We start from the raw sequence: 64,136 nt of genomic DNA on the forward strand, positions 1-64,136 counted from the left end.
AATCACTGGGGAACAGTAGCCGTGTGTGGGTAAAATCACCAGGGAACAGTAGCAGTGTGTGGCTAAAATCACTGGAGAACAATAGCCGTGTGTGGGTAAAATCACGGGAACAGTAGTAGTGTGTGGGTAAAATCACTGGGTAACAGTAGCGGGGTGTGGGTTAAATCACTGAGGAACAGTAGCCGAGTGTGGGTAAAATCACCAGGGAACAGTAGCCGTGTGTGGGTAAAATCACCAGGGAACAGTAGCCGTGTGTGGGTAAAATCACCAGGGAACAGTAGCAGTGTGTGTGTAAAATCACCGGGGAACAGTAGCCGTGTGTGGGTAAAATCACCAGGGAACAGTAGCCGTGTGTGGGTAAAATCACCAGGGAACAGTAGCCGTGTGTGGGTAAAATTACCAGGGAACAGTAGCCGTGTGTGGGTAAAATCACTGGGGAACAGTAGTAGTGTGTGGGTAAAATCACCAGGGAACAGTAGCAGTGTGTGGCTAAAATCACTGGAGAACAATAGCCGTGTGTGGGTAAAATCACCAGGGAACAGTAGCCGTGTGTGGGTAAAATTACCAGGGAACAGTAGCCGTGTGTGGGTAAAATCACCAGGGAACAGTAGCCGTGTGTGGGTAAAATTACCAGGGAACAGTAGCCGTGTGTGGGTAAAATCACTGGGGAACAGTAGTAGTGTGTGGGTAAAATCACCGGGGAACAGTAGCCGTGTGTGGGTAAAATCACCAGGGAACAGTAGCCGTGTGTGGGTAAAATCACCGGGGAACAGTAGCATTGTGTGGGTAAAATCACCAGGGAACAGTAGCCGTGTGTGGGTAAAATCACCAGGGAACAGTAGCATTGTGTGGGTAAAATCACCAGGGAACAGTAGCAGTGTGTGGGTAAAATCACCAGGGAACAGTAGCCGTGTGTGGGTAAAATCACCGGGGAACAGTAGCAGTGTGTGGGTAAAATCACCAGGGAACAGTAGCAGTGTGTGGGTAAAATCACCAGGGAACAGTAGCAGTGTGTGGGTAAAATCACCAGGGAACAGTAGCAGTGTGTGGGTAAAATCACCGGGGAACAGTAGCAGTGTGTGGGTAAAATCACCAGGGAACAGTAGCAGTGTGTGGGTAAAATCACCAGGGAACAGTAGCCGTGTGTGGGTAAAATCACCGGGGAACAGTAGCAGTGTGTGGGTAAAATCACCGGGGAACAGTAGCAGTGTGTGGGTAAAATCACCAGGGAACAGTAGCAGTGTGTGGGTAAAATCACCAGGGAACAGTAGCAGTGTGTGGGTAAAATCACCAGGGAACAGTAGCAGTGTGTGGGTAAAATCACCGGGGAACAGTAGCAGTGTGTGGGTAAAATCACCGGGGAACAGTAGCCGTGTGTGGGTAAAATCACCAGGGAACAGTAGTAGTGTGTGGGTAAAATCACCAGGGAACAGTAGCAGTGTGTGGGTAAAATCACCAGGGAACAGTAGCAGTGTGTGGGTAAAATCACCGGGGAACAGTAGCCGTGTGTGGATAAAATCACTGGGGAACAGTAGCCGTGTGTGGGTAAAATCACCGGGGAACAGTAGCAGTGTGTGGGTAAAATCACTGGGGAACAGTAGCCATGTGTGGATAAAATCACCGGGGAACAGTAGCCGTGTGTGGGTAAAATCACCGGGGAACAGTAGCCGTGTGTGGGTAAAATCACCAGGGAACAGTAGCCGTGTGTGGATAAAATCACCGGGGAACAGTAGCCGTGTGTGGGTAAAATCACCGGGGAACAGTAGCCGTGTGTGGATAAAATCACCGGGGAACAGTAGCCGTGTGTGGGTAAAATCACCGGGGAACAGTAGCCGTGTGTGGGTAAAATCACCGGGGAACAGTAGCAGTGTGTGGGTAAAATCACCGGGGAACAGTAGCAGTGTGTGGGTAAAATCACCGGGGAACAGTAGCAGTGTGTGGGTAAAATCACCGGGGAACGGTAGCCGTGTGTGGGTAAAATCTCCGGGGAACAGTAGCCGTGTGTGGGTAAAATCACCGGGGAACAGTAGCAGTGTGTGGGTAAAATCACCAGGGAAGCCAAGCCAGGGGAAAAAAAGCCATATTACACCCTATGTGTTGTGATAATTGCGTTGTTTGCTCTAACCTGTTAGTTCATATGCCTTGTGACCGTGATATATATATTTAGGCCTAAAGGCCAAGACAGTAAGAAGACACAGTGGCAGAATAAATTCAACCACACCTTTGTTTCACCACAAAACTGGAGAACAGCATGTGTCCGGTGAAGTCCACAAAACATATTGTATGTAACAGACAGTTACATGACTTATAGCATGGTCAAGCAAGTTCATGTTTCCCACATTTTCGGACCATTAAACAACTAGCGATTAAGAACCACAGAGAGTTACCACAAAGAAAACAGGCCTGCTCTATTCCAGCACCATTTCAAATTTAACATTTCAACATCCTCACCTCTGCTTAGTTTAATATAGTGACAACTAAAAGATACCAAAAACGATTTAGTCCAATGAAAGTAAGCTAAATATGATGTGGCTGCCCATGGTAGTCTAGTGAATTATGTGTGTGTGTGTGTGTGTGTGTGTGTGTGTGTGTGTGTGTGTGTGTGTGTGTGTGTGTGTGCGTTTAAGTATGAAAACATGTTGACTCACCCTACTTGTAGAGAAATGCCAAAACTATCCTCTCCTTTCATGTTTCCTAAATGGTCTGTGACTCTGTCATACAGTACACATATATTTTGTTGGCCTAGCCTACCTGGCTAAATTGCTTGCTCGCAATTCTAACTTCCTTTCATGGGCAATGATGCACCAGGCCAGCTAGTTAACATTAACCTACTAGCTACATGTTGAACTTCCATCCTCTCAGGCCAGGGGCACAATGTATGCATTTATGGTGGGATCAGAATCGCAATTATAATCATTTGCCAGTACAGAGAATTAAGTTAAACCACAAGTACAAACCCTTATCTCCGTTCCTGGCTAATTTAGGAGAGGGTTGATTTTAGCTAGCTAGCCACCAGAGGACAAAGACACAAGAGATGCAACAAATTCAACAAATGTTCAGTCAAGGACGTTTGGCTTCTGATACAATGTGATTGGTGTGAAGACAAATCTAAATAGGCTTTTTGTTGGTATGCCAGGACCATTTCCAGCTGAGCTCACTCAGTTTTGCTCAACACTGATTGGCTATTATAGGGAAAAAAATATCAAGGGAGGCCAAATGCTCGCTGGCTTCCCTTGCATTCAATGCTACGGGCGGCAACAATGTCATACTCTTTTTGACCACAGGATCAGATAGATGGGCTACACATAGGCTACTGAGACACAGGGGGCGCTGTTTCCTTTGCTCGGATGCTTTCTCCAGTGTGATACATTCAGCCTCTTGCGAATTGAAGGACGTTTATGAAACACAGAGAGACGAAAGATACATTATTTTGTTTCTTGGTAAACGTTTTGGGAAGCCTGGCTTCCCTTGGCATCCACTAATACACGTCTATCCGCTTCATTAGGGAGCAGGCATAGGGTCTTACCTTCATCATGATACTGATAGAAAATAATGCAATCCTATTTAAAAAACGTGACAACCTCCGTGGGCTTTTGGAGTAGCGATCTGGCAAAATAATAGGCCTAAACTTGATTTAGGCTACATTGTGGCATGCGAAATGGTTCTGATTGGTCATAGATGATCAAGCAAATAGATGAGCTATACCACCTCCACTTATTTGCCCAGCCAGAAACCATTTAACCAAATAGCCTATACGGATGAAGATTAGGTGAAACAAAATTACATTGACTGATTATTAGAGAAGTCAGTGAAGTCAGGTCCTGAGGCTACTAAGTGGCTGCGAGTAAAGTAATCCAATTGCTAAACTACATAACATGGCAAAATATTCTAATAAATGAGCCAACTAGACAAGATGATCATTAACTAACATTTTCCCGGCCTAATTGTAGCCTAGCCAATATCCAAACGGAGATTCACTGAAAACAAAAATCGGACATTTATTGATTTATCAAGACTAGTCCCCAAGCTTGTCTCAAAGCAGCACGATGGCGATGTCCCGATCAAAATGGGTCTGGAATGATCATCTAGTTGACCACACGCAGGTCCTATTGCATCAAAAGGGTTGTATGACTTTGGGAGTTTCAGTCAGCAACAATTTGATACAATTGCATTAGCCTACTTTATTCCAATATTTTCGTCACAAAGTAATTAATTCTTTGTGGATCCATCCAGTTGTGGTTTAGAAAACAGTGCATGCTCAGTGTTGGGCTATGCTAAGAGACGGACGAAGTGACTTCCCTTGCAACTTTTAGAACTGCCAGGAGGACCATCAAGAGTTAAACAGGGAAGTGTGTGCAATGTCGCCTCAGCATTATGGCTACGTGTCATATCAGTTGTAGGCAGAACTTTACCGACATGTTTAGGCACTAGGCTACTAGGTCGTTTGGCGGAAATAAAAGCGTTGGCTTTACTACAGGCAATGCCTTTCACATATAATGAAAAGGCGGTGTAATGGTAAAGTTGGCTGGAAAATGTCAGTATGAAAAGTATAGTCTATAATGGATCCATCGAAGAGCCAGGAATACTTCAGTATGCAGAGACAGATCCTTCTCTAATTCATGAGTGTTTAGACTGGAGAGAGAAGAGAGCCCTCAATAACCCCTCACTGGCCACTCCTGAACCCCTCTTTCTCTCTTCCCTTCTGCTCTTCCCACACTGACTGTGTGTGTGTGTCTTGGTTCCGCAGTGTGTTTGTGTCAGGAGAGTAGAGAAGAGATGTGTACACTCACACATCTGTGCTAATGTTTAGTGGAAACCGTAAGATCCTGATTCCATGTCGGATTGAGATAATTGCTCTTGGTTTGACCCTGGGAAGCCAGCTAGCATTATGCATCAGCTGCAGCCTATCTCCAACAAGCCCTATAGTGTATAATAGCATAACATGGAAACCAGCTAGCATTATGCATCAGCTAGCATTATGCATCAGCTGCAGCCTATCTTCAACTAGCCCTATAGTGTATAATAGCATAACATGGAAACCAGCTAGCATTATGCATCAGCTGCAGCCTATCTTCAACTAGCCCTATAGTGTATAATAGCATAACATGGAAACCAGCTAGCATTATGCATCAGCTGCAGCCTATCTTCAACAAGCCCTATAGTGTATAATAGCATAACATGGAAACCAGCTAGCATTATGCATCAGCTGCAGCCTATCTTCAACTAGCCCTATAGTGTATAATAGCATAACATGGAAACCAGCTAGCATTATGCATCAGCTGCAGCCTATCTTCAACTAGCCCTATAGTGTATAATAGCATAACATGGAAACCAGCTAGCATTATGCATCAGCTGCAGCCTATCTTCAACTAGCCCTATAGTGTATAATAGCATAACATGGAAACCAGCTAGCATTATGCATCAGCTGCAGCCTATCTTCAACAAGCCCTATAGTGTATAATAGCATAACATGGAAACCAGCTAACATTATGCATCAGCTGCAGCCTATCTTCAACAAGCCCTATAGTGTATAATAGCATAACATGGAAACCAGCTAGCATTATGCATCAGCTGCAGCCTATCTTCAACTAGCCCAATAGTGTATAATAGCATAACATGGAAACCAGCTAGCATTATGCATCAGCTGCAGCCTATCTTCAACTAGCCCTATAGTGTATAATAGCATAACATGGAAACCAGCTAGCATTATGCATCAGCTGCAGCCTATCTTCAACTAGCCCTATAGTGTATAATAGCATAGAATGTATCTTGCACTAGGATTAGCAGCACAGGTCATTCATTGTGACAGCATAACATGTTGACATTCCAAATCAGAAACACTGTACAGCTGTACACTAAGGGTATGTGCCCCAAAGACACCCTATTCACTATGTAGTGCACTACATTTGACCAAGGCCCATAGGATAATATATCTGGGATAGGGTGTCATTTCAGATGCAGACTAACAGTTCCACTCATAGTGCTTCCTCTGAAAACAAGTCATCCACGATTTTACGCTCTCGTCATTCTACATCTGAGCTGTCGTCAAGAGAAGTAACATGCCACATTAGCTGTGAAGCTTTCAGGAAAGTCACCCCAGGACTGGTGCTTAGTAATAAATCAACACTGAGCCTATGAACTCTGCAGGGTAACGTGTTTGGTATGTGCTCAGTATGGAGGAGCCCCAGCTTGAGAGCAGTAGGGTCTCAGTTCATTAGTTATAGGAGAGGAAAGGGGGAAGTGACAAGAAGATGAGCTGTGCTGGCTGCTGCATCACACATCACCATATATAACCTTTAATAGTTACAGGTAAGACACACCTTCCTGGGTGTGTGTGTGTGTGTGTGTGTGTGTGTGTGTGTGTGTGTGTGTGTGTGTGTGTGTGTGTGTGTGTGTGTGTGTGTGTGTGTGTGTGTGTGAGAGGGAGGGAGGGGGAGGGAGAAAACAAGGGCTATAGAGTGAAAGAAAGAGGCAGAGAGAGAAAACAAGAGAGAGAGAGAGAGAGTGAGAGAGAGAGAGAGAGAAAGAGACGTAGGGAGAGAGAAAACAAGGGCTATTGAGTGAAAGAACGAAAGAAAGAAAGTGCGAGGTAGACAGAACGCAAGGAAGAGAAAGAGAGAGTGAAAGAGAAGTAGGGAGAGTGTGTGGGAGAGAGAGGTAGGGAGAGAGTGTGTGGGAGAGAGAGGTAGGGAGAGAGTGTGTGGGAGAGGTAGGGAGAGAGAGGTAGGGAGAGAGAGGTAGGGAGAGAGTGTGTGGGAGAGAGAGGTAGGGAGAGAGTGGTAGGGAGAGAGTGTGTGGGAGAGAGAGGTAGGGAGAGAGTGTGTGGGAGAGGTAGGGAGAGAGAGGTAGGGAGAGAGAGGTAGGGAGAGAGTGTGTGGGAGAGGTAGGGAGAGAGAGGTAGGAGAGAGTGTGTGGGAGAGAGGTAGGGAGAGAGTGTGTGGGAGAGAGAGGTAGGGAGAGAGAGGTAGGGAGAGAGTGTGTGTGAGAGAGAGGTAGGGAGAGAGTGTGTGGGAGAGGTAGGGAGAGAGAGGTAGGGAGAGAGAGGTAGGGAGAGAGTGTGTGGGAGAGGTAGGGAGAGAGAGGTAGGAGAGAGTGTGTGGGAGAGAGGTAGGGAGAGAGTGTAGGAGAGAGAGGTAGGGAGAGAGTGTATGGGAGAGAGAGGATGGGAGAGAGGTAGGAGAGAGAGGTAGGAGAGAGAGGTAGGTAGAGAGAGGTAGGAGAGAGAGGTAGGGAGAGAGAGGTAGGAGAGAGAGGTAGGAGAGAGAGGTAGGTAGAGAGAGGTAGGTGAGAGAGGTAGGGAGAGAGTGGTAGGTAGAGAGTGTGTGGGAGAGAGAGGTAGGGAGAGAGTGGTAGGGAGAGAGTGTGTGGGAGAGAGAGGTAGGGAGAGAGTGGTAGGGAGAGAGTGTGTGGGAGAGAGAGGTAGGGAGAGAGTGGTAGGGAGAGAGTGTGTGGGAGAGAGAGGTACGGAGAGAGTGTGTGGGAGAGAGAGGTAGGGAGAGAGAGGTAGGGAGAGAGTGGTAGGGAGAGAGTGTGTGGGAGAGAGAGGTAGGGAGAGAGTGTGTGGGAGAGAGAGGTAGGGAGAGAGTGGTAGGGAGAGAGTGTGTGGGAGAGAGAGGTAGGGAGAGAGAGGTAGGAGAGAGAGGTAGGAGAGAGAGGTAGGGAGAGAGTGTGTGGGAGAGAGAGGTAGGGAGAGAGGTAGGGAGAGAGTGGTAGGGAGAGAGTGTGTGGGAGAGAGAGGTAGGGAGAGAGTATGTGGGATCAGCAGCTGGAGGCTCTTTCTTTGTCGAGGGGGCCTCTGTTTATTTACTGTACTACACTTCCACTCCTCTTTTTCCTCTCATTCTCCCACCCTCTCTCCTTCTCCCGCTCTGTCTCATTCCCCCTCTTTCTCATCCTCTAACTCTCCCACTCCCCCTCTCTGTCATCCTCCCACTCACCTCTTCCTCTCATATGTTTCAAATGGTTTCTCCCACTCTCCACTTTTACCCTACTCTCCAACTCCGGGACTTCCCTTTCCCACTCCCCCTCTCTCCATTTCTCTTTTCCGACTCATTATGCCCCTTTCCCAAATGTTTACTCTCCCCTCTTCTACAGTATGTGTTCTTCTGTCCCTCTCCCATTCCCAAACCTTTTCCCATATGCTCCTATATGCTATGTATGATTACCAGAAGAACTAAGAAGAAGAACATCCATTGTCCATCGGTTATGGTTCCCTGTGGCCATTTTTATATGCAGTATAAACCATCACATAGCAGCATGCCAGTCAAGTGTAGAGAGTCGGCCTAGATTACATCTAAACTCCATGTTTGCTTCTGTCCCCATCTTGACTCGGTTGTATGTTTTGGTAAACATTCAACTTCTCTGTAATTGACCTAGTTTGTTGGTGCACTATGATGAACTGTTTCTGTGTGTGTGCCAATGTTTCCACAGGAAATGGCCCTGGTCTTAACAGGGTGAGCAGGTTTAGGCTCTGATATGTATTCTGCTCTAGAACAGCCTGAGACACACACACACACACACACACACACACACACACACACACACACACACACACACACACACACACACACACACACACACACACACACACACACACACACACACGGATGGACGGGGCTGAGGCGCAGGCTTAGTTTACCAACAAACCACATGTTCTCAGGGACACCACAGCAGCTCATCAGCAGTATCTTTCAGTCTGTCAACTTTGACCTCTTACTGTCCCAAAGCTCAACTCCTGACTGAGAAGTTGTTTTCGATCCCTCCCTCCCTCCCTCATTGGAAATGACTCTTCGTGTAAAGTGCAGGAGAGTGAAATAATATGCTCTATGTATAATTGAGCTAATAGCAGGTTGGAACGAGATCCTACAGTCACTGGTTCCTGCAGGAATGGAGTTAAAGAACCTGGTATAGAGGGACTGGCTCCAGATGCTTTGGTTTGTGAGCGTGTGAATTGTGTGTAAGTGTGTGTAATTACATGTGTGTGTATGTGTGCAAATGCATGTGTGTGTGCGCATGCGTGTGCATGCATGTGTGTGTGTGTGTGTGCCTGCCCCAGCATGACTGCCTGCTGAAAGGCAAACCATGTAGGATACAGGCACAGGAGAATAAAGTGGTGTTTTGCAACACAGGAGGAGAATGAGAAGAGTCCCTAGCAACACAGCTAGCGCTGTAAAAGGACACTCTACTTTTATTGTCTTGTGCTTATTTGGCTGTTTCCAATCACTATGGCTCTTCCTAGAGAATCCTCAGGAGTACTGGAACTTCCAGAGCTGTCTAGATGATAGTAGAGAATCCTCAGGAGTACTGGAACTTCCAGAGCTGTCTAGATGATAGTAGAGAATCCTCAGGAGTACTGGAACTTCCAGAGCTGTCTAGATGATATTAGAGAATCCTCAGGAGTACTGGAACTTCCAGAGCTGTCTAGATGATAGTAGAGAATCCTCAGGAGTACTGGAACTTCCAGAGCTGTCTAGATGATAGTAGAGAATCCTCAGGAGTACTGGAACTTCCAGAGCTGTCTAGATGATAGTAGAGAATCCTCAGGAGTACTGGAACTTCCAGAGCTGTCTAGATGATAGTAGAGAATCCTCAGGAGTACTGGAACTTCCAGAGCTGTCTGGATGATAGTAGAGAATCCTCAGGAGTACTGGAACTTCCAGAGCTGTCTGGATGATAGTAGAGAATCCTCAGGAGTACTGGAACTTCCAGAGCTGTCTGGATGATAGTAGAGAATCCTCAGGAGTACTGGAACTTCCAGAGCTGTCTGGAGGATAGTAGAGAATCCTCAGGAGTACTGGAACTTCCAGAGCTGTCTGGAGGATAGTAGAGAATCCTCAGGAGTACTGGAACTTCCAGAGCTGTCTGGAGGATAGTAGAGAATCCTCAGGAGTACTGGAACTTCCAGAGCTGTCTAGATGATAGTAGAGAATCCTCAGGAGTACTGGAACTTCCAGAGCTGTCTGGAGGATAGTAGAGAATCCTCAGGAGTACTGGAACTTCCAGAGCTGTCTGGATGATAGTAGAGAATCCTCAGGAGTACTGGAACTTCCAGAGCTGTCTGGATGATAGTAGAGAATCCTCAGGAGTACTGGAACTTCCAGAGCTGTCTGGACGATAGTAGAGCTTCTCTCTCATTTAGACATTATCTCTATTTTAGTTTCTAAGGCAAAAATCTGTTCAGTGGTAGGTGTAGTTAGGTCATTTTAATGACTACAAATAATGGATTATTTCTAAGAAAGCTGAATTCAGAGATAGGCGATGGTAATGGTTTGGTCATATTTATTGAAAACAAAAACAATGTTTTGTTCTCGGAGAAGAAGTCGAGTTCGAGGCTGACGATTAGGTCATTTTAATGAAAAGAAAAACAAGGTCAATGTTTGTGTCTGTTGGACGTAAGCAGCTGGTTTAGGTTTTGTTCTGTGTGCAGAGTGAAGGAAAGTATGTCGTCAGTAGGTTGTTGGCTGTGGACTGACCGCTGTGTTAAGTCCAGAGTCCTTGTCATAAGAGTGTGTATGTGTGCCAGCGTGCTCGCGCGTGCATGAGTATAAAGCACACGAGGTTGGTGGCACCTTCATTAGGGAGGACGGGCTCGTGGTAATGACTGGAGCATAATAAGTGGAATGGTATGAAATACATCAAACGCGTGGTTTCCATGTGGTTGATGCCATTCCATTGACTCCGTTCCAGCCATCATTATGACCCGTCCTCCCCTCAGCAGCCTCCACTGGTATAAAGCCTGGTGGATTCTGACTGTGTACCGTAAAGCACACTCTCCAGGCCCAAAATAATGCCTAATGAACCACACCCTCTAACCACTAACCACACTCTGTACTCTGGCTCTCTGTCTGGGGTAGAAACCTAGAACTGCTGGAGTCCATACATGTTGGCTTCCTGTGTTTTCACTCTAATAAATATATTTCCTTCATGTTTCTGGACAACACTATGCCCAGCATGTGTCCTGGCAGGGTTTATTCCCTCCTGTGAACGCCCTGCCCTGAAGAAAAAGGCAGAAAGACGGGCTCCCATCTCAGAGACGCCTGCCTGCACTCCCAACCCCAAACCCACAGAGAATGGGAACGGAGAAAAGAGGGAAAGAGAGGGGGATGGAGGCAGGGTACGAGGGAGACGAGAGAGGGACTGAGTGAGGGTTTATGAAAACCACCATGGAAATGTGAGTTTCTGTGGTTACTGGTAACGGCACCAGTTGTCTAGGAGGAAGATTGCGAGATGTTGAACGACACAGTTTGTTTACCCAGAGGAGTGAACTAGTCCATAGCCCCCCCCTCCACACACACACACACACACACACACACACACACACACACACACACACACACACACACACACACACACACACACACACACACACACCCAGGAAGGTGTGTCTTACCTGTAACTATTAAAGGTTATATATGGTGATGTGTGATGCAGCAGCCAGCACAGCTCATCTTCTTGTCACTTCCCCCTTTCCTCTCCTATAACTAATGAACTGAGACCCTACTGCTCTCATGGCTACAGTCAATTATACTGGTCTCCATAGACTGACAACATCCTAAACATTCTACAGACCATAACAATGGATGCCTCAGATTGATTGCGGCCTGTATTGTATTCTCAAAGCATATTAGCCACTTAGCCTGTTAACCTTGCATTAACCTTAACCCATGTCTCTTCTCTACAAGTACTCTGTGGGGGGAAGAATGTGGGGAATTTTCCCTCAATGTACTACATACCTCAGAAGTCCTTCATTAGTGGCAGGATGTGACATCACTTAAAACATGTGTGTATGTGTGGGTTGGGTGTCCATCTACTGTCCTTAATCTACACTCTGCCTGGACTAACATCTACACTCTACCTGAACTAACATCTACACTCTGCCTGGACTGACATCTATACTCTGCCTGGACCAACATCTACACTCTGCCTGGACTAACATCTACACGCTGCCTGGACTAACATCTATACTCTGCCTGGACTAACATCTACACTCTGCCTGGACTAACATCTACACTCTGCCTGAACTAACATCTACACTCTGCCTGGAGTAACATCTACACTCTACCTGAACTAACATCTACACTCTGCCTGGACTGACATCTACACTCTGCCTGGACCAACATCTACACTCTGCCTGGACTAACATCTACACGCTGCCTGGACTAACATCTACACTCTGCCTGGACTAACATCTACACTCTGCCTGGACTAACATCTACACTCTGCCTGAACTAACATCTACACTCTGCCTGAACTAACATCTACACTCTGCCTGGACTAACATCTACACTCTGCCTGGACTAACATCTACACTCTGCCTGGACTAACATCTACACTCTGCCTGGACTAACATCTACACTCTGCCTGGACTAACATCTACACTCTGCCTGAACTAACATCTACACTCTACCTGAACTAACATCTACACTCTGCCTGGACTAACATCTACACTCTGCCTGGACTAACAGCTACACTCTACCTGAACTGACATCTACACTCTACCTGAACTAACATCTACACTCTGCCTGAACTAACATCTACACTCTGCCTGGACTAACATCTACACTCTACTTGAACTAACATCTACACTCTACCTGAACTAACATCTACACTCTACCTGAACTAACATCTACACTCTGCCTGAACTAACATCTACACTCTACTTGAACTAACATCTACACTCTACCTGAACTAACATCTACACTCTACCTGAACTAACATCTACACTCTGCCTGGACTAACATCTACACTCTGCCTGGACTAACATCTACACTCTGCCTGAACTAACAGCTACACTCTGCCTGGACTAACATCTACACTCTGCCTGAACTAACATCTACACTCTGCCTGGACTAACATCTACACTCTGCCTGGACTAACATCTACACTCTGCCTGGACTAATATCTACACTCTGCCTGAACTAACATCTACACTCTACCTGAACTAACATCTACACTCTGCCTGGACTAACATCTACACTCTGCCTGGACTAATATCTACACTCTGCCTGAACTAACATCTACACTCTGCCTGGACTAACATCTACACTCTGCCTGGACTAACATCTACACTCTGCCTGGACTAACATCTACACTCTGCCTGAACTAACATCTACACTCTGCCTGGACTAACATCTACACTCTGCCTGGACTAACAGCTACACTCTGCCTGGACTAACATCTACACTCTGCCTGGACTAACATCTACACTCTGCCTGGACTAACATCTACACTCTGCCTGGACTAACATCTACACTCTGCCTGGACTAACATCTACACTCTGCCTGGACTAACATCTACACTCTGCCTGACATAATGTGTGTAAGTGACTAGAGGAGTGATGGATCTCACTTAAAGATGATTGTTTTACTTTATCACACGGATACAGTAAAGGTTTAAAACAACTTAATGGAGTAGGCCATTCAAGGATTCGGTCTGATGGTGTGGAAACAACATTTGGTCCCACTGGTGCCATGTCAGAAGATACCTAGACCACCTATTGAGATGGACATCTAGTTAAGTAAATCAGATGATAAATGATCTGAAAGTGAGACTGGAGTAGGACTGTAAGTATGGTTCCACAGACACCCCTGTGTTACTCCCTTTCCTATGTTTAGTGTTAGTCCTGGTCAGGGACACTGTCCTAATTTAACGTTCACACTCCCTAAACTTTCTCTACAAAAAGTATTGGAGGGAAAATTCCAGCTCAAAACAAAATGTTCTATACAAGTAATTTGTTTGGATCAGGATGCTATCTCTACTGTAGGCTACATGTTCAGCGATCCAGTGGTAAACACTCACTTACATAAAGAATTTTCCCCCTCACTGACTGCATTTGTTGTCTGGTTGTGTTTTTACTGTAAGGTTACTGCTAGCTGCCTGGGACTGAGGGGGCCGTCTCCAGTGGCGTTTTACTGTGTTTACTCTAGGTCTGAGGGGACTGAGGAACAGCTGTATGTTTGTCTAACCAGATAAAAGGTGGAGACGGCAGGGTGAGATTGAGAGATGGCGGAGACAAGGAGAAAGCAGAGCGAGAGCAGTAGTGTTGTACCTGTAAACATGATTATATGTACTATTATTAATACTAATTAAATGAACTGGTTTTCATGATCTTCATTGCATTGTAATGTATTTACTGATATGCTGGACCACTATACTGCTTTGGCAATATCTACAAATGGTGTTTCATGCCGAGAGAGAGAGAGAGAGAGCACATAAACAGATGCTAAACACATGATACTACACTATAGTACATGAGCAATTCATAACTAAATTAAATCAAAAGTGAATAAAATCAAATCCCATTTTAATCTTCACTAAATGTGCACATATGTTATAATGCGCTCGACATATTTGGGTATTATATGTTGTACAATCATCAACCGCGTAGTCTATAATGTGGTAAAAAGCAATTAAGAATCCACAGGATAATTGTTCTTTCACGTCATCAGATATTTAACTAAAAATGAGACCGCTTAGGGTAGCAGAGAGATGCAGAATAAGCACAGCCACAGAAGCCAACACCACAAGAGAACACAACCAACAGTAACTCTGTACAGATGAGGAGGAGGAGACGCGGCTTTAATAGCCACCACATTGTCTGACACAGAAACTTCTAGATGCAGTTGGCTCAGTGTCTCTAGGCTGACTAAGCTTACTGGAGAAGCCTTCCTGGGAGAACACAATCCAGTGGTCCCATTTGGATGCTTGTGATCTAAGCAGTATGTGGTTAGACTAGAGTACTGCTACTACGGTTCAGGGATAGCTGAGTGTCTGGGCCGACTAGGCATACTGAGGAAAAACACTGGAGAATTCACATGAGGTACATGCAAACCGTGATCACTGTCTTGCTGACATTATTTTGTTCTACTTAGGTCTCCCTAACTGACTCCCACAGAGACGGCTGATAAGGGCTGCTGTGGAGGAGGACGGGCTCGTATGCTGGTGGGCCAAACACACACACACACAAACACACACACCACGCCATCAAGCGAGTTCCCCACCACCAGTCCAGAACACCCAGATTGAATGAGAACCCTATTGCTCACAATGGAGCAGGTTCTGAACAGATCTTTGTTGAAGATAACCCCCTGAGGGACGATGTTCTCAGTGGAGATGGTATCTGAACCTCCATGTTGGATCTCCAGGCCTGGGGCTGCATTCCAAATGGCACCCTATTGCCTACATAGTGCACTACTTTTGACCAGGGCGCATAGGGTTCTGGTCTAAAGTAGTGCACTATGTAAGGAATAGGTTGCCATTTGGGATGTAACCCCGGACTCTTTGATGGGCACAGGTCCATTATTCATACATCATGTGGGAGAGAGGGGAGAAAGACTCAGTCACCATAGTTGGAAGCCTAGCAGTTCCTTAGCAGTGATCTCTGCTCTGGCCCTTACATGGGGGTTTCCACCATCGCACATTGTTTCTTTTCAACTGTTGAATGTAGCCTATAAGATACATATGGTGCTAGTGGGAGTAATAGAAGGTGAACGTCAGTATATCTTCAATGCCTCCTAGTTTGTGGTACTGTGTGACTCATTACAGAGGCCTGTAGATTTGGATCAGATTTTAGAACGTAGAAAACTGTCAGTTGACTATTCAGCTGACAGTTTAAAATGTACCATTCCATCCTTGTTATTGTAGGGGTCCAGCGGCTGTAGATGGACCTGCTATTTAAACTGGACACGTTTCCTAACACACACATTCACTCTGCTCCCTCGGCGTCCCTCATCGCGAGTGTTCATTTAACACTCATATCCTCATATTGTACTGCAGGAAAACTAGAGACCCAAACTGAGCCCTAACCTTTCATTTACTATGAGCAATGGGAACAATTGATGTCAACAGAATGTTTCGTAAAATGCAACCCAGAAATGCTGCAGTGGTTTTCACTTTTCAGAGACATCTGGTGGTTGTCTTTCATATTGTTTTGGACAGTGATTCCACTGGGCAAAGACGTCATAGCAACCCTCCAATTCGGATAGATTTTTTCTGATTTGATTGAGAGCTAAGAAACTAAATCAATCAAAATCCCTGTGTTGATGTATATTGAACTGGACAGAAATGGCTAACAGTTAAAGACCAGACCACCAAGGTTTCTCTCTCACATGGACATTTTCCACTCTGAGAGGTTTAGGAGCAGTGGAAGGCTGGAACTGACGTCATCAAAATACTTTGTAAAAACTCAACTGAAATGCTTCAAAGATTTTCAGGGCCTATCTGGTAGATTACTATACTGGCACTGTATTGGACAGGACATAAATGATTGACAGGTGGTCTGAGACCACCAAGTCTCTCTAACACTGATATTTGGCTCCCGGAGAGGTTCAGAACTTCGGGAGCAGTGGAGAGGTCAGGGGGAGCGTCCCAGGAACGGCACAGGGGAGGTTAGAGTTTGGCAGAGTGCCAAACTCCCGGGAACGTGATCTGGATCCAATTCCTGGTCCAATAAACTGGACCCGGAATAGGAGCCAATATTCCCCTAAGCTCTTCCCATTCCCAAACCCCTCCGGAATACTTCATAACATTCCAAGATTCTTTACAACATTCTTCAACAGTGTGTAGGTGTGCTATTAGTGTGATACTACAACAAACACGTCAAGTGGAAAGAATGTAGCCTAATGCCTGTTTACTTACTTAGCTCTGATCCTATAGGGTATGATGTTAGTCTGCCTCGAGCATAGTAAATGAGACATTAGCACTGAAATCTTTCTTATAAGGGGGAATTCTGAACTGTAGTGGAGACATCATAATTGTATATCTGTTCCATTGGAATGTGTGGAGCTTATTTCCCTTCAGCTACACCAGATAAGAGATCAAAACGCTCAGCTCCAAGGCTGTGGGTTACCCATTTCATTAAAAACCACAACGCCAAATGGTTTTTGGTCGATTCATTTTCGCACATTCATTGTCTTGGCAGAGAATCTAGATTCGAAGCCCAAATGCCGGGAAAAGCGTTTAAAGACACAGTCATCTGTCTGGTGTCTATCTGTGTGTGTCTCAATGTTTGGTTGTTTATGCCTGTTTTTGCAGTGTGTATATGCTGTGGCGTTCCCTCAGGCATACCGTAGTAGACAGGTGGGTAGGGACCGGAGGAGGTAAGCATGCCAGCAAGGCAATGTATAGGACCCTGTGTGTGTGTATGTGTGTGTGTGTTTGTGTGTCACTGTCTGTCTACGTATGTGAGTAAGCCCTCTTGCACCGTCTGTCTGGTTTATATTGATTGTTACACAGAGCGGTAGTTCAGTCTGAAGTGTCTTTGCCCCACATCACACACCTGTTCTGTTCTGTTCTCATCACGTCACCCTCTGGGCTGTCTGGATCTCCCTTTAATGAGGAGGGAGATGATTGAGCGATCTGTCATTAGGAAGGATTTCAGTATATATTATGAGAGACAGTAACCACAGTTACAATAGTATTTCTGTGACACAAGACAGGGTGTGTGAAAAAGTCTTATTAGAGACATCTCCTAAAAACTGAAGATGACTCAATGAACACTCCTTACTTTGTGCTTAGTTGCACTTTGTGTGTTTGTGTGCCAGCATGCATGTATGTGCTTGAGTTCGTGTGTGTGAACACACATCTGTGTGTGTGTGTGTGTGTCAGCCTGCAAGTGTGTACCACATAAGTGTGTGTGTGTATGTGTGTGTGAGGTCAGGGGAAAAGCACAGGGGGGTCTGGGGAGGAGGTCTGGAGTGGTGGAGGGGAGGTTTACTTTTAACCCAACAGGAAACCCTGTGGCAGTAACTCACAGAGGCGGGTGACAGGGCTCCGCATGACGCCAGGGACTGATACACCCTCCTGGGCTTGGGGCCTGGCCACCCTCCCCTACTACCACCCCCTCTTCCAGGAAGAACCAGAGCAGAGCGAAGACCGTTCAACTGCCACCCACCCAGCCTGGCCTTATCAACATCCCTTTGGCCTGAGGGGGTTGGAGGGTAGGGGGGGTTGGCTGGTGGGCTGGCTATAAGGGGGCTCGGGGTGGAGAGGGTCACAAAGGCTGTGTGGTTTAGATCTAGGTTTAACAATCCTTCTTTAATCTGTCTCCTCTACAATGTTTGAAGTGGATTTAACAAGTGGCCTCAATAAGGGATCGTCATTTTCACCAGGATTCACCTGGTCAGTCTGTCATGGAAAGAGCAGGTGTTCCTAATGTTTTGTACACTCAGTGTAGTTGAACTGAGACTGTGACTGACCACACAATAAAGTATCTTCTCTAATTCTTTAGCGCTATAAAGTATCTTCTCTAATTTTATTCAACACATTACAAATCATGTTTATTTATCTATCTATCTAGTCATTATTTGATCAGTTGGATTTTGAAATATCTCATTTGCATGAGACAATTTGGCCCTGATGGGTCCACACACGCGCATACTCACTCACACACACACACACACACACACACACACACACACACACACACACACACACACACACACACACACACACACACACACACACACACACACACACACACAAAAATCTACCGAGACCTAATCCTGAGATCTCAGTACGGGTGGAAAGATTCCCAAAACCACAGAATCAATGCTTTGTGTCCTATTCCTAAATCAAGATTGCTCTTCACAGTGTGTGAAGACAAATGTCTCTCTCCAGGTTTTAAGCTGAAATAAAGCCTGCTGTATATGGGGTCAGAGGTGTAGATCAAATCTGATGGATAGAGGAGTAACATGCCTGCTAGAGAACAGTGGGCTCTTTCAGTAGATCCATGCCGTAATCTGTCTTGGAATCAAGTCATGGTTTAGGAAATCATTTCATCTAACTGCCTTTGGAATCATTCACTTGGCATTCTTTCAACCAGCTTCACCTGGAACACTTTTCCAACAGTCTTGAAGGAGTTTCCACATATGCTGAGCACTTGTTGGCGGCTTTTCCTTCGCTCTGCGGGCCAACTCATCCCAAACCATCTCAATTGGGTTGTTCCGTATTGACTGACCTTCATGTCTTCAAATAATGAAACTGTTGTTTCTCTGCTTATTTGTGCTGTTCTTGCCATTCTTGCCATTCTTGCCTTGCAGTCATGAGTGAACAGGCAGTACAGGACGGGACTGAGCACGCACCCTTGAGGGGGTCCCCGTGTTGAGGTTCAGCGTGACCAATGTGTTGTTACCTACCCTTACCACCTGGGGGTGGCCCGTCAGGAAGTCCAGGATCCAGTTGCAGAGGGAGGTGTTTAGTCCCAGGGTCTTTAGCTTAGTGATGAGCTTTGAGGGCACTATGGTGTTGAACGCTGAGCTGTAGTGAAAGGGCAGTGTGGAGTGCAATAGAGATTGCATCATCTGTGGATCTGATGGGACGTAATGCGAATTGGAGTAGGTCTAGGGTTTCTGGGATAATGGTGTTGATGTGAGCCATGACCAGCCTTTCAAGCGTTTCATGGCTACAGACGTGAATGCTACGGGTCTGTAGTCATTTAGGCAGGTTACCTTAGTGTTCTTGGGCACAGGGACTATGGTGGTCTGCTTGGAACATGTTGGTATTACAGACTCAGACAGGGAGAGGTTGAAAATGTCAGTGAAGACCCTTTCCAGTTGATCAGCACATGCTCGGAGTACACGTCCTGGTAATCCATCTGGCCCTGCGGCCTTGTGAATGTTGACCTGTTTAAAGGTCTTACTCACATTGGCTGTGGAGAGCGTGATCACACAGTCGCCCGGAACAGCTGATGCTCGCATGCAAGTTTCAGTGTTACTTCCCTCGAAGCGAGCATAGAAGTTATTTAGCTCGTCTGGTAGGCTTGTGTCACTGGGCAGCTCTCGGCTCTGCTTCCCTTTGTAGTCTGTAATAGTTTGCAAGCCCTGTCACATCCGACGAGCGTCAGAGCCGGTGTAGTACGATTTGATCTTAGTCCTGTGTTAATGCTTTGCCTGTTTGATGGTTCGTCGGAGGGCATAGCGGGATTTCTTATAAGCTTCCGGGTTACTTTGAAGAATCTCAAATATAAAATATATTTTTTATTGTTTACAGTTTTTTGGTTACTACATGATTCCATGTGTATTATTTGAGTTTATTTATTTTATTTTTACAGGGCCAGTGCACATTAATCAACGTTTCAGTAAAAGTGCCGGTTTTAGCCAGCCAGCTAATTTTCAACCGCAGTCCCTGTTTCAACCGCAGTCCCTGTTATTTCATAGTTTTGATGTCTTCACTATTATTCTGCAATGTAGAAAATAAATAGTAAAAAATTAAGAAAAACCCTGGAATGAGTAGGTGTGTCCAAACTTTTGACTGGTACTGTATATCTGCCTAGGAATCAACGGTAAGCCTTTAGATTTGGATCTAAGGGCACAAAGGCACTTTTGCGGTAAACCATGGACTCTGTCTCTATCTATAATCCAAATGCAGCCTGGACCATGCCTGCTGTAGACAGACACATCACAGGCAGATAGGAAGGCATGCCAAAGATCCCTCACTCTTATCATCTCTGTCTGTGTGGTGATACGACCCTGATGCTCAGACAATAACTCTGCTGCTCAGGTACGGATGTTACACTCCACACGTTCCACTCCCAGGGAGTCAGACACAGCAGTAGTAGCATTATGGATAGACCTAGGTTCCAATAGTTTTGGTTTCTTTAAAAGAATACTTGAAATAGCTGTGTTTGAGCTTGCCTGTTGCAATGGAACCGATCAAGCAGGCACCAACTAAATCAAAAAGCAGTGCTTCTAGTATTGTTTTGCCTGAAGTTTGTCTGTCCATTTTCTCAGAAACGTGGTAGCATCAGAGCCCAGTCGGCAAAGACGTATCTCTCCAATTGATTAAAGACTAGTATGTTTTCCAATTCACTTGGGGGTTGGATGAGAAGCGAGTGAGTGAGAAAGAGACAGAAAAGGAGAGATGGAGAAGTGAATGATAGGGAGTCTTCTGCCAGTATAAGCACTAGTGATATATTGACTTGGACTCAGTCAACAGCTGACCTCAGTTCCAGGCCCGTTGAGACGCTCCTCTTACCCCTTGTTCAGGTCAAAGATGTTAGAAACAGAGATAAGTACAAGAGGCTTCACATTAGAAAGTCAAGATGACCGAAGAGCTGTAAAGAAAACAACCACATTGCTACCATAAATGGAGTTTCTTGGTATTTGTTAGATCTTTGTAGCAAAGTTGTCCTCCAATTTAACATAATGGACAATATATGTCAAAGTCACTTATTGGCCAGGACTTCCTGGTTAAATAAATATTTAATAGATAAAAGTGAAATGGTGGACAATGCATAAAGTGAAGAAGTAGCAGTGAAATGCTTCTTTCATTGTTGTGCCTTAAAACTCCACATCTATGACTGTCAGGAAAGCAGAAGACCCAATTGAAAGGTAGGAAGTGAATATGCTTTTCTTTAGCCTGTCAGTGTCCAGCCTTTACCAATAGTTTCCCTACTGCTGGTTCCTACCATTGAAATAGTATTATTCTTTTGTTCCTCTGTCTAGCATGACTGCCCGTTGTTGGAGTCGGCAGTAAGGAACATAGCTGTGGTTTGGAGAGGAAGAAACCATAGATCTCTTCCAAATGGCACCCTATTCCCTACATAGCGCACTTATTTTTACCAGAGCCCCGTTAAAAGTTGTGCACTATATATGGAATAGGGCACCATTGGGGATGAAACCCATAATCCATAGTGAGTTGGGCACGCAGATAAAACAATGTCAGAAAAAAAGAGCAAAGAGAGACCGAGTGGACCGCACACGTACTAACGTAACACCAAGGAGCGAGTGAGTTTGTTGTTATGTGAAGATGGGAGACTATTGCCAAGTTGGCGAGTGTGCTCATGCAACCGGGTCCAGTCCAGGCAGTGTGTGTTGGTTTAGCTGTGTGTGTCAGTGTTGGATATCCAACCCTCTCTCTCTTCTGAATGCAATATGGGGTCTGGTGGTTAGGAAAATGGTGGTCAGCTGAAAAATTGTACTGTTGTTGGGAGGAATTGTTCTAGTTCGCACTTGCTGGGGCGAACACTTCATTGGGTCAACCAGTTTGCAGAAATGAGAGATGATTTACAGCCTGTTTTTCTCCTTTCGTGATTCCCCCTCATTAATGTGTGCCGACTTATAAATCAGTTACCTATGCAGCTTTTTAGAGGTTGCTTAAAAACTTCAGTCTTAAAACATTCAATGGTATTACAGGAACACATAGTACCATTATGAACCCATATATTTGTAGACTACAGTCTCATGTGAAGTGAAACAGGACCCAGTTCATCATGGTGTTAACACTTTGTAATCCCTATGGAACTTTCTATCCAATGTCTCACAGGCCTCCAGTCTGAACCTTGACTAGGCAGACTAGGTTAACTGGGGTCACCAAACGTCCCTGAAAACAGATCAAGACATAACCCCCCCACTCCCCATAACTCCCCAAACTCACCACCTCAACTAGGGGTCACCAAACGTCCCTGAAACAGATCGAGACCGGACACCCACTCCCTATCCACCCCCAAAACCCCAACTCATCACCCCTCCAACTCCACTCCAACTCCACTAAGATATCCCGTCCCCAAGCCGCTCCTCCCCAGAGAGACCATCAATCATCCTGCTGTCATGACAACAGGGGAGGGCCCTGGGCTGGCTGATACTCCCAGGGTGTATCTGTGTTCTGTGTGTCAGACTGGGTAAAGTGATTGACAGGTCAGTGATTGTGACAGCTTTTCAGGTCATTCCACACACAAGGCATGGAAAGTATAGCACAAACCATACAGTAAAGATATCTCTGAATCATCACATCAATGTCACAATGCCACAGAGATCAGGAAGATGTTAATTGCCATAACAATCAAACCTGCAGAAAGCACAGGCACGATTCACACACACCATCAAAATGTCACAATCAGTGTGCAAATGTCTCAGGGACATCACACATCATCAACTCTAGGCTCAAGCTATCAAACAAATCAAGAAACAATTAGTCAAACTTATCAAACAATCCAAAGCTTAATTCAGATGTATTTTACATTTTAGCCATTTGGCAGATGCTCTTATCCAGAGTGACATACAGGAGCAATTATGGTTAAGTGCCTTGCTCAAGGGAACATCAACAGATGTTTCACCTAGTCGGCTCGGGGATTCAAACCAGCGTCCTTTCGGTTACTGGGCCAATGCTCTTAACCGATAGGCTACTCACCAAAATCCTCTGTTCTATATTTTTCAGTTTAATATCACAGATATTCTTGCGTTCCCATGCAGACAGAGGCTTTCAGGGCATAGGGACACATAGTAACCTGTTCTTTATTACTTATGTAGCTTGGACAGGTTGAGGTTTGTGTGTCATCTGAACGATCTGAAAGAGAAAGGAGTCCCGATACTGCTTGTCTTGCACAAGTCTACATTCACTCAGGCATACACAGAGCAGTTGCAAACATGAGATAAAGATGATATGATGAGACGACATGAAATATTGTGTTCAGAAGACGTGTTCTGACTTGCCCTTTTGCCAAAACGCTCTCTTTCAGAGGCCATCAAATATCCCAGGATGACAGGATGATGCAGAGTGGAGTGAATGACCATAATATCATTAGTAGATATTTGAATATCAAACGACTTCGATAACACATGCACACACACACACACACAGGCAGGCACGTGCACGCACACACACCAACCACGATCGAGTGTATAGAGTTTCACGTTTCAAGTTGTATTAGTCATGTGTAGAGAAACCCATAGGAAGAGTCTGCTAACATACAGCCTGTCCTGGGTGGAAAGACCCGGGAACATCAGAATATCAGAACACAGCCCCAGGCACAACTGGAGACTTCTCAGAGGGGAGTTGCAGTGGAGCGTGACGACTCCACTAACCTAACATGCCCAGGCCACCGCTGAGGGGGAAAGGTAAACCCAGGCCTGTCTCTGGGGAGAGAGAGGGGGAGAATGTACACTGGTGTGTGAACGTGTGTGCGAGTGTGTCTGTGTGTGAGCGTGTGTTTGAGCTTGAAGTAAGACAAGCATAGCTTTCCCATCGGAGGACATTCAACCCAATGCTGAGAAACCAAGGGAGAGCTGAGATAATATTGACACACTTATACGCTCAAACACACACACTCAAGTCACCACAAGAATGGCAAGAGGGGACAGGCTCGCAGCTAGAGGCCATTTCATCTGCAGGTCATGTGTGTAACAGTTTAACAGTCCTCCACCCACCACACCCTTACAGAGCCGCAGCTGACGACCCGAGGGCTCAAGGATGCACCGGGATGGGACACTTCCTGGTCCCTAATGGAATCCACAGGCACACAGGTGAAGACTCCCTGGATGCTAAAATTAACTGAGAAACCGTTCATGTTCATCCCCCTAATTTTTTATGGTTTACTATTCTTGTGAGGACTTTTGGCACACACACACACTTACACACACACACACACACACACACACACACACACACACACACACACACACACACACACACACACACACACACACACACTTCAGCGAGGATCAGACCTGGGTATATATAGTGTTTCAAATACTTTAGCTGCACATGATTGAGCTAGCCTGGCTGGAGGAATGGAAGCAATGGAAAAGTCCCAAAAGGGAAAACTCTGCCCATCTATGATCTGGAAACTCCAGACAGGCTCAAGCCAGTGGTAAAAGTATTTGAAAGATTTCAAATATTATTTGAACCCAGGTCCGATCCTAATCAAATCAAATTAAATTGTATTTGTCACATCCGCCAAATACAACAGGTGAAATGCTTACTTACAATCCCTTAACCAACAATGCAGTTCAAGAAATAGAGTTTACTAAAGTAAAATAATCTAATCAAATCAAAAAGGAACACAAGAAAATGGCATAACAAATACACAGGGGGTACCAGTACCGAGTACCAGTAACGAGTCAATGTGCAGGGGTACAGGTTAGTCAAGTGTAACAGTAAAGCTTCCGTCCCTCTCCTCACCCCTACCTGGGCTCGAACCAGGGACCCTCTGCACACATCGACAACAGCCTCCTACAAAGCATCGTTACCCATCGCTCCACAAAAGCCGCGGCCCTGGCAGAGCAAGGGGAACAACTACTTCAAGTGACGTCACCAAACGCTATTAGCACGCACCACCGCTAACTAACTAGCCATTTCACATCAGTTACACTCACCCCCCTATTGACCTCCTCCTTTTCCGCAGCAACCAGTGATCCGGGTCAACAGCATCAATGTAACAGTATAGTTTCCGTCCCACTCCTCGCCCCAAACCAGGGACCCTCTGCACACAGACAACAGTCACCCTCGAAGCATCGTTACCCATCGTGCCACAAAAGCCGCGGCCCTGGCAGAGCAAAGGTAACAACTACTTCAAGGTCTCAGAGCGAGTGACGTCACCAATTAAAACACTATTAGCGCGCACCACCGCTAACTAGCTAGCCATTTCACATCGGTTACACAAGGTAATTTGTAAAGTGACTATGAACTATGAATAGATAATAAACAGCGAGTAGCAGCAGTGTAAAAACAGAGGGGGGTTCAATGTAAATAGTCCGGATGGCCATTTTATTAATTGTTCGGCAGTCTTATGGCTTGGGGGTAGAAGCTGTTAAGGAGCCTTTTGGTCCAAGACTTGGCGCTCCAGTACCGCTTGCCGTGCGGTTTATAGAGAGAACAGTCTATTGCTTGGGTGACTGGAGTCTTTGACCATTTTTTGGGCCTCTACTTTTTGGCCTGGTCTATGTGGTTGAAGGATGAATGAACAGGAAGAGGAACCAAGTTAGCCATCAGAGCTGAAGTCGCCCACCCTTGCATAGGCCCCGACGGCCTTGACTGACTAAATCCCTTCCCTGAAGAAGAAAGAATTACCTCTATGATATTTTATAGTGACCCGACAGACTCACAGTAGAGGTACTCTGTAAAGCCATATTGGGGCTGGTACTGTATATTACTCTAGGTTTAAGACTGACTTGGGGTCTGTACTGTATATTACCCTAGGTTTAAGACTGACTTGGGGTCTTTACTGTATATTACCCTAGGTTTAAGACTGACTTGGGGTCTTTACTGTATATTACTCTAGGTTTAAGACTGACTTGGGGTTTGTACTGTATATTACCCTAGGTTTAAGACTGACTTGGGGTCTGTACTGTATATTACCCTAGGTTTAAGACTGACTTGGGGTCTGTACTGTATATTACCCTAGGTTTAAGACTGACTTGGGGTGTGTACTGTATATTACCCTAGGTTTAAGACTGACTTGGGGTGTGTACTGTATATTACCCTAGGTTTAAGACTGACTTGGGGTTTGTACTGTATATTACCCTAGGTTTAAGACTGACTTGGGGTTTGTACTGTATATTACCCTAGGTTTAAGACTGACTTGGGGTCTTTACTGTATATTACTCTAGGTTTAAGACTGACTTGGGGTTTGTACTGTATATTACTCTAGGTTTAAGACTGACATGGGGCATATGGACAGATCATGATAAAGCACCAGAGTTCTTACACTAGAGGGTGACTTCAGTCGTTTTATGGGGATGTATATCACATCTCACATGTCAACAAGAACGCCCCACTGTGGAGTTTTTACTGCTATGAAAGCTGTGTGTGTGTGTGTGTGTGTGTGTGTGTGTGTGTGTGTGTGTGTGTGTGTGTGTGTGTGTTGCATTGCGACCCAGGGTGCAGAAGAGGAGTTTAGGACCCCACCTCTAGTCTCCAGTCAAAACATCATCTTTGTCTCTTCATCATCCAGTGACCTCAGTCAAACACAGTCCCCCTCACTGCCTGCCTGGATCAGAAAGGCCCTAGCCCGAGATATTAGAGAAAGTAGGAGATAGGAGTCCCATTGGGTAATGAATGGAGCGACGTACAACGCCCCACCCAGCAGACTGTCGACCAATCACGTTCACGTTGTCATGCTGCGTCACGCAGTTGGTAAGCTAATCGTCATGCAATCCCTTCTCAAAGTCAGGTTATGAGTCTATTTTCCTTGAAAGTACATAATATCATGATTCCAAAGCTATACGATATTACATAGAACAAGTTAATTATCTCACATCTTCTTGTTCACAAAATGCATGCTAATGTTGTGTTTATGAGCTAGCGCCCAATTGACCCCCAGTCACTTTTCTTCTTCTTTTGTATCATGGCGTTTGCACATTTTGTTTGTGCATGCCGCCACCTACTGTGCGGTAGTGTGGGGTCGATCACGTAGCCTACGTTTTGTGATACAAAAATAAAAAATGCACCACCAACTAACATCTACAGTGGCAAGAAAAAGTATGTGAACCCTTTGGAATTACCTGGACTTCTGCATAAATTGGTCATAAAATTTGATCTGATCTTCATCTAAGTCACAACAATAGACAAACACAGTCTGCTTAAACGAATAACCAACAAACAATTCTACGTTTTCATGTCATTATTGAACACACCGTGTAAACATTCCCAGTGTAGGGTGAGAAAAGTATGTGAACCCTTGGATTTAATAACTGGTTGACCCTTCTTTGGCAGCAATAACCTCAACCAAACGTTTTCTGTAGTTGCGGATCAGACCTGCACAAAGGTCAGGAGGAATTTTGGACCATTCCTCTTTACAAAACTGTTTCAGTTCAGCAATATTCTCGGGATGTCTGGTGTGAACCGCTCTTTTGAGGTCATGCCACAGAATCTCAATCGGGTTGAGGTCAAGACTCTGAATGGGCCACTCCAGAAGGCGTATTTTCTTCTGTTGAAGCCATTCTGTTGTTGATTTACTTATGCGTTTTGGGTCGTTGTCCTGTTGAATCACTCAACTTCTGTTGAGCTTCAATTGGCGGACAGATAGCCTTATATTCTCCTGCAAAATGTCTTGATAAACTTGGGAATTCATTTTTCCGTTGATGATAGTAAGCTGTCCAGGCTCTGAGGCAGCAAAGCAGCTCCAAACTATGATACTCCCTTCACCATACTTTACAGTTGGGATAAGGTTTTGATGTTAGTGTGCTGTTCCTTTTTTTCTCCTCACATAGTGTTGTGTGTTCCTTCCAAACACCTCAACTTTAGTTTCATCTGTCCACATAATATTTGGAACATCCAGATGCACTTTTGCGAACTTCAGATGTGCAGCAATGTTTTTTTTGGACAGCAGTGGCTTCTTCCGTGGTGTCCTCCCATGAACACCATTCTTGTTTATTGTTTTACGTATCGTAGACTCGTCAACAGAGATGTTAGCATGTTCCAGAGATTTCTGTAAGTCTTTAGCTGACACTCTAGGATTCTTCTTAACCTCATTGAGCATTCTGCTCTGTGCTCTTGCAGTCATCTTTGCAGGACGCCACTCCTAGGGAGAGTAGCAACAGTGCTGAGCTTTCTCCATTTATAGACAACATTTGTCTTACGGTGGACTGATGAACATCAAGGCTTTTAGAGATACTTTTGGAACCCTTTCCAGCTTTATGCAAGTCAACATTTCTTAATCTTGGGTCTTCTGAGATGTATTTTGTTGGAGGCATGGTTCACATCAGGCAATGCTTCTTGTGAATAGCAAACTCACATTTTGTGAGTGTTTTTTAAAGGGCAGGGCAGCTCTAACCAACATCTTCAATCTCGTCTCATTGATTGGACTCCACCTTAGCTGACTCCTGACTCCAATTAGGTTTTAGAGAAGTCATTAGCCTAGGTGTTCGCATATTTTTCCCAACCTACACTGTGAATATGTTTAAATTATGTATTCAATATAGACAAGAAAAATACAATACTTTGTGTGTTACACCTCACCACTTAAAGCCTGTTCCGGAGAGCAAAGGTCACAGGTCTTGTCCCGAAGCACGTGACGAGAAGTGCTCGCTCCCTCTGGATGGAAAAACCATGAAAATCATCACAAGTCCACTATGTGCTACCTTCACCGATTTAACAGTGCCCAACTTAATTTCTACCCAGCCTGAGACTACATATGGATCAGTCAAAAGGCAGGGATCCAATTTCTCTAGAAGTGTCACTCCCACTGGACCCAACCCAGCTAGCAAAGAGGAAGCGGCCTTCTCCCGGGGGTCCGGAACTGATTGAATCGGCCAGGAATCGGGTGTCGGACTCGGAATCAAAATGAATGACTGCCCAGAATCGGCCCAAGTACATCGAGCCGTTTCCGTCTACCGGAATTCAGACGACTTTGCCGGCATCTTACCAGAATCCCCCAGAAGCGGCCCAATGCAAATTTAAGTAAATGTATACAAAATGACCCAATTTAGTCATTTTAAATATTACTATTATACATTTTATACATACAAATTATTACCCATCCACCCCAAAAAAACTGTGTCAGAGGAAACACTGTACACCTGGTGACCGTGCATGTGCCTGGCCCGCCACAGGAGCACGATGGGACAAGGACATCCCAGCCAAACCTTCCCCTAACTCAGATGACACTGGGACAATTGCGCGTCGTCTCATGGGTATCGAACCAGCATCAGCAGCAACGCGCAGTGTCTTACACCTCTGCGCCACTCAGGAGGCTCCATCCACAAAGTTTTAATGCTTATCAATTGCCTTGCACAAAGTATCAAAATACTAAAATACTACTTAAACAGGACTCTTAAAGAATTGTATTTTTGGATCACAGAAACAATAACAAAATATGGGAAAAAAAATAAAGAGAGAGAGAGAGTAGCCCCAATCAGCCCGAGCCCCAAGTAATACATTTGGGCCAGATAACTCACACCAGAATCGGCCAGAGCTCAATTCCCACATCCTAGCCATAAGTAATACTGCCGAAGGCGGCCCAGACATCGGCTGAGTCTGACTCTCAGCCGGAATCGGCCCAGATCCACTGTGCTAGCTGGGAAATCATCAGGTTCAATTTCTGAGCCACCAGAGCTATCACAGACAGCAGAATAGGGTTTGTACTTGGCGCCATTCTTCCTCAACACACATCTTCCCACTGCACTTGGCTCCTTCTTCCTCTCTGTCCATAACCATGTCTATCCGTTCACCACACTCATGCCGCGCCTTCATCCGCTGTACTGCTTGCAGAACACCCACTGATGGCCTTTTTCTTCTGTTCCATCTCTGGCCTCTCCATGCTCCCAAAACGTGCCACAGTTGTCAGCCAGGTCTCCTCCTCGTCATCCATTTTGGCAAACAATCCAATTTCACCACCGAGTTTCAGTTTCCGGTTATCAGCCTCCTATTCACTCCTTGAAGGAGAGGTCTCCTTGTCCCAGAATCATCCAGAATGCACCAGGCAGCCCATTGACGATGTATGGGCACCGTACACAATGGCAGTTAATACGATTCCAATCGAGTTTCCCATCTCCTTAAAAGTATCAATTCAATTCAAGGGCTTTATTGGCATGGGAAACATATGTTAACATTGCCAAAGCAAGTGAAATAGATAATAAGCAAAAGTGAAATAAACAATAAAAATGTACAGTAAACATTACACTCACAGAAGTTCCAAAAGAATAAAGACATTTCAAATGTCATATTATGTGTATATACAGTGCTGTAACAATGTGCAAATAGTTTTTTCGAATTCTTTGTGAATCTGTGTTATCTGAGGGAAATATGTGTCTCTAATATGTCTCTGACCCCCCCTACACACGCATGGCTAGGCCTAACTCAATGTATGTTTAATTTAATTTTAATTTAAAAAATTCTTCAACCTGAACTGAAAAGACAAAAGATAATGTTGTTTGTACCGGTAAAACCTCAACAACATAAAACAATAGAGCTCGAATTTGATGCTTGCAGTATTTCATATTTCATTCGTTAACATGAATTAAGGTATCAGTACGTGCACACCTTGTTAGTGGCACAACATGGGGGTACATCCACATAGGATGAAGTAACGTACTTCTTCTTTGATATTTTTTTATTTATTTAACCTTTATTTAACTATATACAGACATTACAGATACACAGACATTGCAGACGAGACAAAATCAAATGTTTATATATATATGCGAGCACCAGAATCACGTTCTCCTCAGAATTTATAATAAAGGCATTTACAAGTCAGACTAAAAATGGTTATAGGTCGATAAATGTGTGTTGCAACAGCGCTCTCTGTCGCTCAAATAACTGAAGACAGTCAAAACATGCGTGTGTCATTGCTACTTTTTTATTGGCTGCTTTCATTCACGTGATCAAAACATAATCATGGCGGTCTCCGCTGGAGTCCGGTCGAGCGTGGGGCTGACTTTGAGACTTTCTAGAGTTATACCAGATTGTAGCACATGTCCTTTCAACAGGTTGAATACTTATTTGAATGGTATAGCTAAGTCGTCGAATGTTGATCGTTTTCGGACGTTGAACCGACACTTGCAGACATCCAAGGGTGAGTTGGTCGGTTGCTAACTTACGAAGCTACACTTGGATTGCTATTCAGCTTCCATCAAACCAATTCATGTATATCAATTTAGTGCTAGACAGCTGCTAACAAGTTAGTTATGTCTACGAATATCGTAACTAGGTACCATTAGGAAGGATCCCGAGTGGCGCAGCGGTCTAGGGCATTGCATTTCAATGCTTGAGGCGTCACTACAGACACCCTGGTTCGATTCCAGGCTGTATCACAACCGGCCGTGATTGGGAATTGGGAGTCCCATAGGGCGGCGAACAATTGGCCCAGGGTCGTCCGATTTTGGCCGGTGTCGGCCGTCATTGTAAATAATCATTTGTTTTTAACTTACTTGCCTAGTTAAATAAAGGTTACATACTTTTTTTTAATTGCACCCACATTGTGAATAACATAGCAAGACAATCATGGCATCTGTTGCTAAGAATGTTTGATAAGTTGTGTAACTGATCTGCAACATTCGACGACTTAGCTATGTCTTCAGTTATTTGAGCGACAGAGAGCGCTGTTGCAACACACATTTATCGACCTATAACCATTTTTAGTCTGACTTGTAAATGCCTTTATTATAAATTCTGAGGAGAACGTGATTCTGGTGCTCGCATATATATATAAACATTTGATTCTCTGTAACTAAGTTGGTCTCGAAGTCCTACAGTAAGTCAGACAATCCGTAAGAGGATCTGGAACTGAATGTCGACTATGTCTCTATTTTATTTGTGAAGGTCTGTATCAAAGTGAGGTGGGTGCAAGTGCAGAAGACCCCCGAGAAGATGTGTAAGTAACTACTCAGCCAGTGCATAATTTAGCTAACTAATTGATTGTTAGCTATTTATGTCTTTGCCCTTTTGACTCCATTACAGTACATAAATGGTCAGGTTAGTAACCCTAACCCTTATGCAGACAAACTCAAGGGGATATATACATACTTTGTTACTGATTTGCCTTAAAGTCATTTGAGTGCATCATGCATTTATCACTTGCATTGTCATTTGTGAACTATGAGTTTTTAATATTGTTGTTTTTGGTCTGCTCTTAGGGTGAATGTGGTGTACATAGATAGATCAGGAAAGAGGATTCCAGTGAAGGCTAAAGTGGGAGACAATGCAATGTACCTGGCCCATAGGCACAACATTGAACTGGAAGGTGAGTGCTAATAGGGTTTGTGATGACGTCCTGAGAGAATTCAGGTCAAAAGTTGGTGATTGATTTCTCCACTATTTTTATTTATTTAACCTTTATTTAACTAGGCAAGTCAAATTCTTATATTACAATGACGGCCTACACCGGCCAAACCCGGATGGCGCTGGGCCAATTGTGCGCCGCCCTATGGGACTCCCAATCACGGCCGGTTGTGATACAGCCTGGATTCGAACCAGGGTGTCTGTAGTGACGCCTCTAGCACTGAGACGCACTGCCTTAGACCGCTGCGCCACTCGAGAGCCACACTTACATCTTGCTTCTTTCTCCCTGTCCATGTGTGATTTTAAGGAGCTTGCGAGGCGTCACTAGCTTGCTCAACGTGCCACGTGTATGTGAACAGAGACCATGTCGGCAAGCTACCAGAGCCTGACGAAAGGTATGTTTTATTATAAGATATGCCATAGTCCATGAGAGCTCATGTCATTGCCCTTGTCAAATAAACACATAAAATAAAAATAACAACTTTTTTCATTGTCAACAAGATTGACTCTTATAATGCAATGCAAATCAATGGCTTCAATTTGATTCTTCTCATCCCAGAGAGGATGACATGCTGGACATGGCCCCAGCGCTACAGGAGAACTCCAGACTTGGCTGTCAGATCATCCTCACCCAGGAGCTGGAGGGCATCGAGCTGACCCTGCCTAAGGTCACCAGGAACTTCTACGTGGACGGCCATGTTCCCAAACCACACTGAGGACACTACACTCCACACTAGCACCCTACTTAGTGTGAAGCAATGTATTGGGCATGGATGCTAAGTAGTATGGATGTTTCACTTCACACTAGCACCCTACTTAGTGTGAAGCAACGTATTGGGCATGCATTCTAAGTAGTATGCTAGTATGGATGTTGGAACACGGCCCCTCAGGACTGAGTCGTAAGAGAGAGAGTTGCATTCTTTGAACTGTCGGCAGGTATAAAGAGGTGAGCTGGGATAGAGGAGGCTTGAAGGACCCCCCCCCCCCCCCCCCCCCCCAAGTCAAGAATGCTCTTACATATCCACATGACTGTGTGACCGTAGACAAAAACTATATACCAGTCACTGGCTGCATTTAGACAGCGCCCCTGATGGGATTGGTCAAAAGACCAATTAGTGGAAAGAATATCAGATGTGCTGCCTGTGTAAACGCAGCCTCTGAAGTGTGTTGTATTTGGCTCACACTGAAAGTAATGCTGATTGTGGAAGAGTTGGATGGTTTTCAGCATTCATGTATAAATATGTCATGTGTATAGAAGAGTTCTCAGGCCAAGATTGAGATGTCTATCAAACCATTCGACGTCCCAAACAGTTCTTTGTTTCATAGTAACCCGAGTCAGCATTTCAGAAAGGCCTGTCGTCATTGCTTTGCAAAGGACAACTTTGTGTCCTTGAATAGAACATTCCATGTTACAACTCATTTATAAAAGGTCAACATACACACATCTCAGGTGGAGCTTCCAAATAGTCATCCGTCTCTACAATAGCAGCACTCACATACAGCTAATTAACAGTATGTAATGTGTACGTATACATAGCTTTCACCATTATATCTACTTATGGCCAGTTTCTAGGAATTTTACTGTTGTGGGCATGTGGTGTCTAGTCAAGACCTTAACAAGCCCCTCCACAACACTGAAAGCCCTTTCCCTACGCCAAGCCTGTCAGGAATCATTAACCGTCTCTGATGTAGCACGTTTGCAGTATGTTTTGTAAGCAGAGGGCAGCTTGAGATCTAACGGAAAGGGTTGAATCTGTTAGATAACTGATGACGCCAAGGAGATACTTGGGCTGCATTCACACAGGCAGCCTCATTTTGATATTTTTTCCAATCAGATCTTTGCACATCAAAGCTGATCTGATTGGTCAAAATGCAGCCTAAACCATTTTACACTGACAGGTGCATTTTGTCCAATTCCCAAGTCATTTCTGTTTCTGTCCATCCATACCCTGTAATGATTTGCCTTGTCATTTCACCGTTAGTAGTCTCATAACTGTCCATCAAAAAACACCTGTATCCAGTATTAGTTGGCTCCTTTACGAACCTGGAATGCTTTCACCTGTACTGTAATTAATTTGTCTAACATACGCACAACACATGTAGGTGTATTATGTATATATGGTATATCAAATTTGCAAGTCTATTTTAGATTTGTGCAATAAAAATGCCAAAAGTTTGTACTAGTCTGTCTTAAGCCCTATGCTTTTTAAAAACCACACTGAAGGCAATTGAACACAAGTGCAGTATTCAATACCAGTCCTTGAGAGCAGTTTAAATCCTCAAAACCCAGGAAATGGAAACCAATTAGCAATATACAAGGTTCAAGAAAACCACCTCTAACCCTTTGAGGACTGACTTTGAATACCACTGCTAAAATGGCTGCGTTTAGGCAGCCCAATTGAGATATTTTTACAACGAATTGGTCTTTTGATCCATCTTTTCCCGAGCTGATCTGATGGGTCAAAACACCAATTAGCTAAAAATTATCAGAATTGGGCTGCCTGTCTAAACAGCCAATGTGTCACTGCTAAATACTGATACATTGTATTTGTTTGTGTGGGATATCATTTTAAATGGTTCAAGATAAAGCATCGCAAGTCAAACTCAACAGTAGACCAACAATTTGTACCAAGAACCTCACTTCGCGTGTTTTGTAATGGATGACTATTCTTACAAAGCATCAGTAGCCTATTTACCTGTATGTAAAAACGTTGTATATATACAGAAGAAACCGAGGCCGACAATTCGGGAAAATCCAGAACGCAAGTCACTCATCCCACACTTTTATGTGTTTTATGCAGGCCAATCAACTTCAATCACAGACATCTGTGGCATCCTGTAGACCTAACAACAAGTGCATTGCGGCAACGTGACTATCAATTTCCTGAAGCTAGTGATCAAATTGGGGGAAATAACTATTGTCATCTCTCTCAAGAAATATTCAGTGAGAAAACCAAGGGTGAGTCTGCATGTTGTCCCTGATCGCCTTGGTAAGAGACTACCGTGATCACCGGCGTGATCAGGGCATTACACAATCAAACGATCGAGCTCGATAGTTTCAATAACTATTTAATCCGATCGATCACAGGAATCTCATATAATTCGATCTTTTTTATTTAAATACTTGATATTTTCTAAGGTAGGATGTGGAGATATTGTGTGGCAGAAAAGTTCGTATTCAAACGCAGCGTGCCCTCAGACTGAGCAGTGAGGTCGAGCAAGACATGTCATCCTCATTCAGAACGTCTATCAAATAGTAGAATGCAGATGGTTACGTTTTGAGGAGAAATTAATACAATTTGACAAAGTAAGTGTGTATCAATAGGCTATATCGTGTTAGTTAGAATGTCATTGTAGGCTTACTCATTATTTGCTAAAGACTTTCAAAGGTTTGTTGGGCCATTAATTCTAGCTCTGCTCACGAAGCTAATTTGATTTTGACAGCTAATACAGACTGTTCTAGAAGTTAACAGTAATAGGCTACTTTACAATCTTTTTAACTTGAATTATTATAGTATAATGAAATCAACAATCATGTGTAATAATTTATTGTAATTAGTAAGTATTTGTTTTTATTTAGGAAGTGTGTGTGTGTGATATATATATATATATATATATATATATATATATATATATATATATATATATATATATATATATATATATATATATATTACACACAATATCTCTCTCTCACCGGTCAACATTTTTAAACATTTACTCATTCAGGTGTTTTCTTTATTTTTCACTATTTTCTACATTGTAGAATAAAGTGAAGACATCAACTATGAAATGACACATGGAATCATGTAGTAACCCAAAAAGTGTTAAGCAAATCAAAATATATTTTATATTTGAGATTCTTCAAATAGCCACCCTTTCCCTTGATGACAGCTTTGCACACTCTTGGCATTCTCTCAACCAGCTTCACCTGGAATGCTTTTCCAACAGTCTTGAAGGAGTTCCCACATATGCTGAGCACTTGTTGGCTGCTTTTCCTTCACTCTGCGGTCCGACTCATACCAAACCGTCTCAATTTGGTTGAGGTCAGGTGATGCAGCATTCCATCACTCTCCTTCTTGGTCAAATAGCCCTTAAACACCCTGGAGGTGGGTTTTTGGTCATTGTCCTGTTAAACAAACGATAGACCCCCCTAAGCGCAAACCAGATGGGATGGCGTATCGCTGCAGAATGCTATGGTAGCCATTGCTGGTTAAGTGTGCCTTGAATTCTAAATAAATCACAGACCGTGTCACCAGCAAAGCACACCCACACCATCACACCTCTTCCTCCATGCATCACGGTGGGAACCACACAAGCGGAGATCATCCGTTCACCTACTCTGCGTCTCACAAAGACACGGCAGTTGGAACCAAAAAACTCAAATTTGGACTCATCAGACCAAAGGACAGATTTCCACCGGTCTAATGTCCATTGCTCGTGTTTCTTGGCCCAAGCAAGTCTCTTCTTCTTATTGGTGTCCTTTTAGTAGTCGTTTCTTGGCAGGAAATCGACCATGAAGACCTGATTCACGCAGTCTCCTCTGAACAGTTGATGTTGAGATGTGTCTGTTACTTGAACGCTGTGAAGCATTTATTTGGGCTGCAATATCTGAGGCTGGTAACTCTAATGAACTTATCCTCTGCAGCAGAGGTAACTCTGGGTCTTCCTTTCCTGTGGTGGTCCTCATGAGAGCCAGTTTCATCATAGCGCTTGATGGTTTTTGCGACTGCACTTGAAGAAACTTTCAAAGTTCTTGACATTTTCCGTATTGACCTCCATGTCTTCAAGTAATGATGGACTGTCGTTTCTCTTTGCTTATTTGAGCAGTTTTTTTCATAATATGGACTTAGTCTTTTACCAAATAGGGCTATCTTCTGTATACCACCCCTACCTTGTCACAACACAACTGATTGGCTCAAACGCATTAAGAAGGAAAGAAATTCCAGAAATTAACTTTTAATAAGGCACACCTGTTAATTGAAATGCATTCCAGGTGACTACATCGTGAAACTGGTTGAGAGAATGCCAAGAGTGTGCAAAGCTGTTATCAAGGCAAAATATATTTTGATTTGTTTAACTTTTTTTTAGTTACTACATGATTCCATATTTGTTATTTCATAGTTTTGATGTCTTCACTATTAATTTACAATGTAGAAAATAGTAAAAATAAAGAAAAACCTTTGAATGAGTAGGTGTGTCCAAACTTTTCACTGGTACTGTATTCAGCTGATAACTTTAACAATAAAACATACTGTATTTACATTCAAACCTATATTGTCACTTAATAGTATAGTAAACACTTTCCAATTGTTTCCTTTCCACAAGATGGGCACATCGACATGAGCACAGGAGCCACCTACAGACCAGGCAGCCAAGGGACCATGGAAGATCCGGATACCCAGGAGGGCCTGCAGGTGTGTGTGTTGTGTGTGAGGTGGGTCAATATTATCTCAGTGTGTGGTTGAGTCTTCTTTCTTTTGTTCTTCTTCAGGTGACCCAGTCCACCATCCTCTACCTCATCCAAGAAGCCACCAAGCTAGCAACTCCCACCCCTGTCCACAACCGCTCCATAGACTCAAAGCCTAAGACTTTACCTGTATCAAATGAAAGGTCTAAAAAGGATCAAGTGTCTGTTCATAGACCTTATCCTCCTCAGCACAATTCCTCTCTCACGAGCCTTCATAACCAGCCAACAGATGACTTAGAACAATGTAGGAGACATACAAACTCAGTCCTGCCCAGTCGTCATAGTAGCAGCAGTTTGTGGGAGTTGATGAGCCTGATCAACATGCAGTGTGAGAGACTCCTCCAGTCAGACGACCAAGAGGAGGGAACCTCAGCCAGGGCTCAGTTGGTTCCTATAGACTCTGACGATCATCCTCCTGAAGGTGTGGGGTGCAGTAAGAACCCTGTCCCTGTCTGCCCCACTCTAGTCGGTACCAGAGGGGATTCTCCCCATCCTCATGTCAGGTCCAAGGGAGAGATGGGTGAGTTGGGTGGAGGTGGTTATTGCTCACCCACAAGTCCAGGTACCAGTTCTCAGACATCACCGGATGTCAATGGCAGCTACAAAACTAAAGCTGGTGTGGCAGCTTCAAACTCTGAGGTTGCAACGAACAAAGAAACAGGAGTCACATTTTGTCTTAACGGTGATGGATTGTCTGTGAGTGAAGAAAGCGGAAAGGTCCCCTGTGCCTTAGTCCAAGAAGACAACACAGTGAAGGAGGCCCGTCCTGAGGCAAAAGACGGGCTGTCAGTTAAACATCCGTCTGTGCCATATATAAACCTGTTTGGGCAACCGCTTGTCCACAAAGTAGCTACAATTAAGGATGCAGCAAGTCTGTCACCTCCCTCCATAGACACCATGACATGCATACATCCAGGCCCAGAACAGCTGAACCTTAACATGACCCTGGACTTCAACTCAAACATATGTTTCACCTTTGACCCCAAGGAAGACATGCCACCAGCCCCGAACTCCCCTCATAATACTATGTTGCTCATATTGAACAGTGTCGCAGGGTCTGTGATTGTGAACACAAAGTCAGTGCAAGATGCCAGTTTTCCAGGTATCAAAGCAGAGCTCAACGAAAGCTCCATGGAAGAGAACACAGACACAGCACAAGATGCCAGTGTTATTACAGACTCTCCATTGGACCTCACCCAAAGGTGTATGGACATGGAGGATGACATGGACACTATCCCCACAGCCCCGACGTGTCCCTCTCCGTCTAACCCCATGTGGAGGTCCACCAAGGCCCCCAGGAAGCAGCTCCATCCCAGCCGGAGTGTGGATGTTGGAGACCCAGACTTCCAGGGAGTGACGTTCCGGATGCAGACGGAGTTGGACGACAGCAGGGAGCAGTGTCGCCTTCTCATCACCTCCAAGAAGTACAGGTATGGTTGATGTCAGAGTATGCTTTGCTCTTTCTCCCCATAACTCAAAAACATGTATTATATTATTCTGTTATTTAGAGTTGCCGGAGCTGCCGTAATAAAAAGTTATTATATGAAATTCAATTTCTATGTCACAAATTTCCCTATGCGGTATATTGTTGTAAAATATCTCACAATGTTCTCTACAAACAAACTGCTTTATAAAGGTGTCCTAGTGAAGAGCTCTCTAGTGGTCCGTCCAGGAGGTCACTGAGAGCAGGCAGGTCCCGTTCATCACAGAGTTCCATGAGGACCAGCAGCTCTGAAGAGAGCGACCCCTACTCCAGTGACTACCAATCTCTACCACTCTTCACCAGGAGGGGGCGCCACTACTGCACAGAACAATACCAGCACCGTAGAAATAGGCAGAACACTGCACTCTTAGAAAAAAGGGTTCATGAGAGGTTATTTGCAGGGACTGGATGTTCTGTGTAGAACTATTTCTACTCCAGTAATCCAGGAGGGGGTACCATTACAACACAAATCCAAACACTTTAACCAGAACCATAGACAGGTGGAATACATTTGATGAGGGGGAGTTTTAATGGAGGTATTTTGGGAAACTGCTGTGTAAACATCCAAAGACTTTAATGAGTAACGTAGTGTACAGTGTTAAGGGCAGGGTTGGAAGATCAGGTTGTGCTTTGGCACTCCCACTCACCGTGCGCCTAGAAAGAAAACCGAATGAAAGAGAAGCCGCGTACTGAGTCATTGAAACATGTCACTTCATTATTCTACAACATATTTAGGAGGATTATGGCACAAGGCCTATTTGTTTGTACTGAGAGCCACTCCTTTCTCCCCATCAGAGAATAAGATCTGTGCCTCTTGCTGCACCATGAAGACTCCTCTGTGGCGAGATGCTGAGGACGGGACCCCGCTGTGTAACGCCTGTGGAATAAGGTGAGTCGCATTATCAAACACATCGTTACGGCCCAGAGTTTCTCCTGGTCAGGTCACGTGACAATGAACTCTGACCCTGTGGTTATAGTAAATGGTGACAGTGACGTAGATGGTTTGATGACCACAGTATCGCATAACCCTATATGTGAGCAGAATTAGGACTTGAAGGACACGTAAGGCCATCAATCAGTGTGACCCACAGTTGAAGTCAGAAGTTTACATACACTTAGGTTGGAGTTATTAAAACTTGTTTTTCAACCGCTCCACAAATTTCTTGTTAACAAACTAACATTTTGGCAGGTCGGTTAGGACATCTACTTTGTGCATGACACAAGTAATTTTTCCAACAATTCTTTACAGACAGATTATTTCACTTATAATTCACTGTATCACAATTCCAGTGGGTCAGAAGTTTGCATACACTAAGTTCACTGTGCCTTTAAACAGATTGGAAAATTCCTGAAAATGATGTCATGGCTTTAGAAGCTTCTGATAGGCTAATTGACATCCTTTGAGTCAATTGGAGGTGTACCTGTGGATGTATTTCAAGGCCTACCTTCAAACTCACTGCCTCTTTGCTTGACATCATGGGAAAATCGAAATAAATCAGCCAAGACCTCAGAAAAATTATTGTAGATCTCCACAAGTCTGGTTCATATTGGGAGCAATTTCCAAACACCTGAAGGTACCACGTTCATCTGTACAAACAATAGTATGCAAGTATAAACACCATGGGACCACGCAGCCAGCATAGCCCTCAGGAAGGAGACACGTTCTGTCTACTAGAGATGAACGTACTTTGGTGCGAAAACTGCAAATCAATCCCAGAACTCCAGCAAAGGACCTTGTGAAGATGCTGGAGGAAACAGGTACAAAAGTATCTATATCCACAGTAAAACGAGTCCTATATTGACATAACCTGAAAGGCCGCTCAGCAAGGAAGAAGCCACTGCTCCAAAACAACCATAAAAAAGCCAGACTACAGTTTGCAACTGCACATGGGGACAAAGATCGCACTTTTTGGAGAAATCTCCTCTGGTCTGATGAAACAAAAATAGAACTGTTTGGCCATAATGACCATCATTATGTTCGGAGGAAAAAGGGGGATGCTTGCAAGCCGAAGAACACCATCCCATCCGTGAAGCACGGGGTGGCAGCATCATGTTGTGGGGGTGCTTTGCTGCCGGAGGGAGTGGTGCACTTCACAAAATAGATGGCATCATGAGGTAGAAAAATGATGTGGATATACAAAGTCAAGGTATTGGAGTGACTATCACAAAGCCCTGACCTCAATCCCATAGAAATGTGTTGGCAGAACTGAAAAACCATGTGCGAACAAGGAGGCCTACAACCTGACTCAGTTACCCAAGCTCTGTCAGGAGGAATGGGCCAAAATTCACCCAACTTATTGTGGGAAGCTTGTGGAAGGCTACCTGAAACGTTTGACCCAAGTATAACAATTTAAAGGCAATACACTCAATTAGTATTTAGTAGCATGTAAACTTCTGACCCACTGGGAATATGATGAAAGAAATAAAAGCTGGAATAAATAATTCTCTCTACTATTATTCTGACATTTCACATTCTTAAAATCCTAACTGACCTAAGACAGGGGAATATTTACTAGGATTAAATGTCAGGAATTGTGAAAAACTGAGTTTACATACACCTTAGCCAAATACATTTAAACTTCACACTTCAACTGTATATCCCCTGTTATTCTCCTCAATGTCTACTTACTCCTCAGGTATAAGAAGTACAAGGTACGCTGTCTGCAGTGTTGGCACATCCCTAGGAAGGAGGGAAACTCCAACTCGCGCTGCTTCAAATGTGGAAACGTATCACGGCTGGCTACGTCCCACCGCAAGCACTCTGCCTTGTAGGGGAAGGGAACACACTTAGGCCTTGGCATGAGGTGCTAGACACTGATACCGCACACAGTCCCCCTCCAGGTACATGGTAATTGGCCACACCTCCTGACTTTGCGACTCTTGGAGTTATTTGATCATTTATTACATCACGTACTGTCATAGTGGGTCACGGTGTTGGCTGAGCCGTGGTGAGTCAGTCTGACGGGCCTGGCTGCTTTTAGCACTGTAGCGTGCGCTAGTCACTTTAGGAAGAAAGAGTTCAATAGAAGAACAGTCTCCTGCTTGGAGGCTGTGTCTGTTGACAATAGACTGTCTGTGTCTGAAACGACTCTGACAGAAGTAGTGCACTATACAGGAAATTGGGAGTCTCTGGCCAAAGGAAATTGGGAGTATAGTCCTTAGTCCCACTATAGGGACTAAGGACTCATGGCTCTGGCCAAAGACAGTGCCTTGCTTTACTGGGAATAGGTAGCCATTTTGGACTGTTTACTCCCCTTGTTTACTAGGCTTGACCTTGGTGCTATCCAGTTTGTATGTTACATTAAGTTCAATTAAGTTGAGTGATATATTATATTTTTGTTCTTGTTTAGTTTGTATTTGTTTTTTAAATTTGTTTTTCTATTTGGTTGTTTCTGGACAGCCCTTAGCATTAACCGGCTGGATTAGAGATGAAGCAATTCCTTATCTTGACTGTTTCCTGTAAAAAAATAAAAATAAACGTTTGTGTTAGTGTGTACTACACTTTTGGGTTTGATGTGCATAAAATTCTTGTTAACATATTTTATCCGGTTTGTTCTCATTTTATCTCTCAACCCTCTGAATGTGTGTACCTACAACTTGGTCCAGAATGAGGAATATGAATTGATGCGGAACTATATTCAAACTGATTTGTGAGAATTACTTCAGGGGTGTTTCTATGCTTAAATCAAATGCAATTAGTGGGACTTTAAAATGTATCAAAATAAGAAAGAGGCACGTTTAATATCAGACACTGCTGCAGCAGGATTGGATACGACCTGGCCAGTACATTATTTTGTGCCTGTAGTGAAACGGCTCTTTTCTTTTGCCGATGTGTCTTTTTCAGACCAGAAAAGCGCATAATCCATTCTGAAATAATAACCACACAGTATTTGCCATGTGTTTGGCCACCCACTTGCGTTATCGACTGATTTTGGGATCTGCTGGAAATATTGGAATTCTCATGAAGTGTTTAGTGTAGACCAGTTTTAAAAAACAATCTGAGTAGCCTATCCTAATCATAACATTTAGTTAAATAATATATTATTCGTTATAGTTGGCCATAAACAAAATAGAAAGAATGGCTAATACATTATGAATTTTAATTGATTATACAATATCTAGTTAGCTAGTGTCTTTAACACCCGTACAATGTTTATGCATTACTGCTAAGAGGCCACACGTAAAAGCGCAGCACTTGTGCACTGGCACCGGAGTCATTTTGTCCTAGCTCTCCAGTTCAGTGCTTCTTCATTCATTTCTCCTTTCAGAAAACAATACATTTTTAACCATATTTGACTCTCGAGTGAAATAAAAGCCATCATAAAAGGATGCTGTGGATCGAGAACTGCGTAGGATTTGCATTTGTTGTGGGAGACAGATTCTATTAAAATAAAGATCTGTAGGTATTCAATAATGGTTTTACAAATGGGATAACGGGGTATATTCTTGAGTCCTGTTATCTGTTAATTGTATCGAAAACTGACAATAGTTCACCCATCAAATGATTTACAATCAGGCTTCTGATTTGAGTACAACAAAGTGTATTTTTATTGAGTGTATGACAACAAGCCCCAAAGACTATGTCCTAATGTGCCATTGTCTGTTGGACATAAAGTTGTCTAATGGCCTATGCTTTATTCCATACGTTAGTTCTCCCCAAGATCAAAAACACGTTTGTAGGCCTAATGATTGTTGTGACTGCTTGTGATGGATGTTTACTTTAGTAAGTCTTTGTCGTAATTATTTTCAGGACTGAAGAGAAAGAGCAGCAGGAGGAGGGGGGTGAAAAGTATTTTGGTGCAGCTGGGTTTTCTTTTTTTTTGTTAATGAAAAGCGAAAAGGCAGGAGGCAGGCCCGTCGCGTGTGTCCGCTCTGGCTGGTGTCCGACCCGAGGCTCCTCATCTCGCCTGTTGGCGCATGCAGGTGGCACCGGACCCGCGAGAGGATTATGACCCTGGAAGGAGAGCTCGAGCTCATGGAGAGGGCAGATATCGACGTGGAGGGAAAGGGGAACAAAGCTACACGGAACCAGGGGTATGTATCTTTGACCAAAGAAGACGGGGCCAATTTGGAGCAGCAAAGCGCTGCGTCCTTGTCTCCAAAACAGCCAGCGAAGGATACGGAGGATGAGGGTGACTTTACGCCAAAGTGCACAGAGAGAATCGCTGCCTCCGTGAAACCTCCGTACTCCTACATCGCTCTTATCACCATGGCAATCCTCCAGAGCCCGAAGAAAAGACTGACTCTCTCGGAGATATGTGACTTCATCAGCCAGCGCTTCACGTATTACCGGGAGAAGTTCCCCGCGTGGCAGAACTCCATCCGTCACAACTTGTCCCTCAACGACTGCTTCGTCAAAATGCCACGGGAGCCCGGTAACCCCGGGAAGGGGAACTACTGGACGTTAGACCCTATGTCGTCTCATATGTTCGAGAACGGGAGCTTCCTACGGCGGAGGAAACGTTTCAAAAGGCAGAATTACCGATTTGGGATGATGGACACCCGGTGCCCGCTCGAGCGCAGCAGCTTGCTCCCTGGATTTTCCTTCTACCGGGCGAACGGGATAGGGCCGTGTCATTTTCAGGTACCCGGTTTGGAATTGTACCATCACTTGGGCATCGAACATCATTCTGTTTCTAACCAAAGCATCCCACCAGTGAGCAGCATCTTGCCCGCGCTCTCCTCACTTTTATCAAGGAATTCGAACGTTGTCCAAAAGACGTTTCTTCCACCTCCGTCTCTTAGTTTTGAGAATTTCGAAACGACGCGCCGCTCAGCCTCCACAGTGGCCCAAGCTTTGGTCCCCGGATCTTCATTTCTGTCCCCGGCCTCGCTTCATTCAATGGGCGCTCCGCATCTCTGGAGCTTTCCTCCCGAGTACCACAAACTGCGCTCTCTCCCCAACTCCAGCCGCATAGCAAATGAACTCTTGCAGCAACTTGGTGACAAATAGCTTAGTCAATAGTGTTTCCTGTATTGACGTGGATTAATCAGGGGAAACCACCTTTCATAGATTTGTATCTATTCAATTAAACAAATGCTTCAAATGAAGAAAATATGTTTTGAAGATGTGTCAATTGAGTCAATTTCTAACAATATTAGTGGCCAACCAAAAAAAGATGTTTTGCAATATAAATGTTTGAGGCCTATATTTGTGTAAATAAGCACTTTAGAATTAAATGTTTTCATATGATTTATAACGACATTTGGCAATGTATCATTAAATTGCAATGTTGGAAACAACACTGAATAAAAAAAATAAAATCATAGCAAAAAACATTTTGTAATTGAACATGTCAGATGTATTATACAACTTTTCTTGATTCACTGACGCTGAACCTCCCAGAATTAGCTTAATCTCCCATATGCGCCAATCTTGCTAGTGGCAAATGTAATCTCTATACTTTGAAAATGTTATATTTTGCCTTATTTATCTTTAAGGCGAAGTGTTTTTTCCTACACTGTGGAATCAATAACACACAAAATATTTGGAGCGCAAACAATGTGGAGCCCTGAAACATAAAAACACAAGTTTTCAATAACCTTTTATTTTGAAAGGTGCCTGGTCTTATTTTTATTTAAATTGACAATATTTGGTTTGATTGACTGGCGTTATAATTTTACAAATTACCATTTGAAAATGTTTCATTCAGTAGCTTAATTTATGCTACATTTGGCCATGCCTGCGTGGCAGAAGATATCAGCTTCACCTGCTTGGGCACGCGAGTGGAAACCGTTTAAATGTGACGACGTCATTGAGTTTATTTTATTTTATTCTTCTTGTCAACGTGTGATTGATTTCCACAGCAATTGTTTTTTTTTGAAAAGCTGTAATGTATATGCAAGATCTCACAGTACACACACACATATGCCCATTCTCCATCTCTCGCTCGAGTTTCTCTGTATGCGTGTGTGTGTGAATCTGTGCTTGGCTTGCACCCCTACATGTGTTAGAAAGAAGGCATTCCACTGTCAAAACGAACGCCTTCGTGTTATAAAGGTCTACAGTTCCAAATGCTGCACGCTAAATAAGTTATGAAACATCTGCTTGTTCTGTAATGTTATTACACGATTAATCAAACGCATCTAGAGATCCAGCCTACATTAAACATCACATTGTTATATTGAGTGTAATGTGCAGTTGTTTACTTCAATGTAGCCTATATTTGTCTGTGTCTATAGATTCTGCGTGCTGCATAGTTCGTTTTGTCTTGGACTTGGGCTATAGTGTTTACCATATGCCTGCCTCTCCGTTGCAGAAATACCCATGTCAACATTACTACACAGCTTTAACACACTCATATTACTCACTTTAGTTGAAAGCATCAGTGGATACAGCATAGGGATACTATTAATACATACATTTGTGGATGGGGGTCATTGATTTTGGGGGATGGATGAACATGTGTTTTGGAGCATTTGATCTCCTGTTATAAATCCTAGTGTTATTGGATTGCTGAGCATCGGAACACACAAAACCTCTCCACTTTCCATCATTGGTCATCTCTTTGAGCAGTTTGCTTTTCCTGGCACACACCATCATATTGGGCTTTTAATCAATTATACCTTTTTCTCCTTCCCCTGTTCCCTGCCTCTGTTTAACTGTTCTCTCTCTCTCTCTCTCTCTCTCTGTGTGTGTGTGTGTGTGTGTGTGTGTGTGTGTGTGTGTGTGTATGTGTGCGTGCGTGCGTGCGTGTTCGTGCACGTGCGTGGGTGCATGTCACCCGTGCGCCCCATTTAAAACTCAACTCTGCACTGTGTTTTAAAGGCCCCTGAGCGTCCATGGCGGGCGATATGAAGGAGTGTGTATTTGGAAAAGGGGACCCCCCTCGTGGCAGCAGATGACAGTGACATATAGCAGGAGTGCCACCCAGAAGGCCTATGAGCTCACACTTCAGCCATGCATCCACAGAGAACGAAAGAGATGAAGGGAGGAAGGGATAGATGGAGAGAGAGAGAGAGAAAGTGTGTGCACGTGCACAAATGTTTGTGTGGAGCTTCTGAGTTTCAGGAGAACAAGGACACAGATGATGGTGCCAGAAAGGAGTTTAGTAGAGGACAGGGAATCAAGTGAAGGAGAGAGAGATGTTTGAAAAAGAGAACATCTGAAGAGTAACAGAGAGAAAGAGAGTTTAACAATGGTGATGGTGGTGACAAAGAGTGGCTTTGATTTTACAGTCAGGTATTTATCTGGTTACTGAGAAATTCCATCATAATGACCTATAATTACATTTGGATCTTTGTGTTTTACTGAAACAACCACTCCTATGTGCTGTTAAGTACCAGGTAGTTTAGAACTCTTTGAAGTAAGTGCAAAAATTCCATTCTTACCACATAAGTGTAAATAGGGACTGTCAAGTAAAATCCTTCCATCCTATTCTGTTGAAATAACTTTGACCGCAACGTTCTTACCCAGGACCTGTATTGAAAAAGCATCTCAGAATAGAAGTGCTGATCTAGGATCAGGTCCCCCTTGTCCATATAATCTTATTCATTATGATATAAAAGGCATGTTGCAACAGCAAAACTGATCCTACATCAGCACTCAGAGACATTTTATGAATATGGTCCCAGATTCTCTTGTATTACTTTTAGAGATGTGATGCACCGAATGTTTCCAATTATCTCCTAGCTAGAAATAGGACCACAACAAAAGCAGGAAAAAATAAAAGTCCAAATAGCTCTATTTTCTCTGCTATGTTTAGACTCGCTACGTGATGTCACAGAGACAGCCAGATGTCATGACTTTACCCCTCAACCGATCCAACACAAATCAATCTGTGTGTGTGTGTGTGTGTGTGTGTGTGTGTGTGTGTGTGTGTGTGTGTGTGTGTGTGTGTGTGCGTGCACATACCCATCTCTACCACACATCAGTCACAAACCCCAGTTTCCAGGTCAACAAACAGCACCAGCCATTTACTTCTTAGAGGAAAGACAGATTGACAGAACTGTAGGAAAGAAAAGTAGCTCTGCATATCAGACCACGTACTATGGGGGTTGATGCTACCCAGATATCCAGATACTACCCAGGTCTAGTGTGATTTGTAGATGTAGGGGTATTTGGTTTGGATCAGCCTTTTTTAATGGAAAAAACTGTTGACTTGGTGTTAGAAACACACAACTATGCTGCTCTCCCTGTGCCACCTTGGTGTATGAGGCAGGGTGGACTGGTGTGTATGTGTGTGTTGTGTCTCTGCTTTTCTTTCCTACTGCTCCTCACCTCCTTCTTCTCTCTTCTCTCCTTGTCTCCTGCTTATCTTTCTATCCAAACTCTCACCTCCTTGTCTCTCCGCTCAGACCCCCCTCTCTCTTTCTCTTTCTCTCTTTCTCTTTCTTTCTCTCTCTCTCTCTCCCTCTCTCTCTCTCCTCTGCCAGTCCGCTCTCTGCTATAGTTCATATCTGTATTATAGGTCTATGCCACCCAGTCGGCTGTGCAGTGAATATGCTGTTCATCCAGCCCAGCGCTAGCTAGCTAGCTAGCTCACTGTGTTGGTGGTCCCTGGTGTAAGCTGCATCCTCCTCCTCTCCTGTTCCTTTTTTTTAATATAGCAAACACAAAATGGTTCCTAATTCTCTGCTGCTGGAGGGTTGTTATTTGTGGCTTTTGGCTGGGGCAGCATAGCCAGGCTTTTAATTAGAAAAAGCTGCTGGATCTCCAGTTGTCTTTTCTTCCTTCGTGGCCTGAAGGACTCTCGCTCCAGATCTGGAATAGTACAGAACAATTCATTAGGTTCTCAGACACTTAGGGTAGTTGTGATCTGTCTGGGTGGAACATGTTGAAGTCTGAGATTGAGTCCACACTTTATTTGGATAGTCCGGATAGTCCCTCTGTAGATGCTCTAGAGATTGTCATACTATGTCATACTATCAACAAACTATCTGTTGATAACCAACTGCTTGCTAAGTTTAGGTTTAGAATAAGGATGAGTGTAAGTGTTAAGTTTAGGGTGAGGATAAGGGTTAAGGTTAGAGCTAGGCTTAGGGTTAGTAGATAGTTAGTTGAAATGTAACTGATAGTCCATCTGTAGATGCTCTACAGACTATCCAAATAAAGTGTTACCGAGATTGAAGCAGGCTAGTGGTGGTCTCCTGTGCCTAGGGTTATGGGTTAGAACGAGGGAGGGAGGGAGGGAGAGGGAGAGAGGGAGAGAGAGAGAGAGAGAGAGAGAGAGAGAGAGAGAGAGAGAGAGAGAGAGAGAGAGAGAGAGAAGGATGAAAATTGAAATAAAGAGTTTCTCAGTATGTTCAGGAGCGTTTGGGGGCTGGACAGACTGAGCTGTGCTGTGTGCCGTCCTACAGCCCATAAAATCATAAACATGCCCCTGCCATCCCTACCTCTCTCTTTCTCCTCTCCCTGCTGTGTCCAGCTCTGCCTCCAGTGCTCATAAAACCAGAGCTGACAGGTGCTGGAGACCCAAAGCAGGACTGAGGGAGAGAGAGAGAAGGAGAAGGAGTGCTTTTACAGTGTTTTAATTGTAGACGCTACAGTGGAGGGTGCGTTCAGACAGGGCAACACAGTGCTACAGATCTAGAATCAGCTTCACTCCCCAAATCCTAACCTTAACCATTTCTGGAGGAAATGCAAAACTGACCTAAGACTAGCATTTACAGTACAGGGCAACTTAGACCTATTCCTTGAAGCCAACACGCCTCAATACCTGAACCACATTTCCTCAACCCAGAGAGGGGGAGAGGTAGGGGGGAGAAAGGGCGAGTCAGCCAGACCAGTGGGGGAGGGAACGTCAGTGTCAATGGTAGCTTTGTTATTTTAGAGGAGGACTTGTTACTCCCACCCTCTCCTCCTTCCCCCCTTCCCAGCCTTGTGGGTCCAGCCAGTTGCACAGATGGCAGCAGGGGGATTGCTAGGATGTTTTCCGGGGTCGTATTGATAATCCCACATACCGCACTGTCGGACCACCCTGGTGGAATTATTATTTGGTGTTGTAAACGTGCATGAAGAGATTCTCTCTCTTGCTCCTTTCCAATGTTCATATTTTATTCACTGATAGTTCGCCTGCTTTCACAGCTGTCACACCACTCATTTAGCTACAGTAGACCTAGCATCATTAGCTACAGTAGGCCTGGCATCATTAGCTACAGTAGCCCTAGCATCATTAGCTACAGTAGGCCTGGCATCATTAGCTACAGTAGGCCTGGCATCATTAGCTACAGTAGGCCTAGCATCATTAGCTACAGTAGGCCTGGCATCATTAGCTACAGTAGGCCTAGCATCATTAGCTACAGTAGCCCTAGCATCATTAGCTACAGTAGGCCTAGCATCATTAGCTACAGTAGGCCTGGCATCATTAGCTACAGTAGGCCTGGCATCATTAGCTACAGTAGGCCTGGCATCATTAGCTACAGTAGGCCTAGCATCATTAGCTACAGTAGCCCTAGCATCATTAGCTACAGTAGACCTAGCATCATTAGCTACAGTAGGCCTGGCATCATTAGCTACAGTAGACCTAGCATCATTAGCTACAGTAGGCCTAGCATCATTAGCTACAGTAGGCCTAGCATCATTAGCTACAGTAGGCCTAGCATCATTAGCTACAGTAGGCCTAGCATCATTAGCTACAGTAGTCCTGGCATCATTAGCTACAGTAGGCCTAGCATCATTAGCTACAGTAGGCCTAGCATCATTAGCTACAGTAGACCTAGCATCATTTAGCTACAGTAGGCCTAGCATCATTAGCTACAGTAGGCCTAGCATCATTAGCTACAGTAGGCCTAGCATCATTAGCTACAGTAGGCCTAGCATCATTAGCTACAGTAGGCCTGGCATCATTAGCTACAGTAGGCCTAGCATCATTAGCTACAGTAGGCCTAGCATCATTAGCTACAGTAGGCCTAGCATCATTAGCTACAGTAGGCCTAGCATCATTAGCTACAGTAGGCCTGGCATCATTAGCTACAGTAGGCCTAGCATCATTAGCTACAGTAGGCCTGATTAGTAGCATTTTTGGAATACAGAATGCATTGCTGGTATTTGTATTTGTGTAATGACCGACGCTAGAGATGAGAAGCAGGTACGGGGAGTCAACATTTATTCAGGAACAGACAGGTAACAAAACAGGAACAGTGTCAGCACACGGGTAATCAACGACAAACGACAATTCATGGTGAAGTAGGGAACAGAGTGGGGAATCAGACAGATATAGGGGAGGTAATGACAGAGGTGATTGAGTCCAGGTGAGTCCAATAATCACTGATGCGCGTGTCGGGGGGGAGGCAGGTGTGAGTAATGATGGCAGGAATGGTGGCAGGAATGCGTAATGCTGGGGAGCCTGGCGCCTTCGAGCGCCAGGGAGGGGGAGCGAGGGCAGGCATGACAATTTGTATTTATTATGGATCCCCATTACTCTTCCTGGGGTCCAGCAAAATTAAGGAAGTTTATACAATTTTAAAAACATTACAATACATTCAGAGATTTCACAACACACTGTGTACCAAGGCCACCACTACTACATATCTACAGTACTAAATCCATATGTATGTTATCGTCTGTGTGTGTGTGTATGCATGTGTCTGTGCCTATGTTTCTGTTGCTTCACAGTCATAAGGTGTTTTTTTTATCAGTTTTTTAAATCAAATTTTACTGCTTGCATCAGTTACTAGATGTGGAATAGAGTTCCATGTAGTAATGGCTCTATGTAATACTCTGTGCCTCCCATATGTAAATCTCTTCGCCCCAACCCGGGCTCGAACCAGGGACCCTTGCACACATCAACAACTGACACCCACGAAGCATCGTTACCCATCGCGCCACAAAAGCCGCGGCCCTTGCAACGCAAGGGGAAACCGTACTTCAAGTCTCAGAGCGAGTGACGTCACTGATTGAAATGCTATTAGCGCACACCACCGCTAACTAACTAGCCATTTCACATCGGTTACACATAGTCTGTTCTGGACTTACTGTGGCATGTCTTGTGAGGTATGCATGGGTGTCTGAGCTGTGTGCCAGTAGTTTAGACAGACATGTGCATTCAGCATGTCAATACCGCTCATAAATACAAGTAGTAATGACGTCAATCTCTCCTCCACTTTGAGCCAGGAGAGATTGATATGCATATTATTCATTTTAGCTCTCTCTGCTAGCTCTCTCTATTAGCTCTCTTTATTAGCTCTCATAGTTTTAATACTGCATCATAATTACAATCAAATTCACTGTTATCATTCCTCGTCAATCAAAATGATCTGCATGGTAAAGAACTTCCGTCATAGCTATATATGTTGTAGGGTGTGGAGCTAACCAAGGAAGGGTACATTGATCCCATGTTTGGTGAGAGTACAAGGTGGCTGAGCCTCACGGCTTCATGCTGATCATCCTCTGTGGCAGACAGCAGGTAGAGGGCTTCCTCTAGGTACTCCCCTTCCTCCTCTTCCTTTCCTTCCTCTCCTTCCTCTCCTTCCTCTCCTTCCTCCTCTTCCTTTCCTTCCTCTCCTTCCTCCTCTTCCTTTCCTTCCTCTCCTTCCATCCTCTCCTTCCTCTCCTTCCTCCCCTTCCTATCCTTCTTCCTTTCCTTCCTCTCCTTCTTCCTCTCCTTCCTCCTCTTCCTTTCCTTCCTCTCCTTCCTTCCTCTCCTTCCTCTCCTTCCTCCCCTTCCTCCTCTTCCTTTCCTTCCTCTCCTTCCTCCTCTTCCTCTCCTTCCATCCTCTCCTTATTCTCCTTCCTCTCCTTCCTCCCCTTCCTCCTCTTCTTCTCCTTCCTCTCCTTCCTCCCACTCTCTGTCCTGCTGTTCCTTAATCTGAAAAGGCCTAGGATGGGGGTGTTGAGGTGTTCTGAGCAATTCATTGTGTCAGTGTTTACTGCCGTACTGTATGCAACATATGTAAGAAAGATATTAGCGTGATTGGCACAGATGTGTTTGCATGTGAATATACTGGACCTGTACGTACAGGGTGGTAATATACTAGACCTGTATGTACAGCATGGTAATATACTGGACCTGCATGTACAGCATGGTAATATACTGGACCTGTATGTACAGCATGGTAATATACTGGACCTGTATGTACAGGGTGGTAATATACTAGACCTGTATGTACAGCATGGTAATATACTGGACCTGTATGTACAGCATGGTAATATACTGGACCTGTATGTACAGCATGGTAATATACTGGACCTGTATGTACAGCATGGTAATATACTGGACCTGTATGTACAGTGTGGTAATATACTGGACCTGTATGTACAGGGTGGTAATATAATGGACCTGTACGTACAGCGTGGTAATATAATGGACCTGTATGTACAGCATGTGTGTAACTTAGACCATAAAGCAACTTTGCAGCACATTTCAACAAACACAAAGTTGTCATAAAGGGCAGATATTTAAAACACACTATAGAGTTGACAGATGGGCCTCAGATTATAAGAAGTGTTGCTACATTATAAGAAGTGTTGCTACATTATAAGAAGTGTTGCTACATTATAAGAAGGGTTGCTACATTATGAGAAGTGTTGCTACATTATAAGAAGTGTTGCTACATTATAAGAAGTGTTGCTACATTATAAGAAGTGTTGCTACATTATAAGAAGGGTTGCTGCATTATAAGAAGTGTTGCTACATTATAAGAAGTGTTGCTACATTATAAGAAGGGTTGCTGCATTATAAGAAGTGTTGCTACATTATAAGAAGGGTTGCTACATTATAAGAAGGGTTGCTACATTATAAGAAGTGTTGCTACATTATGAGAAGTGTTTCTACATTATAAGAAGGGTTGCTACATTATAAGAAGTGTTGCTACATTATAAGAAGGGTTGCTACATTATAAGAAGGGTTGCTACATTATAAGAAGGGTTGCTACATTATAAGAAGTGTTGCTACATTATAAGAAGGGTTGCTACATTATAAGAAGTGTTGCTACATTATAAGAAGTGTTGCTACATTATAAGAAGTGTTGCTACATTATAAGAAGGGTTGCTACATTATAAGAAGGGTTGCTACATTATAAGAAGGGTTGCTACATTATAAGAAGGGTTGCTACATTATAAGAAGTGTTGCTACATTATAAGAAGTGTTGCTACATTATAAGAAGGGTTGCTACATTATAAGAAGGGTTGCTACATTATAAGAAGGGTTGCTACATTATAAGAAGTGTTGCTACATTATAAGAAGTGTTGCTACATTATAAGAAGTGTTGCTACATTATAAGAAGTGTTGCTACATTATAAGAAGGGTTGCTACATTATAAGAAGGGTTGCTACATTATAAGAAGGGTTGCTACATTATAAGAAGGGTTGCTACATTATAAGAAGGGTTGCTACATTATAAGAAGGGTTGCTACATTATAAGAAGGGTTGCTACATTATAAGAAGTGTTGCTACATTATAAGAAGTGTTGCTACATTATAAGAAGTGTTGCTACATTATAAGAAGGGTTGCTACATTATAAGAAGGGTTGCTACATTATAAGAAGGGTTGCTACATTATAAGAAGTGTTGCTGCATTATAAGAAGTGTTGCTACATTATAAGAAGTGTTGCTACATTATAAGAAGGGTTGCTACATTATAAGAAGGGTTGCTACATTATAAGAAGTGTTGCTACATTATAAGAAGGGTTGCTGCATTATAAGAAGTGTTGCTACATTATAAGAAGTGTTGCTACATTATAAGAAGGGTTGCTACATTATAAGAAGGGTTGCTACATTATAAGAAGGGTTGCTACATTATAAGAAGTGTTGCTGCATTATAAGAAGTGTTGCTACATTATAAGAAGTGTTGCTACATTATAAGAAGGGTTGCTACATTATAAGAAGGGTTGCTGCATTATAAGAAGTGTTGCTACATTATAAGAAGTGTTGCTACATTATAAGTCACGCAGAACTCCCCCACGCACCTCCAATCCATCTGTCAATCAAAGTCATGACTAGGAATCTTTCTACACACACACACACACACACACACACACACACACACACACACACACACACACACACACACACACACACACACACACACACACACACACACACACACACACACACACACAACCCTGAAATGAAACTACTTGCACCACATTGTAATTTGACTCATGTGATTATAACCCTGCTACAAGTCTGGTCTCCATATGGTCATTCAATACAAATCCATTCAGGCTCTTATGTCTTTCAACTCAGCTCATGTGTTGTGTTTTGTGAACGAGTCAGGCTTTTCTCTCTCTCTCTGGTTTCCCCCTTTTCTTGTATTTCCTAGTGTGTGAAGTGCATCCCAGCTCTGTCTGGTTGCTGACTGACAGTGGTCTACTTAACAGAGGCTTTGCTGTGCTTGAGTAAAGCAGGGCAGGACTAAGGCTCAGAGGCCTGTATTGAGCCTGTACAGATGACTCAAGACTCATATTCAATCGTTTATGAAGTGGGCTGTCATTTATATAATGTATCATAGACTCCATACGTTATATTTGTGACTTTCTCTGGTATTTCATACTGATGAAAAGATCCTGCCACGTTGAAGTGAGATCGAGTCAATGAATGAAGTTGCAAAAATATAAGGTTAATAATGGAATATGGCTTTTAGCAAAACTGAGTCAATGAGTGAATGACTTGTAATTAGACAACTACAAACGTTAATAACAACTGAACATGTGCTTTTTAACAATCAAATGTATTTATAAAGCCCTTCTTACATCAGCTGATGTCACAAAGTGCTGTACAGAAACCCAGCCTAAAACCCCAAACAGCAAGCAATGCAGATGTAGAAGCACGGTGGCTAGGAAAAACATGAATCTAACACATTCAACTCTGCTTTGTGGAGGTCTGTTCTCTTCCCTGGTTTCTCACTCAAAAAGGGGATGGAAAGGTGTTGTTTTACAGCCCTTTTATACAGCCGGAGCAAAAACAACTCCCCATTACGAGGCCAACGTGAATAAAACTAATAACACCCTATAACCAAGAACGTTACCACATATAAACTTTAATAGTTACAGGTAACACACACACCTTCCTGGCTCTGTGTGTGCGCGTGTGTGTGTATGTGTGTGTGTGTGTGTATGGACGTGTGTGTGTGTGTGTGTGTGTGTGTGTGTGTGTGTGTGTGTGTGTGTGTGTGTGTGTGTGTGTGTGTGTGTACATGTAGAGAGATATGAATAGGGATAGTGTATGGGGTTAGAGGGTAATCCATGATGTTGTATTTTCTCGGCATACAGGTTGAACTAAATCTCTCATTATGAGTACAGGTTATTTATTGGGCCGTTTCAGCCAACTATGAGAAACATGTGGAAATGAAAAATGTTTTATAAATAAAGTTATTAACCTTTGTCTCAATGCATGCCAGAGCCTTGTATGGACCGCTGCCCTGCACACACACACACACACACACACACACACACACACACACACACACACACACACACACACACACACACACACACACACACACACACACACACACACACACACACACACACACACACACACACACTGACCGTTTTGTTTTATAAATTGTACGATAGCCAGGACCACCAAAACAGAGATTGTTTTTTATCATTTAAAAGTGCAATTACAATCTAATGCTGTGTTACAGGCCACTTCTTTACCCTGTTAGGCTTTATTTGGATTAATTTGGCTGCAGCTTTCATCCTGGGTTTACAAGGCTAAGAGCCCCGAAGCCCCCATGTAGAGCATGTTAAACACAGGCTTCACCCACTGTAAGATACTCAACAGATAGACAGCAGAATGCAGACACATGGATATGTGTGGTGACTGGGAAGGACAGACTGAAAATTGTGGTCGTCCTTGATGATTACAGTATCGATAGCCCTGTTCTTCTACAGTGTATCACATCTATCCCCATGGTACATACTGTACATTCTCCCTCTTCATCACCATCACATCTATCACCATGGTACATACTGTACATTCCCCCTCTTCATCACCATCACATCTATCACCATGGTACATACTGTACATTCCCCCTCTTCATCACCATCACATCTATCCCCATGGTACATACTGTACATTCTCCCTCTTCATCACCATCACATCTATCACCATGGTACATACTGTACATTCTCCCTCTTCATCACCATCACATCTATCACCATGGTACATACTGTACATTCCCCCTCTTCATCACCATCACGTCTATCCCCATGGTACATACTGTACATTCTCCCTCTTCATCACCATCACATCTATCCCCATGGTACATACTGTACATTCCCCCTCTTCATCACCATCACATCTATCACCATGGTACATACTGTACATTCTCCCTCTTCATCACCATCACGTCTATCCCCATGGTACATACTGTACATTCCCCCTCTTCATCACCATCACATCTATCACCATGGTACATACATTCTCCCTCTTCATCACCATCACGTCTATCCCCATGGTACATACTGTACATTCTCCCTCTTCATCACCATCACATCTATCACCATGGTACATACTGTACATTCCCCCTCTTCATCACCATCACATCTATCACCATGGTACATACTGTACATTCTCCCTCTTCATCACCATCACATCTATCACCATGGTACATACTGTACATTCCCCCTCTTCATCACCATCACATCTATCACCATGGTACATACTGTACATTCTCCCTCTTCATCACCATCACGTCTATCCCCATGGTACATACTGTACATTCCCCCTCTTCATCACCATCACATCTATCACCATGGTACATACATTCTCCCTCTTCATCACCATCACGTCTATCCCCATGGTACATACTGTACATTCTCCCTCTTCATCACCATCACATCTATCACCATGGTACATATATTCTCCCTCGTCATCACCATCACCTCTATCCCCATGGTACATACTGTACATCCTCCCTTGTCATCACCATCTCCATGTTTAGACAGGTTGTCTTCCTTATTCATCACATTCAAGTAGATCAATGAACCCTTGGGAGGTGGGTGGAAGAAGGGATGAGAGAGAGAGAGAGAGAGAGAGAGAGAGAGAGAGAGAGAGAGAGAGAGAGAGACTGAACTCCAGTTCTTCAACATCATGGCCAACACCCCCCCATCCTTTTTACTTTTCATTTCATTCCATGAAGTTGTTCACATCTGGGTGGCAGATGTCTATCTCAGGCAGAACATATTAGTTCTCTCTCCCTCCTTCTTTCCTCCCTCTGTCGCTCTCTCTCTCTCTGTTCATTCTCTTTTCCCTCCCTCCCTCTCTTTTTGTGAGTGCAGGCAGGCATGGTGATAATCCTTCTCTCTTCCACCTGGCCTGGACCACCCACTCTCTCACAGCACTATAGAACTGAGCCAGCAGCCCACCAGCAGAGAGGCAGAGCAGAGGAGAGGAGAGCTGAGGCTGGGGGAATACCAGAACAGCACCCCCATATGGTGAACTTGGAGAACTGCACCGGGAATTACAAGGAGGACTTGAACTGAAGTGGTGCCAGCCTTGTCTGTAGTCTACCTCAGACCTATGTCTCCACCTAGAGGTTGTATTCGGGAACTGTACAGAGACTGAACACGAGTTGAGTAGTGTTGGTTAACCATCACATGGGAACAAGTTATTTGGGAAAATTGTGTGAGTGTGGAAAAGTGATGTGGCGGTATTTCCTATTTTGCAGAGGTTTCGACAAACATGGCTCACCGCCCGCGGCTTCATCGTTGGTCACGCTGAATGAACCCGGAACGCCGGAACCCATTTCGAGTGGAATTTGGACGGTGCCCGTGCTGTTGATGGGGAATATGAGTGGAGAGAGGAAGAAGATACTCTGTTGTGGTACACAGTGTCATCGTGACCCTGGGGGATTACACACTCACACACACACACACGTACTCGCACACACACACACGTACTCGCACAGACATTAACACACGTGCACGCAGATAAGCAGACGGAAAACTTGCTCGCAAGAATACAGACACACACACACATTCACACACTGACAAGCACGGACGCATGTCTGCACACACACAAACACACACAACCCCTAACCCACTCAGCCATTGTAGTTTCTCCTTTTGGAAGTGTCTGTGGTGGCTTTGCCAAAAGGGGAAGTGGGATGAGCACGTAATAGAATGAGGATGAGGACTTGCCGAGGGGTCAAGGGTCATATAGGGAAGTTGATTGTAGCAGAGCCAATGGCTGTGAGGATAGGTCCCATGTACCACTTACCAATTGGTGGGTTGAAAATGCATTACACCTTATTTAATGCTTTAACTGTGGGGACAGATTTGAAATATCCAGAAATGGAAGTTACCGCTTTTGCTTTGTGGCTGTGAACTTGAACTTTGTCTTAACCGTGGTATCTGCTTTTAAAGGAAACAATCATCTTGTATCATTCCAACAGCCATTCTCCAACTATAACTGAGTTCCTATAGTACTTCACCCTCTCTAACTCTCCCCCCTCCCTCGCTGCCCTTCCCAGCCAGTCAGAAACATGGGCTTCTCAGTGCAGTGAGATTCCGCTGCATGGGTGGTGTGTGTGAGTGATGGGCGTTGGTGGTCCACTGCTTTCACACCTGTGGCTGTGGTAGATATATCCTGTATGGAAAGGACCGAAGGCCTCACCAACGCCCTTACGACCCCCCCCTAGACACACACACACACCATCTCCCCTCCTCTGCTGCCAGGAAGTGTGCACAGGAAACAGCTGTCCCCTGCGTCCGTTCGACCCCCTTCCGGCCAGGTGCATCCTGGGAAAGAAGTGATGTGTGACCGTCGACATCGACTGACGTTCAGCTCTTCTATGGCGTCGTTACATCCAGCCAAATCACTATTATGACTGAGTGGAGACATAATTGTGTAGATTGACATATTTCCCTGTACTGCAATTCTATTGATAATACTAACCAACATTTAGTAAGTGCAATGTTCGTTTAGATTCTCCCTGACGATTACAGGGACCAGATATGAAATACAATGATAAATATTACAGTCTACCTGTATGAGTAATTGTTCTGGGCTCCATCTCCTATAAAAGTCCTATCTAATCAAAATCATAGCATTTGGCACATTCACCCAGCTCTCAAATTGCCTTAGTCTTTCTATATATTGGCCTAAATTCCAGTGCTAAATGGACTCTCACCTAATGGCAGTTCACCCCATCCTAACTAATGCATTTTGTTCTGTTTGAAGAAGAATTGCCAGACTCCAAGACAACCAGGAAAAATAACATCTAAATAAATCTGGGGTTATGAGATTAAACGTGTCTGTCGTCTGTCCCACTGGCCGCCACACACACACACACACACACACACACACACACACACACACACACACACACACACACACACACACACACACACACACACACACACACACACACACACACCCACACCACACCACCCACACACACACACACACACACACACCACACACACACACACACACAAACACACGCTGCACTGTATTGTTTGTCACTTTCTCCATCTGTAGGACTGCGAGTATTGCCTCAAACAATTAGGCCATACTGATTCCTATCACCAGACACACAATAGTGTTTACATGAGGCTGAGGAAACGTGGCCATGGAGCCCATCTGTGTGTGCGCTTGAATGCTTATGTATGTGTCTTGGTGTGAGTGATTGCGTGAATGTGTGTGTGTGTGTGTGTGTGCTTGAGTGCTCATGTGTGTGTTTGCGTGTGTGTGTGTATGTTATGAAGCATGTAGTCATTTGTTAGTTTGTTACATGATGTGGACTTAATGGAGTTAAGATGTACAGACATATAGATGAATATGAGTACACTGTCATTGGTATATGGTGATCCTGTACAGTGATTACTTTGGTGGTCCTGTACAGTGATTACTTTGGTGATCCTGTACAGTGATTACTTTGGTGATCCTGTACAGTGATTACTTCGGTGATCCTGCACAGTGATTACTTTGGTGGTCCTGTACAGTGATTACTTTGGTCATCCTGTACAGTGATTACTTTGGTGGTCCTGTACAGTGATTACTTTGGTGGTCCTGTACAGTGATTACTTTGGTGATCCTGTGCAGTGATTACTTTGGTGATCCTGCACAGTGATTACTTTGGTGGTCCTGTACAGTGATTACTTTGGTGATCCTGTACAGTGATTACTTTGGTGGTCCTGTACAGTGATTACTTTGGTGATCCTGCACAGTGATTACTTTGGTGGTCCTGTACACTGATTACTTTGGTGATCCTGCACAGTGATTACTTTGGTGATCCTGCACAGTGATTACTTTGGTGATCCTGTACACTGATTACTTTGGTGATCCTGCACAGTGATTACTTTGGTGGTCCTGTACACTGATTACTTTGGTGATCCTACACAGTGATTACTTTGGTGATCCTGTACAGTGATTACTTTGGTGATCCTGTACACTGATTACTTTGGTGATCCTGCACAGTGATTACTTTGGTGGTCCTGTACAGTGATTACTTTTTCCATTTCACCTCGCTCTTCACTCATCATTAGGACATGTTGTACAAACCAGCTGTGATCAATATTGTTACAGTGACACACACACAGAGGTGGGAAAAGTATCCAATTGTCATACTTTAGTAAAAGTAAAGACACCTTTAATAGAAAATGAAAGTTACCCAGTAAAATGCTATTTGTATTAAAAGTAAATGTAATTGCTCAAATATACTTTCGTATCAAAAGTAAAAGTATAAATCGTTTTAAAATCATTATATTAAGAAAACCAGATGGCACAATGTTCTTGTTTGTTTCATTTACGGATAGCCAGGACCACAGTCCAACACTCAGACATCATTTACAAACCAAGCATTTGTGTTTAGTGAGTCCACCAGATCAGAGGCAGTAGGGATGATCAGGGATGTTCTCTGTTTAGTGAGTCCACCAGATCAGAGGCAGTAGGGATGATCAGGGATGTTCTCTGTTTAGTGAGTCCACCAGATCAGAGGCAGTAGGGATGATCAGGGATGTTCTCTGTTTAGTGAGTCCACCAGATCAGAGGCAGTAGGGATGATCAGGGATTACTTTTTTTACTTAAGTACTTTACACCACTGCACACGCACAAACAAACAAACGCATGCACACACTGATGCACACACACACACACCAATTACCTGCAAATCCTCCCTATTGATCGAAGCTGTAATTACACTATAAAGGCTCCTGACAATGTCTCAGGACATTTGTGTTATGAAGAACGTTGAGAGAACGTGAGAGAACGTTGTCGCTCTGACATTAAAACAATCTAACATTAAAACCACGCCGAAACAACTCTGATTTCTTCCTCAGGACATTTATATTGAGCTGATTGTTTAGTGTTTTGCATGAGAAAACGTTGTCGGTCTAACATTAAAACAATCCTCTCTGCTTTCTTCTTCAGTCAGGGGTGAAGGGAAGTGGTCTGTTAAGGTTTTGTTGCTATTATTATTCCTGATCTACAGTTTGGGTTTCACACAGTACCGCAGGAGCCCAAATGAAAATGTCAACAATTTGTCTAGTTTCTTCTCTCTTTTTGTCACGGGTGAGAGAGCATAAAGGAGTTGATTGTCTGTGAACTTTGAGGTCAGTTAGGCATGCAGTCTTTGAAGGGGGAGGCCCAATCTGACTGGGGATGTTTGGTGTTCAACTGGACTGGGCTGCCATGCAATCTCTTGATGTCAGCTGTTAGAACAGATAAAGACTTTACACACAGAGCAATATAAATGATCATATGTACATGTGTTTGTGATAAAGTTTGTTAAACACTTGCCTCCGCTCTGAAGGGTCTACCTTCAGCTCACGCTCTCTTACATGTATATTGTTCTATACGTGTAATGTACATTTTATTTAATACTTTTTCTAAGTATATTACTACCAATTTAAAGCAGAAGCACAATGTTAAGTTATTGCCTGGGGACTCACGGGTCATGGAACAGAATATATATCTGGTAGCAGGCAAAAGGCCTGACTCAGGGGAATTGTCTTCAGACCGCATGTTGCTTTTTATACGTTACACGCAAATCCACCCAGATAGATACAGCCTTGCTACAATATTAGTTGTAGTTATAATTATTTGAGTGCTTTCAACTGAAACTGCAGGTGCTTAACTGATAGGAGCTATACTCATAGTAGCTAAACTCATAGGAGCTAAACTCATAGTAGCTAAAATCATAGCAGCTAAACTCATAGGAGCTAAACTCATAGGAGCTAAACTCATAGCAGCTAAACTCATAGGAGCTATACTCATAGTAGCTAAACTCATAGGAGCTATACTCATAGCAGCTAAACTCATAGGAGCTAAACTCATAGTAGCTAAACTCATAGGAGCTAAACTCATTGGAGCTATACTCATAGTAGCTAAACTCATAGCAGCTAAACTCATAGGAGCTAAACTCATAGGAGCTATACTCATAGTAGCTAAACTCATAGGAGCTATACTCATAGTAGCTAAACTCATAGGAGCTAAACTCATAGGAGCTATACTCATAGGAGCTATACTCATAGTAGCTAAACTCATAGGAGCTAAACTCATAGGAGCTAAACTCATAGGAGCTATACTCATAGTAGCTAAACTCATAGGAGCTAAACTCATAGGAGCTATACTCATAGGAGCTATAGTCATAGGAGCTATACTCATAGTAGCTAAACTCATAGTAGCTAAACTCATAGTAGCTAAACTCATAGGAGCTAAACTCATAGTAGCTAAACTCATAGGAGCTAAACTCATAGGAGCTAAACTGATAGGAGCTAAACTCATAGGAGCTATACTCATAGGAGCTAAACTCATAGGAGCTAAACTCATAGGAGCTAAACTCATAGGAGCTATACTCATAGGAGCTAAACTCATAGGAGCTATACTCATAGGAGCTATAGTCATAGGAGCTATACTCAT

At 43.9% G+C, this 64,136-nt stretch overlaps 3 protein-coding genes across 5 annotated transcripts; all 3 read left to right on the forward strand.

Annotated features, from left to right (window-relative positions):
* Positions 1 to 31,044: 31,044 nt before the first annotated feature.
* On the forward strand, positions 31,045 to 33,420 carry LOC115178262 (ferredoxin-2, mitochondrial). The gene is made up of 5 exons (XM_029739352.1): positions 31,045 to 31,228; positions 31,975 to 32,026; positions 32,289 to 32,395; positions 32,741 to 32,828; positions 32,993 to 33,420. The coding sequence occupies exons 1-5, from the start codon at positions 31,051 to 31,053 to the stop codon at positions 33,147 to 33,149; spliced, it is 582 nt and encodes a 193-aa protein (XP_029595212.1). The 5' UTR covers positions 31,045 to 31,050; the 3' UTR covers positions 33,150 to 33,420.
* Positions 33,421 to 35,263: 1,843 nt separating this feature from the next.
* LOC115178692 (uncharacterized) lies at positions 35,264 to 42,925 on the forward strand. Of its 3 annotated transcripts, none has more exons than XM_029739964.1 (6): positions 35,264 to 35,423; positions 37,762 to 37,850; positions 37,928 to 39,333; positions 39,540 to 39,658; positions 40,182 to 40,275; positions 42,023 to 42,925. In XM_029739964.1, exons 2-6 carry the CDS (start codon positions 37,776 to 37,778, stop codon positions 42,156 to 42,158), a joined length of 1,830 nt encoding a protein of 609 aa, XP_029595824.1. In that variant the 5' UTR covers positions 35,264 to 35,423; positions 37,762 to 37,775; the 3' UTR covers positions 42,159 to 42,925. The 3 variants fall into 3 exon arrangements, with proteins under 3 accessions (XP_029595824.1, XP_029595825.1, XP_029595826.1); XM_029739965.1 differs by having other exon boundaries at positions 35,264 to 35,392; XM_029739966.1 differs by lacking the exon at positions 35,264 to 35,423 and having other exon boundaries at positions 37,788 to 37,850; positions 37,891 to 39,333.
* A 1,341-nt stretch (positions 42,926 to 44,266) lies between these two features.
* Positions 44,267 to 46,512, forward strand: LOC115178531 (forkhead box protein D1). The gene has a single exon (XM_029739778.1). It carries the CDS (start codon positions 44,335 to 44,337, stop codon positions 45,337 to 45,339), a length of 1,005 nt encoding a protein of 334 aa, XP_029595638.1. The 5' UTR covers positions 44,267 to 44,334; the 3' UTR covers positions 45,340 to 46,512.
* The last annotated feature ends 17,624 nt before the right edge of the window (positions 46,513 to 64,136 follow it).

This window comes from Salmo trutta, chromosome 38 (assembly GCF_901001165.1).
Source record: "Salmo trutta chromosome 38, fSalTru1.1, whole genome shotgun sequence".
NCBI classification, from domain to species: Eukaryota; Metazoa; Chordata; class Actinopteri; order Salmoniformes; family Salmonidae; genus Salmo; species Salmo trutta.

Excerpts from the sequence above, each read along its gene's own strand:
- LOC115178531 (XM_029739778.1), top strand. The coding sequence starts at position 44,335 with ATGACCCTGGAAGGAGAGCTCGAGCTCATGGAGAGGGCAGATATCGAC.
- LOC115178692 (XM_029739964.1), top strand. The coding sequence starts at position 37,776 with ATGAGCACAGGAGCCACCTACAGACCAGGCAGCCAAGGGACCATGGAA. Across the intron at positions 39,334-39,539 it reads ATCACCTCCAAGAAGTACAG|GTGTCCTAGTGAAGAGCTCT; the intron begins GTATGGTTGATG and ends TGCTTTATAAAG. Across the intron at positions 40,276-42,022 it reads TGTAACGCCTGTGGAATAAG|GTATAAGAAGTACAAGGTAC; the intron begins GTGAGTCGCATT and ends CTTACTCCTCAG.
- LOC115178262 (XM_029739352.1), top strand. The coding sequence starts at position 31,051 with ATGGCGGTCTCCGCTGGAGTCCGGTCGAGCGTGGGGCTGACTTTGAGA. Across the intron at positions 32,027-32,288 it reads GAAGACCCCCGAGAAGATGT|GGTGAATGTGGTGTACATAG; the intron begins GTAAGTAACTAC and ends GTCTGCTCTTAG. Across the intron at positions 32,829-32,992 it reads CTACCAGAGCCTGACGAAAG|AGAGGATGACATGCTGGACA; the intron begins GTATGTTTTATT and ends TTCTCATCCCAG.